The sequence below is a fragment of the Cibotium barometz genome, chromosome 7, assembly GCF_041138505.1.
Source record: "Cibotium barometz isolate CiBa-2024 chromosome 7, ASM4113850v1, whole genome shotgun sequence".
NCBI classification, from domain to species: Eukaryota; Viridiplantae; Streptophyta; class Polypodiopsida; order Cyatheales; family Cibotiaceae; genus Cibotium; species Cibotium barometz.
In genome coordinates this window covers 62,673,815-62,728,487 of record NC_141052.1, presented here as the reverse complement: position 1 = coordinate 62,728,487, position 54,673 = coordinate 62,673,815, and the positions used below count along the sequence as shown (strand labels likewise).

At 41.7% G+C, this 54,673-nt stretch overlaps 1 protein-coding gene across 3 annotated transcripts; it reads right to left on the bottom strand.

Annotated features, from left to right (window-relative positions):
- Nucleotides 1-25,178: 25,178 nt before the first annotated feature.
- Nucleotides 25,179-50,406, bottom strand: LOC147637297 (uncharacterized). Of its 3 annotated transcripts, XM_086800938.1 has the most exons (4): nt 50,189-50,406; nt 49,423-50,046; nt 49,260-49,335; nt 25,179-25,856 (listed from the first exon to the last, which is right to left on the bottom strand). In XM_086800938.1, the coding sequence occupies exons 2-4, from the start codon at nt 49,826-49,828 to the stop codon at nt 25,472-25,474; spliced, it is 867 nt and encodes a 288-aa protein (XP_086657064.1). In that variant the 5' UTR covers nt 49,829-50,046; nt 50,189-50,406; the 3' UTR covers nt 25,179-25,471. The 3 variants fall into 3 exon arrangements, with proteins under 3 accessions (XP_086657064.1, XP_086657062.1, XP_086657061.1); XM_086800936.1 differs by having other exon boundaries at nt 49,260-50,049; nt 50,189-50,403; XM_086800935.1 differs by having other exon boundaries at nt 49,260-50,046; nt 50,189-50,403.
- Nucleotides 50,407-54,673: the final 4,267 nt, after the last annotated feature.

Sequence of the window (54,673 nt, the reverse complement as noted above, 5' to 3'; positions counted from 1 at the left end):
CTAAACTCTTGCAAAAATTTTCCACAAACCCTTACCCTCACAACTAGCCTTCAAGATGTCTGAAGCTTCAGACTCCTCCCTGTAGGTGCTCCACCATACGTCCTTGAGGTGAAAGAGACCTACCAGTGGATGCTTTGAGGAATACATGAAGCACCCCACCCAGCTCTCCTTGGCTCGTGTGCACCAGGGCCAGCAGGTCAATTGGGCTGACTACCTCTTCTTGGAGCTCTATGGAGTTTGCTCCAACCCCATGGCGGTCGCAACATTACTTACTAGGGTTCTTTATTACACGGTGGGATGGGATGACCTGCCCCGAGACATCCAATTGAGTAGACCCAATGCCACAGTTGCTTCTTTATACCCTCCATCCACCTCTTCCATTTCCCCACCAGCCAAGAGGCCGCCCCACCATGAACCCACACACCTACAAAACATGCACAGCCACCCCCAAGCCCTAGGCCCACACAGGAAGAGATTGCTATCGCTCTGCAGCTGTAGAAGCCATCAACAAGAAGGCCGCAAAAGAGGAAGAGGATTGCCAGAGGAAAGAATTCCTTCATAGAAGTCTATATGAGACCCCACCCCCTGACAGATTCATAGAAGTCATAAATGAGTTAATGTCAAAAGACATTACTAATCATAGGTCATATGTAATCTCTTAAGTTTATAAAGAGGGTCTCTAAACTAAATAGGACTTAAGGTTTGTACAACCTTTCAATGAAAGTGTTGTAATCATGCACTTATGTTAGTGGAGTTCCATGTGAACTCAGATGTTCACAAAGAGAACATGATAAAATTTCTAACACATCTTCTAGTGTCTCTATTTCAAAGTAGGCCAAACGAAATAAACTTGTACATGTCTTTATTCCAAGAAATGGATAAAATCTATGGCATAAATTTCATTGAAGATTGTATAAATACCTTCAAAAGATATTTATGGCAAGTGTCCCTCAAACTTAAGGAAGGCAACCTTTTGGTCATATTTCCCCAATTATCATACAAGTTTAAAAAGAAGTATCTAATAAGTTTTTCTCGTAATGTCTCATGATGAAACATTTTGCTAATGTTTCCACCATCTCTTGATTTTAGAAGGTCACAGCTCATGCTTTCGTAAAGGAAATAAAGGTGTATGTAGACATAAGCTATTTAACACCCTCGCATAAAAGATTATACTTAAGGTTTTGGTACTTAAGGTTTTGGGCCACTTAAAGTTTTTTTTATCCACAAGAAGCTTTAAATTCGAGCAAGACTAAAAACTTTTAGGGCGGTTTAAATAACAAAGCTTTTAAATTTTATTACTCTAGAAGCTAGGTTTAATAGCTTGGGATAGTTATACTAGTAGCTGTAACCTTAGCTAATTTGGCTATCCCAAGTCTTCCTCTCTTTTTTTTTACACGTAGCTTTAAAAATATATATATATAAAAGCTGAAATACCAAAAAAGAAAAGTTTTAATATAAATTTTTGTTACAAAAGCTCAAAGCTTTTCATTTAAAAAAATCTTCTTGCTACCAATCACTTAACGAATAGCAGAAAAGGAGAAAAGGCGTCGGGCAGTTTGCACAAGGATCAGCCCCAATTGTTGTAGAGTTTTTTAAACAAAAGCTTTAAGTAAAGCTTAATATTCTAAAGCTTTTAAATAAAGCTTTCTCCACAATCCAAACAAAACACCATGCTTTTTGTAAAGTTTTTCTGTTTTCTCTCTTTAAAACTCCGAAAATGAAAGGTTTTTTTGAACTTTTAACTAAAGCTTCATAACAAAGCTTATAAAAACTTTTTCACGCCTAAATAAGCACAGTAATTTTATGCTCACCTTGTCAATTTAACTTCAATTCTATGGTTTAGTCTTTGTTGTATATGTGAGTTTTGCTCTCCCCCCCCCAAAGAAGTGTCGGCATCCTCCCACTTCTTGGGTATTTATGTCTTTATTCATAAAAATAGCCCACGTGCCAAAAATAGTTGCATGCTTATGCATGGGCTTGCCCTTTACAAAAATAGAAGTTTCTTTTATCAAACGCTTAGATAAATTCTTCCTATCTAAACCACTAAAGGAAAAATACATAAAGAACCCCAAGGGCTAATTCACGTGCAACAAAATTAATAGGTCCATACCCAAGTATAATAAACACACTAATAATACACACTATCTCGTAGTAAATACTATGGCCAGAATGCTGAAAATGAGGACCTTTCCACTAATTGCTCGTGATGAATCGCTCATGCCAAATCACCGCCATCATGTCCTAGCCATACCGGCTTACAAGCACAAGGCTCGTCAATCTCACCAACCTACAAGTTGTCCATTCAAACACATTACATATTAGCAACACCTAATAAAATTACACAGTAGCACATAAGCATTAAATCCAAAACTTAGTTCCAACCGTCCCTAAATTCATATGTCCTACACATGGAATATTCGAAATCACCTAAGTGCCATGCTATGAACATAGTGGTAATTAGGCATCCCCAATTAACCACAGAGGGATGGAAGGACAATCCGTATAATAACAAGCCTGCCATGATCATATCTTCCTCATCACATTACCTAGGCTTACTAGTAATTGGGAGCCCATCATCTTTAAGGTCCATCACAAGTGAAGGGTTGGCCATGATCATACCACTCTCTTACCTATGGTTGGATTCACTTGCCTAGCACAATGCCATGGGCAAGATAGATTCCCTGTGACACTCCTTGCCTTTTTTTAAAGATTGCTTATGCCCCGTCCCTCCCCTAGATATATCAGAAGCTCACCCATGCTCAAATTTGAGGGGTAAAGGTCACAGTCATCACAAATGTGCCACCTCCTGGATGATCCAGCTCACATGGGATAATAGCTCATGCGGTACCTCTATAGGTGTTCACCAATGTGGGGCTCACCTATATCACTGATCAATTCAAATAATACAATCATTTTAAAAAATAAGGAATACATAATTGAATAATAATGCATCGTACAACATTCCCAGTATGGTTTTCCCTTCTAGCTTTGTGACTTCAATTGAACTCCATTTCATGAAACCCATCCATGGTTTGGCTTCTACCCTGGCCTAGGTTAGGAGGAACTCCTAACCTAGGCCAGGGAAATGAAGGAGGAACTCCTTCATTTCATGAAACCCATACATGGGTTTGGCTTCTACCCTGGCCTAGGTTAGGAGAACAAGTCCACATTTATAATGACTAAATTTATTTACCCAATTATGGGAATCTATATTGGTATAAAATAGACTCAATCAAGTGATTTGTTTGACTATCTTATCACTTCAAACGTCTATTGTGTACTTCACAACCCCAGTTGACCTTTATAAAATTATGTCCATCTCTTAGGACAACCAATTTGGGTTTATAGGGTTGAATACAAAAATTCACTATCCTACTATTATCTCTCTAGATTTTACACAAATGTCTTTAAATTCTTCTTTTCTTCTAGCTCTTAACTCTCAACACTAGGCCTTTACTTCACAACCCCAATTAACCTTTATAAAATTATGTACATCTCTTAGGATATAACCAACTTGGGTTTATAGGGTTGAAGAAGAATATTCACTATCCTACTATTCTCTCTCTATATTTTTACACAAATGTCTTTAAGTTCTTTGATACTTCTAGCTCATAACTCTCAACACTAGGCCTTTACCCATATTTCTTTCACTTTTTATCACTTTTTATGTAAGGCATAAATACAACTTTATATTTCAATAGATATGAGCTTTCTTTCTCTAGAATCTAGACTTCTCTCTCTAGAAATTAATTCCACTTGGGTAGTCTTGCTTTCCTTCATAACATCACTTACCTACTCTACATATGTTTAGATTCTATTATTCACATGTTCTCTCTCTAAAAATACACTATTATATGAGTCTCTCTAAAAATATACTATTTTATGAGTCTCTCTAAAAATATGCATAATCACTACCCTATAATCCAAACAGGTTTAGGGCCTTGACAACTATACTTAATAATGTTCAAGACTCTAATTATTATTTATGCATGCAACTAAGCAATTAATTGTATTCTCTCTCTCTCTCTCTCTCTCTCTCTCTCTCTCTCTCTCTAGAATCTAGGTAGAACCTCTATCTTCTCTCTCTATTGTTTTCTAGAACTTAGTTACATTGTTAATGGCCATAATTCTAGGTCCCTAGATTGTTCTATGATCAATTTGTGCTATATCTAGTCTATTTTCATGCATAAATATATTTTCTTTCTCTAAAAATGTAATTAGTAATATTGTAATTTATTATTAAATAATTATAGAGGGTTTTCCTAATTCAAGAATTAGTTCTTTTTCATAAGGGAAAATCAATTCTACACTCATTTGCATGATAAAAATCAAATTGGAATGGTAGGCTAAGGTTTATGCATGTAAAAATTAGCTATGGGTGAACTAAGGTCTAAGGTCAATGTATGTTCTTAAAAATTGTGTAGAGGCATAAATTTAAATAATAATAGAAAAGGTTTGAAAGAACACAATAAATTCAAATTATAAACAAATAGATTGAAGTAAATGCCAAATATTGAATGTAGACATCAAGTACCTTTGATAAATTGACTTGGGAGATATGTAGGAGGTCAAAAAGACTTACAAGTTCTGTCTATTCCCGTGAGGTGCAAAAAAGTGTAAGTCCAAAGCCAAAGAATGGGACCAAGGACCCTTACACTAGGTACGGCACTGAAATTTATGCAACTTTAACTTCTCTCTCCCTCTCTTGAAGGAGGCGTGGCAAATTAGCTATCCCCCTCCTCTATTTATGCTTGAAAAATGACAATTTGGGAGTCTATAATAGCCTTTGGTCGTATTAATCTACTTCCACCCCTTTCTCCTTTCTCTATATGTATACACAAATCACTCCTTTGACCATGCTTTTAGCCTTTTCTCATATAAATAGCTAGGATGTGCATGACACCGTATATCTTTATTTATTTTCATATAAACCACTCCTTTTTTATTTAAAGACCATATTTAAGCTTCTAACCCTTAGTCCAAATCTATTAAACCATTGAACCTTACAAATTTAAATGTGTAATCTTTACATGTTAGGTTTCACAATTTAATTGAGTTGCGCACTCACACACGTCCTATTATTTTGCACATAGTCCCCCACTACAGTGTATAGGTCTTTTTGAATGGTACCAAAATGGGTTACCTTAGTTAACTTATTCATAACTACTAGGATAGAATCATACCTTGCATTAACTATGAAGAAGGTAATCCTGTAATATAATCTATACTAATGTATTCCCATTTCATCCAGGGGATATCTAACGGATGTAACTTACTAGGCATCTTAACCCTCTCAGCTTTAATCTTTTGATAAAATAGGCATCTTGACCCTCTTAGCTTTACTCTAAGTCTAATAATAAACTAGGCATTGGTGATATGTTGCAACACACTAAGTCCTGGCTTTTAAAAAAGCTTTTTTTTATAGATAAATAAGTTTTTACAGAACCTCATGTTCTATAATAGGGCTATCGTGAGAGTCCCTCACAATTTTCCTTTCCAACTCCCCATCTTTAGGTATACATAAGAGACTATTGAAGTACAAATTCCCATTCTCAATTTTGTACCTTTCGACCTTCTTTATTTCATGGGTAGTCTTACTCTCCTTTGTAGTAAGCAAAGCAACAATGGGCATTAAAAATATGTCTTATCTGATCTTTGCGTTAATCTCCTCTAATAAGGGGTTAGAAACCATTGCGACTACAAGTAATGAAGACTTTCTATTAAGCCCACTTGTTGCTAGAGAATCTTTGCCTGACCTATATTTTATCTCAAAATACTTTATACGGTTAAACCAAATGGCATTACTATATACGCAAATGTTCCCCATTCTATACCAAATGCAGTCTTGTGTTATTCCTTTGGGTCAATGGATACTTGGCTGTACCTGAAAAATCCATCTAAGAAGCTGTAGGCTTTTTTTCTTGCGACTCTTTCAAGTACATGTTCAGTGTATGGTAGTGGGTAATGATCTCTTAACATGGCTGCATTTATGGGCACAATCACGATTGGTGACACCCAATCTGTGTACTTAATCTCATCCCACATTGATAATTCTGTCAACTTCATCTTTGATTACCTTGCCCATAGGCCTCATTGTATGTTACAACTGTTGTTTGACCAACCATCCCCCCACTAAAGGAATTATGTGCTAGAAAACCTCTAGAGAAACTCCTTTCAAATCAACATAGCTCCAAGTGAACACATTTCTATATTCCTTGAGAATTGCTACAAGTTATGTCTCCTCTTCTTGCGTTAAGTCAGTGGATATCCAAACTAATTTGGGTACCCCCCCATGTAGTAATCCTAAATCCACTTGTTTTGCATATTCTATTCTATTATAGGACACTTCAGGTTCCTCGGGTTTTTCCCTTTTTGGTGGTGGGATACATACCTTCATGTTTTCCACTGTAGTTTTTCACTAGGCTTGAAGGCTCGAACTCCTTCGTAAATCACCCTTTCTTTATGGTCTTGTTTAGAGTCCTCTTTCTGATTATTGGTGGTTGGGCTTAAAGACTCGGACTCCTTCTTGACTCACCCTTCCTTTATGGTCTTGTTTAGAGTCCTCTTCCTATGATTGTTGGTGGTTGGGCTTGAAGTTTCAGACTCCTTGATTCTTCCTTCCTTCTTGACTCTCACCTTATGTTTTCCTCTCTTTCCAGACTTGGAAGTCTTTTTGGAATCCATTATCATAGGAGTAGTCATGGGCTAGCACTTTAGCTATCTTAGGATCTACCTTCATGATGTTTGCACTAGATCTTTTCATTAGATCCTTTCAGCTAGTGCAGATTTCCTCAGTTGTTGCCTTCAAGGCTTCCACATATTGCAAGTTTTGTTCTTCCCCCTTGATGATGGCTCTAATTCTTGCTAGTTTATTAGCTATTTTGAGCAGAGCTTCTCTCTTTTCTCTGAGAAGGGCCTGCTAGCAACACTTGTCCTTCTTCATCTTTGCCCTCTTCGCTCTATCAGAGAAGCTACTTGGTGCAATAATTGCACTAAAGCTTGGTAGAATTTTTGGTTTGTTTGAAGACTTTTTCCCTATATTTGGTTCCTCCTTCCTTGGTGGAACAAATGTCTCTCTTCTTGAAAGCACTGGGATTACAGCCTTTACCAGAATTATGTCCTTACCTTTCTCATCACAAAATTGTGTTCCCATGGGTGTAGGACATACATCGCATCTAGTTTTCCTCCTTTTCAAGGTCTGGTAATGAAGTTATGGAAGTTTCATATGAAGTCGTGCATATGTATTAAGTTTGAGCATGTTTTCATATCTGATGAGTGTTCTAGTGACTTCTTTATACTTATGGGCCTTCAGGTTCACCTTAATGGTATTTCCCTCTTGATGGAGGTAAATGACATCATAACCCTAATCGTGAATCATTGTTGATAATTGGCACATGAATGGCCTTCTAAGAATCACATTGTAATTTGTGGGCCTTCAAAATGTATGCTCGTAGGAGGTTAGGCCACATAATGTTATCTCTACATCCTTCACGATTTCCACAAGGGTTCCTATATTTCCATCGACCAGCTTGCGAACTATTTTGGCTCTTCTAAGGGGCTTTTCCCCCATATTTTCCACATGTCTCGGGTCACTATGCTCACTCCTACTTCCTCGTCAAGGATCGCAGTTGTCGTTACTTCTCCTAATTTGATTGGAATGGTGGCATTCATATCATCTCCTTCATTATAATTTCTGGCCACACTAATGTACATCCTTAAATGCCTGTCTCACCGGTTAAGTATTCGGCCATGGTTATTAGTGACAGTGGCTGAGAGGATTTCTCTTAAGGCTCCCGTTTCTCTTTTAGTGAAGGCCTTAGAGATGGCACGTTTGCAACTGTTCACATCGACTCTTTATCATCCATACCCATGTAGAACAATGCAGTCGGTAATGAGCTAGGCCTAGATTTGTGTGGCACCACCCATATGCCCATTCTAAAGGGATTCTCTCGGTGTATTCTCCCATTAGGGATTCTCCGAGGGAATATTGCCTCTCTTAATCAAGCCTTTCTTTTATGATGTGCTCATGGTGAAAGCTCATACTTTTGTTCCTTTTTTGAGATTTTTGTGAGGCTCTGGCATTCTGCAGGAAATTTTGTTTCCTTACTCGAGGCACTCCCCTCATATGATTCCTCTCTAACAAGCTCTACGGTGTTGTAATAGGGGTTTTCTTTAGAACATGGAAATCGGTCCTGTTCTCGCTAGCCCTTCTATATCTAGCTAGGTTCATTACACCAACTTTTAAGTGTCGTTTAACCTTGAGATTTCCTTTCTTAGGTTAGGGTAAGCTTGTAACTTCTTGGGAAGGGGTTCTTCTGGTTCTCTGAATTTGTACTTCCCTTCCATGGCTTTCTTGGGCCATTTCAAGAAGCTCATCATTTCAGTCCATTATAATTGATCCAACTTCACTTTCCTTGCCTTGTTCTTCATTGAGAGTGATTTGAACTAGCAATCTAGGAATAATTTCTATTTCTACATAGCTTGGATCATCAATTCGATTTACCCCTCAAGTTATTCATCCATCTCTATGAGCTTGTGTGGAGGCTCTTCCAACTTTCTCCCGAAGTTCTGCGATTCTCTATAGGACCGATCCATCGGGATTGTTCAATCCCTTATCTTTATCCAAGGTTATTTGCATTACTGAATTGGAACATCCTCGATCTCAACATAACTTGGATGGTATTTTGGTTCCCTTTCCCTTTTGTCTCATTTACCACGAGGACTTTTTGAGGCTCCTGATTGATTTGGTACTTTCGTTGGCTTTTAGGTTTCTTTTTTCTAATGCTCTTTGAATTTTGTAGTGCTTGGGTCATAGACTAAGGGCTAACCTGAACCTTCTTTTGTTGGACCTGCACCCTAGTCACAATCCTCTGCTGGTACTTCATGTTCTTCTTTTGAAGAAGACTTGCATATGACACTGACTATCCCAAAACTTGTTGGAGATGGCTACGATGTGATGGGGTAGATGGATTTGGAGTGGTCGTCTTGTGCGAGCAATCTCACTGATCAAGTGATCTATGTCACACTTGATACATTATCTATCCAAAGGTGGTGGATTTGTTGTTACTACTTTTGGATTTGCCTTCGTGGAGCATTTAGCCAATATGTGGGTGATTTAACATAAAAAATAAGCAAAAGGGGCTCTCCTCAGACCATTAATGCCCCATGGTCTGTATGCTATTTGTATTAAAGTAGTCAATTGTTACGTATCCCACATCTTTGGTCCCGGTTGTCCCGAATGGTATTCACTTCTGGGTGGGCTCCCAAGGATAACATCCAGATAATCAATGTAGATGTAGAATTCCGACATGCTAGGGGGCTCATGTGGAATGTATTCCATATCTACTAGCCTGGCGATGTTGTGGTGGTGACACCAAAGGAGGTACATCCGATGTTCTATATGGGTTTCTTGCCAATGTAGGGTTCATTGCACTACATGAGTAACATTTGGTCCAAGCTGCCCCGATAATGTAGACACTCGAGTCATTATTTCCATTCGTTGTGCATGGTAGCAGTTAGATGATTCATGATTTCCATACCTCCTGCAATACCCACACCACTAATTCTCCCTCGCTCTGAAGACTTAACACTCATGCACTATGTGGTTGCTTCTACAAACTGCACACTAAGTCATTTCTCATCCTTGAGCTAAATGCAGATGGCATGTCTCGCTACTAGGAGAGGCTTTCTACACTTCTTCTAGCCATTTAATCACTACCTTAGCAATGTCTTCTATGCTCTTGGGCTCTTTCATTGTCCTAGATTTTGACATTGGGTTTCGTTTACCAATAGAGTCAAGTCTTGTACTTTTTGTAGAAGGATGCTTGTAAAATTACTTAAAGTTATCATCAAAATCTATCACATCTAGGGCAACACTCCACTAATGTCTCCCCCTGTGTCTTTTGGCATACAATACCCTCTAAGAACAATGAGATTAGCATGGTTTGGTTTGGTTTTTCCTCAACAAGGTATCTACTATTTAGGTTCTCAAGGTGGTTGATACAATATCTCATCGACTCATGTTCAAGCTGCTTGAATTTATACACCTATATAACGGATCTGTGCTTAACTCGATGGTCCCTTTTATGAGTCTTCTAGCATTTGAAACCACACCAGAGAATTACCTTCTAAAACCAATCCATTGTTCCTAGTTTTGGCATCGCTCAGCCATGTAGATTTGTCTAAATGTAGCTAGATGGTTGTAGGGTCCCCCAATCCATCAAACTTTGAAACTAGCTTGGATATTATGAGGCTCTAATCCTAGGATAGCCATGCTAATATTTGTCTCTTGTTCCTCTATGGCGGTCTGACCACCATAGGAATGACATCTAGACCTCTTCAAGTTTCATCAAGAACACAATGAGCTCATACTCGAGGTTTTCTAGACTCAACTGTTGGGTCTACAGACATTAGGGCTATGTATTTGGGTTCAACTCTGGGAGGTACTTTTGCGTAGGATAGTCTCGTGTCCCATAGGTTAGTACTCCAACGGATGTTTCTGGTAATGGTTCTAGAAGTAAGTTTGCTATATGTATCATTGGGTATCCCACTACCCTGTTGGTTGGCTTGTAGCATTCCGTCCGTGACTATATTGTCTTTTAATTTCCCATGATCCTTGAGCTATTACTCTAGGTGCTCTTTCAAGAGGTACTGCCTCTCTTCAGATGGTATTGTTTTCCCTCAATCCAAAAGTTGGCATCGTGTCTGCAGTTATAGAATGTGAATTCTTACTCCTTTACTAGACTGCCTCTTCTTGAAGTGATTTCCTCCTCAGAGGTTCTTCCTCCTGTTGAGCTAAGGGAAGTGTGACTCCGCCCTTCCTAGACCACTCTGTATTCCTTGCCTCCTCGGCAAGTCTTGGGGTATAGGTGTTACCTTCTTCATTGACATATGTTGTTTGATCCATGGCTGGCTAGTAACACTAAGGGTGCTTCAGGGAATCGAAAAGATCCCTCCAAGTCCCTAGGAATATCTGTGATTATTTAGAGGTTGCATGAGGCATCCTCATATAGCATCATTCTTTCATTGTTGACTCTAAGAAGAATTTGTTAGTTACATTAGGGAGCTGAGTCCTTACTAGCTCTATTTAAACTCTAGTAGAGCTTCTTGCAATCTTCTAGCCCTTTCTATCCCAACGGCCATGCCAATACGTCTAACCTTCTCAATGTCCCTTGTTGGGATATACATCGTTTTGTTGGGGTCCAAATAGAATTCTAGGTTCTGACAATACCACTCGCGAGTTGTCCAAGAGGTCAGGCTCAATTCCGGGCAAGCTCTATGTCAAGCGTTTCCTGCCAACCCTAGGCAACCACTGGCCTTCTAGCACTTGCACTCCACAACGCACCTTAACATGGCCAAGAAGTGGCTCATAGAGGAATCCTCAGGGTGCCTGAAATTCCCTTACCACCTCTAGTTCTTCCACCTTAGCCCTCACTGCCAAGAGTTGCACTAGTTCGTCAACTAACCCTGATAGAAATCTTTGAAGATGGGAATGAGGAGGAAATTTTAGAAGTCCCTATCTATGAAACCCAAGAGCCTACAAGCCCACCCTCACAAACCTTCAGTCATTACACTATGGAGGGAGATCAAATGTACCCCGTGTACTTAGCAGCCCCAACAGTGTGGGCCAAAGACATGAATTGGATGACAAAGAGACCACCCATACAGTGCTATGATCGTGTGGGACCTCACTGAGTGGTTGATTGTCCTAAGAGGAAGGGAATGGCAAGTACCTTTGTAGGTGCTTCTGCCTTGATCCCATTGTGTGTATGGTGTGGTATTGATCACATGTATAAGGATTGTCCGCTAAGACTAGGAATAACGGGAAAGGCTCACGATGGTAATCCTAGCAGCACCAACCTTAACCTGCAAAGTGTTAGAGATGGTTTCATCCAAGCAGTCCCTCTCAATGGTGTGACAAGACTGCAAAACTGGCAGAGGCATCAACTTCACAAAACCAGGGCCAAGCAAGATCCCCTGAACAAGCACGAGTGACCAGGCGCTCAAGAAAGAAAGCCACAAAGATCAACACAAAGATCAACAAGGGTGAAAGTCGGGTGGTTATCAAAAGCGGTTCAGAAGATGGCACTACAACTCACACATAGAATTCTTCATCTCAAGAGGAAGATTTGCTACGCGCTATCGCCTGAGCCAGGAAACCATGTATCCCATTTGTGTCAATAAAGAATAGGACTGACTTAGTTATATGGAAGTCGTAGCAATGTAAAATGTATGCTTCACTCTCCCCTGTGTTCGCTCATGGCCCTTCTCTCGCACCCAGTGGTCTTTCGACTTGGGACTCCTCTCCCAATGACTCTTATAAATGCTCCATGGCCTCATTCTATGTTTGGATACTGAATTACACTAATTTTCCCACAATCTTGATCTGGTATCCTCCATTGTGAAGGATTCCTAGTCTACATCCAAACTGAAATCTGGAGCTACTAGGGTGGTTAGACCGACTCTTGGTCATGTTCCACTCCCTAGTAGTGGCATGCATGATAACCTTTTTATGATTTTCTAAGTTTTTTGGTGTTTTGGGTTTTCAGAAGGCTTTATATTTTTTATGGAATTTTTTTTTAAAGGTTTAGCAAGTCAAAGTCAAGGTTATAGTCAAAATCTCTTGCACTAGCTATTTTTCTGATTTTAATGCCTTTAGAATTTCATCTCAGTAGTTCAACAAGATTAGATCTTGTCGATCGAGCTATTGGACTAGTCGAGGATCAGGCGGTGGGACTAGTCAATGATCAAACTCTCCAGCGATCGAACTCACCGATCGACGCGATTGGACTCTTGGTGGCAATTACATGATTTCTTGTACTGGTCTCTACCCATGACTGTAGGATTAGCAACGATGATCAAACTTGTCAGTAATCACTCATACACCCGATCAGACTTCTCAGTAGTTGCTCGTACAGCCGATCAGCCAAATGACAAAATCAAACTATCCACACGATCGAAGTGTTGGAAATTGCACTTCTTGCATGTCCATTCCTACGTTGACTATCCATTTGATAGATTTCTTGGATTTTTGTGTATTCAATGCGCATGACCCCATTCTTTCTATTATGCACTGGCTATCAAATTCAATCAATACCTGACATAACTTCCTATTTAGTTAACTATGTCATCATTTATGGCTTTGCAAACCAGAAACTGTTAGTGGTTAGACTTTTTAATCCACAATTGGATTGAATCTGGACGATTGGACCCATTAGTATATGCTCAATGCCCGCCTTTCAGCATGTATCTCACATTGATGTATGGTGCATATTTTTACGGCCTCCATTATGAGGAGAAGCCATTGGTGCACATATCTTTAGTGGAAACCCCAGCACAGATGCTGGAAGCAATCGTAGTTGTGACCGTTGACATGGTAAGCTGGGGGTCTGATAATATTCCCTCGCATACTAATTTCATCATTAGTGGGCAGGGTCGATTGAGCCGTGTCAATGTAGCGTAGCCACCCACATCTTGGACACGTCCACTACACTACTTGCAGCACTATAAATGAACATAGTTGGCACAAGGTAAGGTATCCAATGCTTGTGAGCATATATTCCCTATACTCTCAGTACACCTTCCATCTAAGCTCTACAATAGAGCGCACAGGTGGACAACACCATACAACACCATCATATTGTACATATCTCCTGTTTGGTATAATCAGAATTGTAAAATTCTCTCCATTCTCTCTTGCATTGTCTAGTGTACTTTCTCTTATTGTATCTTTTTCTATTGTGCCATATGCAGGGCCAACTATCGGACTTCCTAGGCCAATGAGAGAGTAGTTTCTACATGTTTTTTCTGCACATTATCTCTTCCTTTTAGACCTCATTTACCTCCTAGATCTTTTATTAAATAGTTTGAATCTTTACTTGATGGCACAATGCCATCAATCAAGCATCAAATACCCAAGAATTCAGAATTTTTACAAGAATAATTTTTAAGTTAGCCTAATTAAGAAAAAATTGGATAAAATTGACGTAATTAATGATGAAATTAATACTTAGGGAGGTCGTGGGACTTCAATTTAAGCACTTGCCGGATTGCCCTTCCTTCTTCCATCACCCATTAATCAAAAAACAAGAAAACGAAAAAAAAGAAGATGGTTAAAGTTGGCAAAAACCACATACTCTAATCACACTTCCACCACACTAACCGCTCCAATTCAACACTCAATCAATCTACCACAAGTTTTGTAACTCATGGGCAAACTAAAGAAAACAATGGATCAACAAAATACTCCAATTTCACTCTAGTACTAGTTCTACTCAATCATCAGCATGGATGCCTCTTGTCTAGGGAGGTTGTAGCTTCACAACAAGCATGTAACACTAAGAAGTACAATCCCTCGAGTGTGCAAAAGCACAAGGATCATGAGAATAGAAACCTTAAGGCTGGTGAAAACCTTAAGCTCTACCAATCCAATTTTTCGGACTCTTTGCGAGAGGGAAGCTAGAAAGATTTCTCTCTACCTACGCTATCTCTCTCTCTTAATCTCTCACTCTCCACAACTAGTTAATCACAAGTCAAGAGTCATGCAAGCATCAAGCTCTCAACATGCACGCACACACACACTCACACAAGCATGCAAGAAAGCTAACAACAAGACTCATAGCCATATACATACAAGATATAGAAGCATGAAAAGACAAGAAATCACAAGACAATGCAAGTAGAGAAGCTCTCCCAACTAGAGCTCAATGTTGATTGTATTACTAAGTCACATTCTCATAAGTCAATTATATATAATCGGCCGACCGCCCACACTTATGGGGTGCCCATATTTAGTTCTCATCTATTTACAAGCCTTATGTGGCCAGCTTCCATTACAAAGTGGGCCCTTGGCCATATGTAATGTGCGTTTCCCTATAAGCTGGGGTGGGGTTTACATCATAAATACAAAAAAAGGTAACTCCCTCTTTCTCTCTCTATATATCCAGCATGCATCCATCAAGCAAGCAGCATACAAGCAAGAAAGAAGAGGAAAGAAAGAGATCTCACAAGTAAACTATTGTAAGGGAATGCTTGTGTGTTGCTTATTGTCAAAAATGACTCATTCATAAGTGGCTAGTTTTCACACTACACACGAAAAACTTAAAAATGATCCGACCTCTATTACTAATCTTAAGCAACTATGTACACCAAGTCCGTAGACTTTCCCTATTTGATAGTAAGCACATGGTAAGACTGCTTTATATGTTCCAACACCATCTTACAAAAGTTAAGTGACCATTCACGCACTTAAGATAGCAAAGCGCCTTACGGTAGTAGGCAGGTCGGGTGGGTGAAACCATGTTAACCAACAAAGAGGTTATCAAAATTGAATTGCTTTGGCTTCAAAGTTTTTATCATACCATGGATCTCTTATGGTGTAAGGGTTTCAACCATTTTGTGGATATGCTCTTATGTTAGGATTTCTAATTCTTCTTCCATAGTGTTGAGGTTCATGTCACATGGAATTTCAACCATCCCTTGCATATTTTTAATATTATCAAGTATGTTTACTATACACTAAACTATGTTGCACGAATGGAGAGAATGATTACAAACGTGAGAATTTTAGCGTTCATACTTCATAAGCCTTTTTGCACTAGGCCACCCATGAACATCAGACGAATTAGAAAGCTTGTATATAGAAAAGAAAAGCTCTCTTTGCATAGAAGATCAAGCTCACCACAAAAGGGGGGGGGGAGGGAGGGGAGATTTCTTCAAATGTATTATATTAAAGCAATCCAAAAAGTCTATTTATAAGGTGGCAAAAAGAACTCACTACAAAATAATAAAAAGGAAGTAAGGTTCCTTTGAGTAGCATGGAAGATGGCTTGAGAAGACTCAATTCATGAAGTAATCAAGCCCGAAATTTTGAAGTCTTGCCGAAAGAGACCGTAAAAATTCCTAATATTTACCGCCCTAAGTTGATAAATATGGACATACATGTCAACTTAGCAAGGTCTTCAATCTTCATATGAAGAGCTTTAAGTGATAGCCATTAATGGCTCGCATCATGAAGAGTACCATCCAAATCCTTGAGTTAATTAGAACAATTCTTGAAGCGCTTATAGACACGAAACAAATCTTTCCAATTATAAGAAGCTTCTTATCTTTACAATTATCCAACCGGCTATCATAGAACCAAAGTGCCTTCTCTGTAATCTCTAGCATCTTATGTTGACCATCAACCCATTGCAAGTGCTCCACAAAATACCATTGGCCTTCTCCACCAAACCGTTTACACTGAGGACAATATGGAGATGAGTTCCTATGCTTTTGATTATTTCACGAGGTTCATCTTTGACAAGCTTAGCAAGTGTTCCAGATAAAAAACCATTGGTCTTCCTTCTACCACAACATTACATTTAAGGATAATATGAAGATGAGTTCCTATGCTTGATGGAGAGATTCCTCATCAACTTCTTAAGAATACAACCATAGAAACATGGCCCATTGTTTATTTCAATCTCTAGAGGAGTGCCAATACAAGAACAAATTTACTCAAGCAAGAAATTAACCACCATCTTGGATTTTGCATTGCAAGCCCATCGAGTCATGCAATCAAAAGCAACCACCCCCTACTTCTCAACAAATGGTGAATAAACCACAATAGGATGAAGAGGCCAACTTGACAATTGTCAACGACCAAAGATTTTGGCACCTCACATGAACGACACCATGCTCGTACATCCTTGTGCATAGCAATTCACCCCCTACTTCTCAACAAATGGTGAATAAACTACAAAAAGATGAAGAGGCCAACTTACCAATTGTCAACGACCAAAAATTTGGCACCTCACATGAACAACACCAAGCTTGTGCATCCTTGTGCATAGTAGTCCAATAATATCCGACGGTGAGGATCTTTTGAATAGTACATCATGAGCAAAATGACCTCCACATACTCCATCATGGCAATCATGTAGAACCCGATTAGAACCCGCTTGAATATCAAGAACCTTCCTACGAATGCAATCTCTTCCAAGAGGATAAAGTAAGGTAAACCTTGAGGCCTTGTTGATGATTTGCCTCTTAATTTTGGAGGAAACTCTTCATAAGCAAATACTCATACACATCTTCGAGATTTTCAAGACCTCTACCCAAAACGATAACCAACACATCCACATAAAAGAAGACTTTGGCAAGGTCATCCGCCTTTTGTTGTGAGCACCAACAATATGGTTAATACGGTATGCCTTAATCCTTTGAAGAATAACCTCATCAAGGTACCACTTAATGTGCGTACCTTCTTCAAATAGCCTTAAAGTTGCCGGGTAATCAATAAAGAATCACCTTTGATGCTCATGCATTGAACATCAAAGCAAATATCAAAACCCCATATATTCCATTTGATTATTAGTATGCACATGCTCTTGACAAGTGGAAAGAGAGACCACCTCCTCTCCTTATGGCTTATTTGGAATCCTTAGGAGATAACCCTTAGGAGATGTAGCAAACCCTCTTACTCCTTGCCAGCCAAGATATGTCCCTGCAAGAGTAGCTCGAGTTGTACTAACCAAACCAAGCCTCTCCACTTCAGTGTACCACTTCTTTGTTGAAAGCATGACAGAAACAATGTAATAGACCCGCTACATAAACCCTTCCTCATAAGGATGGCACTCAAAGTATTGGTTCCTACACGGAATGACACAAAATTCCGCTCCCCAATGCAATCTGTGCATCGTCGTGGTTTCGATACCACATCTACTGCACTTGGTTGTCATGTGCATCAGCAATGCCATGGGCCTTCTCAGGGCTAGATCCAGAAGAGGCAAACAGATAAAGATTATGAACCAGTAGAACCAGAAAGTAGGAGCTTCAGGTGACTCATCTGAGGTGGACTTGGAGCAGAGCATGGATTTATTGGATCAGAAGGCTGTCGGCTGCATGGAGGCTGACATCAGCATGACCAAAGGGCTGTCGACTGCAGGCCAGAGGGTGCTGGCAGCAGGCGCATCCAAGAGAACCAGTCGGCTGTATTTTTATTGAATTTATGAATTAGTAACTGGCCGACCAGCAGTCGGCCAGTTTCCCACATGCTCCAAAGGCCTATATAAAGGCACCTTAGCTCTTTGTTTTAGTCATTCCACCCACTAGGGGTGAGAGTCATTAGGATCCTAGTCCAGGGCAAGGTTTTGGTGTGTTATCACCTTTTCAAGAAGGCAGCCAAGGGCTGCAAAGACATGTACCCTTTTTGTACAATAGATATACTGAAATTCCAGCACTTCTCACTCTCTCTCTCTCTCTCTCTCTCTGTCTCTCTCTCTCTCTCTCTACCTGCGTTTTTGCATCAGATGGTGCGTTTTTGCATCAGAAGGTTTTCAAGAGTGTTTAGGGCTGAAAGAAGACTGGCATCCGTTCATCCCAATGCTCATAGACATGTATATTCTCATTAGCAAATATATGGGTAGATTTAGGGGCAGATTTAGAGCAGATTTTGCAGCCCTACAAGCTCCCGGAAGTGCCCTAAACATAGCCCAATGGTTGGGACACCTTTTGAGCATAGTTTGGACACAAAATCTGAGTGTTTGGACAATGTTTTGTGGGAAAAATAGGCAAAACCGACTTGATTACGAATTCATTCCTTTTTCCTATAAATAGGATCATTAGGCATTCATTAGAATCATCATTCAAAGATCAAGAGGATCCATTTGTCAGAGTCTGCAAGGCAGCAAGGACACAGTGGTGGATCAACAGGAGCTTCTCTTGTTCGATTACAAGTAGAGGGTTACAAGGATCTTTGGTATGCATCATGAAGCTGTGAATCAGCAAGATCATTGTATATATAGCATGTTTTGGCAATATACAGTAGATTAGGTCTCTCTCTCCCTCTCTTTTGTGTCTTTGCTAAACATAGGATTAGCGTTATCTTCTTTGCTTAGCGTTAATCATGAACACGCTTCCGCAACGCATGTTACATTGGTATCAGAGCTTAGGTCATCCTAGGACAGTTCTTAGCTTATATTTGGTGCATGCTGAATTAGGGTTTTTGAAATTAGGGTTTGCATTTTAGGGTTTACGAGCAAGATTAGGGTTTGCGTTTTTGCGTTAAATCTGCATTTTTGCATCAACTTTTTGCTCATTTTCAGCATAGTATAGTGCTAGAAAGTCTAGTTTTCAGCCTAGCATGATCCTAGGGAGTTTAGAAAGCATGTAGAACTCTAGAGTTAGGGTTTTTGGGCTGATTACAACAGGAAAAACAGCAAAATAATATCATGAGTTCAGAGACAATGGACGATGACTTTCTCACGACTTTGCAGAGACGTCGGAGACAGGAAGATGAACGATACAAAAGGGAACAAGAACACTATGCTCAGTATGAACAAATCATCGTTGGGGCCAGGTTTAGGCAACAACTCATAGAAGAGCTTCAAGAAGAGATGCGTCAAGACCCACTTCTATACGAGCAAAGATGGACACAACTCAAGGAGACATGGGCACAATTCATGGCAGCATCAACAAAGGCCAAGAAGGAATCACCTAGGGTTGTAAAGCAGCCCATGACCGAGAGCGTTTACCCAACGAAAAGAGAGCTTCTACGACAAGAGTTCTCGGGAGACGTGATCACAGAAAGAGGTGTTTCCGAGGAGGTGCCATTACCCGGGATGCACATGCCAGAACCAGAACCAAAGCCAAAGCTAGAGCCAGAAGCCAAACCAAAACCAGAACCAGAGCTCGCGCAAGTGGATCTTTCCAAATCCTATTTGGAGGAGGATGAGGTCAACCCAATAGTTCCCAAGGAGGTGGATCTCTCCAAATCCTATTTGGAGAAGGATCAGGTCATCTCGACAATTTCAGAGGAGTTTTCAGAAGATCTAAAGACCAAGCCAGAGAACTTGAAGACCAAGTTAGAGAACTTGGGGATTGAGCCGATGGATATGAAGTGCAATCTTCAATTGGACCAGAAGGAAAACGGAGCAAAGGTGTATGGATTACCCCAGTGCTCCAAGCTTAGCAAAAGGGGATGTCATGTGCATCCGTTCATCCCAATGCTCATAGACATGTATATTCTCATTAGCAAATATATGGGTAGATTTAGGGGCAGATTTAGAGCAGATTTTGCAGCCCTACAAGCTCCCGGAAGTGCCCTAAACATAGCCCAATGGTTGGGACACCTTTTGAGCATAGTTTGGACACAAAATCTGAGTGTTTGGACAATGTTTTGTGGGAAAAATAGGCAAAACCGACTTGATTACGAATTCATTCCTTTTTCCTATAAATAGGATCATTACGCATTCATTAGAATCATCATTCAAAGATCAAGAGGATCCATTTGTCAGAGTCTGCAAGGCAGCAAGGACACAGTGGTGGATCAACAGGAGCTTCTCTTGTTCGATTACAAGTAGAGGGTTACAAGGATCTTTGGTATGCATCATGAAGCTGTGATTCGGCAAGATCATTGTATATATAGCATGTTTTGGCAATATACAGTAGATTAGGTCTCTCTCTCCCTCTCTTTTGTGTCTTTGCTAAACATAGGATTAGCGTTATCTTCTTTGCTTAGCGTTAATCATGAACACGCTTCCGCAACGCATGTTACATTGGTATCAGAGCTTAGGTCATCCTAGGACAGTTCTTAGCTTATATTTGGTGCATGCTGAATTAGGGTTTTTGAAATTAGGGTTTGCATTTTAGGGTTTACGAGCAAGATTAGGGTTTGCGTTTTTGCGTTAAATCTGCATTTTTGCACAACTTTTTGCTCATTTTCAGCATAGTATAGTGCTAGAAAATCTAGTTTTCAGCCTAGCATGATCCTAGGGAGTTTAGAAAGCATGTAGAACTCTAGAGTTAGGGTTTTTGGGCTGATTACAACAAGAAAAACAGCAAAATAATATCATGAGTTCAGAGACAATGGACGATGACTTTCTCACGACTTTGCAGAGACGTCGGAGACAGGAAGATGAACGATACAAAAGGGAACAAGAACGCTATGCTCAGTATGAACAAATCATCGTTGGGGCCAGGTTTAGGCAACAACTCATAGAAGAGCTTCAAGAAGAGATGCATCAAGACCCACTTCTATACGAGCAAAGATGGTCACAACTCAAGGAGACATGGGCACAATTCATGGCAGCATCAACAAAGGCCAAGAAGGAATCACCTAGGGTTGTAAAGCAGCCCATGACCGAGAGCGTTTACCCAACGAAAAGAGAGCTTCTACGACAAGAGTTCTCGGGAGACGTGATCACAGAAAGAGGTGTTTCCGAGGAGGTGCCATTACCCGGGATGCACATGCCAGAACCAGAACCAAAGCCGAAGCTAGAGCCAGAAGCCAAACCAAAACCAGAACCAGAGCTCGCGCAAGTGGATCTTTCCAAATCCTATTTGGAGGAGGATGAGGTCAACCCAATAGTTCCCAAGGAGGTGGATCTCTCCAAATCCTATTTGGAGAAGGATGAGATCATCTCGACAATTTCAGAGGAGTTTTCAGAAGATCTAAAGACCAAGCCAAAGAACTTGAAGACCAAGTTAGAGAACTTGGGGATTGAGCCGATGGATATGAAGTGCAATCTTCAATTGGACCAGAAGGAAAACGGAGCAAAGGTGTATGGATTACCCCAGTGCTCCAAGCTTAGCAAAAGGGGATGTCATGTGCATCCGTTCATCCCAATGCTCATAGACATGTATATTCTCATTAGCAAATATATGGGTAGATTTAGGGGCAGATTTAGAGCAGATTTTGCAGCCCTACAAGCTCCCGGAAGTGCCCTAAACATAGCCCAATGGTTGGGACACCTTTTGAGCATAGTTTGGACACAAAATCTGAGTGTTTGGACAATGTTTTGTGGGAAAATAGGCAAAACTGACTTGATTACGAATTCATTCCTTTTTCCTATAAATAGGATCATTAGGCATTCATTAGAATCATCATTCAAAGATCAAGAGGATCCATTTGTCAGAGTCTGCAAGGCAGCAAGGACACAGTGGTGGATCAACAGGAGCTTCTCTTGTTCGATTACAAGTAGAGGGTTACAAGGATCTTTGGCATGCATCATGAAGCTGTGATTCAGCAAGATCATTGTATATATAGCATGTTTTGGCAATATACAGTAGATTAGGTCTCTCTCTCCCTCTCTTTTGTGTCTTTGCTAAACATAGGATTAGCGTTATCTTCTTTGCTTAGCGTTAATCATGAACACGCTTCCGCAACGCATGTTACATTGGTATCAGAGCTTAGGTCATCCTAGGACAGTTCTTAGCTTATATTTGGTGCATGCTGAATTAGGGTTTTTGAAATTAGGGTTTGCATTTTAGGGTTTACGAGCAAGATTAGGGTTTGCGTTTTTGCGTTAAATCTGCATTTTTGCATCAACTTTTTGCTCATTTTCAGCATAGTATAGTGCTAGAAAGTCTAGTTTTCAGCCTAGCATGATCCTAGGGAGTTTAGAAAGCATGTAGAACTCTAGAGTTAGGGTTTTCGGGCTGATTACAACAGGAAAAACAGCAAAATAATATCATGAGTTCAGAGACAATGGACGATGACTTTCTCACGACTTTGCAGAGACGTCGGAGACAGGAAGATGAACGATACAAAAGGGAACAAGAACGCTATGCTCAGTATGAACAAATCATCGTTGGGGCCAGGTTTAGGCAACAACTCATAGAAGAGCTTCAAGAAGAGATGCGTCAAGACCCACTTCTATACGAGCAAAGATGGACACAACTCAAGGAGACATGGGCACAATTCATGGCAGCATCAACAAAGGCCAAGAAGGAATCACCTAGGGTTGTAAAGCAGCCCATGACCGAGAGCGTTTACCCAACGAAAAGAGAGCTTCTACGACAAGAGTTCTCGGGAGACGTGATCACAGAAAGAGGTGTTTCCGAGGAGGTGCCATTACCCGGGATGCACATGCCAGAACCAGAACCAAAGCCAAAGCTAGAGCCAGAAGCCAAACCAAAACCAGAACCAGAGCTCGCGCAAGTGGATCTTTCCAAATCCTATTTGGAGGAGGATGAGGTCAACCCAATAGTTCCCAAGGAGGTGGATCTCTCCAAATCCTATTTGGAGAAGGATCAGGTCATCTCGACAATTTCAGAGGAGTTTTCAGAAGATCTAAAGACCAAGCCAGAGAACTTGAAGACCAAGTTAGAGAACTTGGGGATTGAGCCGATGGATATGAAGTGCAATCTTCAATTGGACCAGAAGGAAAACGGAGCAAAGGTGTATGGATTACCCCAGTGCTCCAAGCTTAGCAAAAGGGGATGTCATGTGCATCCGTTCATCCCAATGCTCATAGACATGTATATTCTCATTAGCAAATATATGGGTAGATTTAGGGGCAGATTTAGAGCAGATTTTGCAGCCCTACAAGCTCCCGGAAGTGCCCTAAACATAGCCCAATGGTTGGGACACCTTTTGAGCATAGTTTGGACACAAAATCTGAGTGTTTGGACAAAGTTTTGTGGGAAAAATAGGCAAAACCGACTTGATTACGAATTCATTCCTTTTTCCTATAAATAGGAACATTAGGCATTCATTAGAATCATCATTCAAAGATCAAGAGGATCCATTTGTCAGAGTCTGCAAGGCAGCAAGGACACAGTGGTGGATCAACAGGAGCTTCTCTTGTTCGATTACAAGTAGAGGGTTACAAGGATCTTTGGTATGCATCATGAAGCTGTGAATCAGCAAGATCATTGTATATATAGCATGTTTTGGCAATATACAGTAGATTAGGTCTCTCTCTCCCTCTCTTTTGTGCATAGGATTAGCGTTATCTTCTTTGCTTAGCGTTAATCATGAACACGCTTCCGCAACGCATGTTACATTGGTCTTCTGGACACATTGTGTGACACACTTGATTGGTCTACTAGGCACGGCACTCGCTTAAGTTTAAGTGGGTGGTTCTCTTCTTGTCCACGATTCTATGCCCGCTATGTGTGATTTGCTATGGCCGCACCAAGAGGAGGCATCTACACAGTCATTTGGCTTCTGGTTTTTAGCTAAATCATTATATTTGTTTTTAAAATCAAAAACCCAACGGAAACTATCGAGTTCCAAGAAGCAAGGATGACACCTTTGTAAGGGATTTTTTTTCCAAGGACATAGAGCATCTCTCTGGCATACTGGCTGAAGCACAAATCTCATCTCTTAAATTTCCTCATCTTCTTTGACTACATGAAAAAATTTAGCACCTTCTCTTATGAAAGCCTAAAGCTCTGATACCAATGTAACATGCATTTGCTTGCGGAAACGTTTTAATGACAAGATATTGATGCTTAATACTTAATGAACACTGATTTGGACTGCCCCTTCTGACGTGTCTTTGCTAATCCTAAAGCCACTCTTGCTGCCCTGTACCTGGCTGCCCTAGATAAGTTGCATTTTGTCATAGGTTGTCTATGGATGTATGTTAATGCTTGATGCTGAAACTGGATGCCTTCTGGCAGCCTTGCTCATGTGCGTTTTCCTCCCCAGGCTGCCCCTTGGTTCAAATTAGAGCTCTTTCTTGATGGATTGAGGTAGAGAACTTGCTCAAGAGCTCTTGGATATGGCAGTAAGATGCTCCAAGACACTCCAAAACAGCCATATAAATAGGAGTCTTTGGTGGGCTAGAGTTGGCTGGGAATGGCACACTTTCCAAAATCCCATTCCCTATTTAGATGGGCACCCACTTTTGGCCCCCTGCCCACAATCCCCTTTTTCGTCCAGGCGTCCATGGAATATCCACAATACCATGGCCCCAAAAGTGACCATTGTTAGTTAACATAGGACAATGTCGCTTTCTCACATGGCTCTACACATTTGCCAGAGACTTGGACAAGGACTTCACGTGACTTGGCCTTCACTGACACACCGGCGGACGATGGGTCTAATAAGTGTCTACAACCATTACTTCTTGCAAAGAGGATTACATAGACTTGAAGGACAAAACCCTACTAATCTAAATGGCACCATGTGCCTCTCCCTTGAACTAGAGCTCACAACATTTTTTTAATTGTACATTATTATTTTATTGTAATGAGATTATCTAAATGGGGAAAAGAGCGCACCTTTTGTATTTGCCTACGTGAGGTGACTCTCGAAGTAAAATTAAGATCCCCCACTCTTCCTCTCAGGGGCCCCTTTAAAAAACCACCTTGATCTGATCTAGCCAAAAGAGGTAGGCACGAAGACCCTTTTAAGTTTTAACAATGTGTACCTAATCTTATCAGCAAGAACACCCCAGTCAGCTTAATTCTAATTTGAGCCTTTGATACTACATTGTATCCCAAAAGAACAAATTGATGTCAAGGTGACATCTAATCAACAACCGTCCTTAAAGCAGTCTTAATTTTTGCGACTTCAGCACACCTGACACACTCCTAATTCATCACTAAATGTTGGAAGCCTACCAAGCCAGACATTTAGAGCGTTTACATGGAGTTCATTGCTGTATACAAGACCCCTAACAAACAATGTACAGTGAACCTTTTCTGTTGCAATCCTTCTAACAAGCATTTAATGGAAACTCCTAAAAACAGCCAATGTTTACCGATGAGAATAATGGTTTCCAGCCCCTTGTAGATCAGAAAGGGAATACGATCTCGAGGGAGCTGAATTGCTTTGCCACCTCGAAGCTCCGAAAGGGCTATCTTGCTCCTCAGCCGCACGTGCACCCTCTTGAGCACTCAGAGCCACAGCCAAAGCTACTGTAAAATTGCTGCTATTAGGAAGAGCTTTCTTAGATATCCCAGAAACGGCATTTCGAACTGGATGAAAACGTGATCTATTGGCATTGCCAATGCAAGCTGAAAAGAACTTCCTCTTTTTCGCATATGGGTTCTCAGGTTTGGAAAGATCTTTGACAGACGCAATATCTGCCAAGCAGCTAAAGGACCGAGACTTGCCAGAAAAAAACCCAGATAAACCTTTCCTGCACAGAGAACAGAGACAAAAACCAAATGACAGGCTAGAATTATCCTGCAAGTTTTGTTATAGGCGTAATCTTAAGAAAGCATGTACATGCATACCTTTTGAGTACGATTCAAGAAACAGCTGTAGACACACATTTAGTAAAATGTTATTGAATTACTTAGAAACTGATGTGCAACCAACAAAGAGCTGCGAACTGCAAGATCCATTATGAACTTGCTTGTGTATTCCAAGCTCACTCCATCATACTGTCAGCAACCTGGTACTCTTCATCAACCTCCAAGAACATGGGTAACGCATTCATAACCACGCAATTGCCAAGCAAGGACCCGGGACTTGATGACACATAGGAAAATTGTGCCCAAAAGAGCCAAGTATGGACATCAGATCAGGAGCAAGGAGAGGGGCCTGTCTGTAATCTGGGGTAGGAACAGACTCGGCCTCAACATCAACTCTGCCATTCCTCCAGAGGGGCTAACCCGAACCCCCAGCCCTATTCCCCCGCAGTGGCTGGGAGTGTTCACCACGCATGATATTCTCCTGGCAGTTCATGGCACGGATGAGAGCCCGCCTTGTTCAACTTTTCGATTGGACCTCATGGCACATTAGTGAGAGCAGAGCCCCCTTGGAGGACTTCAGGGGATGCACGTTGCAGAGGGTGAGGGTGATCAGATTCCATGCACATGAGTGGCACATTTACCCACCACCGGCCAAGGTGGCCACAGAGAGACTCTGGTGTTTATGGATTTGGGAAAGCCGGCCCATCCGCGCCTCCAATGGGACCCGGGGGAGTGGACTTGGTATGATGCTGCAGACACAGAGGAGACTCCGGGTACCCCATCTTTTGCATACATTGCATGGCTTGGCCGTAGGATCGAAATGCCCGACGTCGAAGTCACTCCCGTAGCAACAGGACACTAGCAATCCCAAGGCCTCTTACCGCGCACGCGCTCAGATTTTTGGAAGAGGCTATAGGACAGTTTTCGACCATGGAAGATAACTCTTTTTGTGGCTCCTGGCACATAGGAGTTCGGCGGTAGGGGCGTGGTTGGCCATTGGAGGTAGATCGGTAGCATGTCCTTCTGAAGTTGATGATTCCACATTACGGTTTTGAGGAGCATTGGGTCGTTTAGGGCATTCAAACCATCTATGGTTGTCATTACAAATTGTGCACAATCCTGTCTTTTTCTCTTCACGAGAAGATGAAGCTATTGCAAGATGAGGAGTGTGAGATTAGTCACGTCCAAAGTCCTGTCCATGACCAGATGCACGTGGTTGAAGGAGCTGCTGACGCTGAGAAGGATTAAAAGATGACCCCTCCTATCGGCAAGGTTGTTGCGAATGTTGCCAAGGGGAGTTGGGTTGGAATTGAAAGTTCTCTGATGAGGATTGTTGACAACCTTCACGAGCCATACGTGAACCATTGCCATAACAACCTTAAGAGCCCGATATTTGAGAATTCGGATTCAGATCCTGAATATGCTCGGCATAATGAATGGCTGTAGCAAGGTCGACAAGGTTGTATTTTTGCACATCGTGGGGTTTAAACCTTCAATGAAGACATGAAGCTCATCCGCTCAAGACAAAGAATCGATCTCCAATATCAGATTAGTGAAATGTGAGATACAAGAAGCCAAAGAACCAGTTTGGTCCAAGTGGCGTAAACGAGTTCGGGCTTGAAAATCTGCATTGGCAGGATGAATTGCTCACAAATGACCAGCTCAAATTTTACCTACGTTGTAACCGTTTTTCCAACATGCTATCTCCATTGCCACCAAAGTAAGGCAATATCCTTAAGTAAGGATGTGAAAAATGTAATCTTCTTGGCATCGGTAAAGACACTCGAGTCAAAATACAAGCGAAGTTTGTAAAGTCATTGTTCAAGTGAACACTTATTGTGTTGTCCTCCATAGGACTCAGGGGGTTTAACTTCCAATTTCTTTGTTTTACTAGCTTGCAAAAAATGATAGTCTTAAGATCGTCACCTTCCACCTCAAGGGGAATGTTATCTTCATTGTCTGGTACTCATGTTGTAATGTCGATTGCTAGTACAAAACTGGTGTGAGAATGGCAATCCGTATGCAACTGTTGGATCTGAGAAGCTAATTGTGACCATGGACTCTTTAAGTTTTTGTTGGAACTGTTGCTGCATCTTGCATCTGATGCAAAGCCTGTTGCCAATCTGTTGGACCTGGATTGCCAGGCTGGTGGGTTTCGTCCTAGTAGGCTTAGATAAAGACTTTGCAAGTTGAGGTTGTGGGGGTTGTGGTTGTGGGGGTTGTGGGTGCTAATGCCTTTGGGCCTTAGTGAGAACCACCAGCAAGTAGGGGAAGCATATACATTATGTGAATTGGAGAAGGTAGGTCACAAGCTAACGAGGCTACTATAGGCTACTATAGACCATCCTGTATAAGAAGGAAGTTCAACTAGAACTCAAAGCACTGGGACTAGTTGTTGCTGATGAAGGGAGCAGAGGGGGCTTTTATTCTTTTTAAAACCATTGATCCAGATTTGCACATGTGAAGACTGAGATGTGTGAGTTTGAAGAAGCTCGGCTCAATGCATGTATTGCAAGTCGGGCACTAAGCAAAAGTTGCAAATAATGAAGACTTGGGGAAACTTGTGTTGTGTATATGTGACAAGCCATGGGCACATGTTTTTTTTGTTTTAAAGTTCGTGTAGAAGCGTAGGCTGGTCGTCTACATGCAAGGTCCCAAAACGCCTTGCAGGTGGGTTTTTTTCTCTCTGGGTTGGCTGCATTGCAAGTCTAGGTGACGGTTGATCAAGGGGCTGGCCGATTCACCACTCTTCTCTTTCTTTTGTTATTCGTTGTTCTGTTATTTTATATAGGCTGACCGACATTTTTTTTTTTGAAGAGACGCTCACAATCGGGCGTCCGTTTTTTTTTTGGTATTTTTTTTTGTTGTTTATGTTGTGCGTGCACAGGCCGAGGAGGGGGGGGGGGGGGGGGGGGGGGTAGGCTGGCCACGTGGCTTTGATTAAGGCCTGTGTAAGGTGTATAAGATATAATAACTCAATGTTTTTTTTAAGAAAAAAAATCAATAAAGGTGTCGTGGCTTTTCGAAAGGACTCTAGAAGGTGTCGATTCATCCTAGGAGAGCCTCAACATGTGGAGAGGGTGTCATGAAGGGTTCTGGCGAGGCCACAATGCCATGAGTAACAATCTAGCATTCCATCATCCTTTTTTTTTGTAGAAGAGGCTTACTGCATAGTTGGGGGAAATCATAAATAGGTAAAATTGGGCAAAGGGACCAAAATTGGCTGGAACATTCTCTCTTGCTCTTCCATACAACCCTTGCTAAGTCTGATTTTAGGGTCACGCTTGGCTAATTTTTAGGGTTAGGGTTTGGTTGTGGACATCCTACAGGTTGGAGTTTGTTTGCTCTAAGCCTATATTATTAAATAAGGCCCACCAAAAGAGACTTGTAGTCTTGAGATCCCACAATGGACTTTGGCATTCCATGATGCTTGAACACTTGTGCAAGATATATTTTAACCATATGCTCAGCTTTGATGATCTTTTTGACCGACAAGAAGTGAGCTTGCTGTCCAAAATTGTCCAAATAGCATCACTACCCTTTTGGGTCCGTGGCAAGTCCATAATGAAATCCGTTGTAATACTTTTCCATGGCTGCGTGAGATTAGGTAATGGCTAAAACAAACCTCGTACCTTTTGCCTATCAAATTTCACCTTTTGACAGGGAATACATGCACATACATGTGCCTCTTTTGTCCTTCCGCTTACCTGGCAAAAGAAATACCGCTCAATCATGTGCGTAGTAGGCCTTATGCCTCTATGACCAGCACATGGAGAAGCATGGCACTCATCCAAAACCTTTTGCCTCATGTCAGACACTACACATAGGCAAATATCTTTCATGAGATAACCCTCTTTGATCACATATGAGACATGTGCATGACCAGCCATTAAATCAACCCAAATACTGGTAAGGCTTTCGTGACAATGCATCTGCCACTACATTCTTCTTTCCTAGGGTGTGCAAGATCTCAAACTCTAGTGATCTGTCTTTGCAATGAATTCAGCCCCAAGCTATGAGTTGTGCCACATATGCTATGAGTAGTGCCACATGTGAACATGGGCTAACCAAGGGCACTTTTTCCCCTTTGGGTTTTTTCCCTTGGATATTAGGTGTGAGGACACCACATTTATTGTATTTTAATATTGTGGAGTCAACCCCCAAGCTCCACAAATTCTATGTTATCACCTTTGTGTGAGCATCAATCACCATCTCTCTTGAGTGTTCTTGGTGCTATTCATTTTCTCTGTGTCCCTATCTGTGTGCAGCCCTAACCCTAACGGTGGTATCAGAGCTCGATTCACCTACTTGGATTTGTACGTCTGCCGCCGGATCTGCGTCCGTCCGTCCGTCCGCGGTTCTGTTGCCCGCCACTCTGGCTGTCGCCAATCCTGCTCTGTCGATTCGTTGTCCGACTCCAATTGCCCGCTTCAGTCGCCCACAAAATTCTGTCACCGGCTGTTGCCCGGTCACGGCCACTTGTGCGCCTCCCTCTCGCCGCCTCCTCGATGGGCGGCGCTAGTGCCGAGGGCTCCACCACCGCCTGGCCCACCAACGACGGTCACATCATAGTGGGTAGCAACACCTGACTCTCTGAAAATTCAGGGTTCCAACCACATTGGTAATCGATTTTTACTTCAGTTCATGGGGCTTTTGGGAATTTATTACTTCATCGCAAAAATCAAGTGTAGGCAGCAGTGCAAGGCAGCATTTGGATGCATGACTCAGAGAAAATTTGGGGATTTCTCAGAATTTGTGCTTAATTGCACAATTGCAGTTATACAGGACACACATAAATTTGGGGCTTTCTTAAAATCAGTGCTTGATTGCACAAATAAAGCTCATTGGTACACATATTTTTGGGGCTTTTGTGAATTATGTGTGATTGACACATAAATCAACCCATTGGTGCTCAAAAATTTAGGGATTTTCAGCACTACAATTCGGGGCAAAACATTTGCACATGACTTTGTGGTTGCCTAGCATTGCACTCCGGTGTGTTTGGGATTTTGTTTGCAGGTGTTTTTTACGACATATCTCTTGGTAAAGAGATTTCAACAAATGGTTGGAAATACGACCAATATATTCGAGGTTTTGTCCCAAGAGGAATTGGATGGCAGTAAATACTCCCTCTGGAGTTCCATGGTCCGAAATCTTCTTGTGGCCAAAGGATTATGGGGTTATGTGTCAGGTGAAGATGTACGCCTTGTTGACATAGCACCTAACACGCCTGGCCGTGGTGCTCAACAAGCTGCAGTACCCACTCCTCTCTCATAGAAGCAGAAGAGATGAGATACTCGCGATGCCCAAGCAATGGCTTTGATTGCTTTGTCAGTAAAGCAATCAATCATACCGCATATTCGGTCTTGCAGGACCTCACGACGAGCTTGGGATGTACTTGAAACCATGTATCAAGCAAAGAAAAGGCCAAGGTTGCATTTCTCAAGAAAGAGGTTCAGAACTTGGACATGAATGATGGTGATAGTATTGCTGATTATCTTACGAAGATCCAAGATCTCCGAAAGCAGCTGTTCAATATTGATGAGGTCATTTCTCAAGAGAAGCTAGTTTCTAGGACACTATCATCTCTACCAGAAACCTACTTGAACTTCCACACATCGCTCACTCTATCTATGCGGGGAAACCCGGAACCAAGACACTATCATCTCTGCCAGAAACCTACTTGAACTTACACACATCGCTCACTCTATTGATGCAGGGAAACTCGGAACCAATCTTGTTTGAAGAGTTGGTTGGCTTGTTACTACAGGAGGAGCAAAATCGAAAGAACAAATCTTCCAACATGTGTGGCAGTGATGGGACTTTTATTGCCCAAGACAAGGGCAAGGAAAAAGCCCGACAATTTTCAGTCAAAGGCTGAATCAGGACAACCTTCACAAAAGGCTAAAAATGATGCAAGTAAGCCCAAGAAAAAGGGCAAATGTCACAACTGCAAGAATCCAGGTCATTACTTGAATGAGTGCAGAAAAAGGCTTGCAAAGGATAAGAAAAAGGAAAGCGGCATGGCCGTAGATTCTTCTTCATTACCTGTAGGGAAAGATGATGCATCAGTAAATCTTGTGCACAATGAGTGGACTTTCCTTACATGCAATTATGATGCATCATTGGAGCATATGTCTCTCAGTGTCAATAAAAGACATGACACATGGTACTTTGACAGTGGTGCTTCTAAACACATTACCTCACCGGGGAATTTGTTTAAGAAGCTTATGGCTGCCCCTAAAGGCAAGCAAGTAATATGTGCAAACAATTCTTCTTATCCAATTGAGGGTGTTGGTGAGGTGATCCTCACAACAGTAGATGGTGCAAACTTATGTCTTCCAAATGTATTGTATGTGCCAGGGATTAAGAAGAACTTGATGTCCGTCTCCTCTTTTGCTAAAAGAGGATATGCAGTGAACTTTGAGGACGACAAATGCACAGTGAAAGACCATGAAGGTAGCTATGCATTGGTCACTTCCGACACATTGTACCATGGGTTATGTCAACTTGATAGGTTTGACACGAGAGAGCATGATGCTCATGTGGTTACCACTCTTACACCTGCCATGCACGAGGCAGAATTGTGGCATGCCAAGTTTGGGCATGTGAATTATGGCAGTTTGATGCTATTGCAAAGGTATAAAATGGTACAAGATATGCCTCATGTAGAACTGCCACCAAAACATGTATGTGAAGGATGCATATTGGGTAAGATGCACAAAAATGCATTCCCAAAAGATGGATCAACAAGGGCTGTCCGGAAATTACAACTTGTGCACAATGATGTGTATGGTCCTATGCAGACACCATCTATTGGTAAGCATCTATACTTTGTAACCTTTATCGATGACTACTCCAAATTTGCTTGGGTGTATCCCTTGAAGGTAAAATCTCATGTTTTCAGCATTTTGTGGCACAAGCTGAAAATCAAAGAGGTTGCAAAGTGCAGACCCTCTGTACAGATCGAGGGGGAGAATACATGTCCATTGCTTTCAAAGCTTTTATGGCAAAAAAAGGCATAAAGCATGAATGCACGATGCCATATTCTCATCAGTAAAATGGTGTTTCTGAGAGAAAGAATAGGTCTTTGATGGAAATGGCTAGATGCATGGTTAAAGGCAAAGGCTTGCCTCACAAATTCTGGATGGAGGCAATAATGTGTACTACACGTGTTGAATAGATGCCCTACCAAAGCATTGAATACCATAACGCCGTATGATCCATGGCTCGAAAGGAAACCTAAAAGTGATCACTTTAGAGTTTTTGAATGTATAGCTTATGCACATGAACCTCACTTCTCGAATGGCCACAGTTATGTGTTGTTGCATTGGCTGCCCATCATGGATGGAAAGCTTAGTCACATGAAAACACGTTTCTAGAGTGAGAAACCCCGAAACGCATGAAACGTTTCAGAAACTCCTAATTTTTTTGGTTTCTCAAAAAAAAAATATTTCTCAAAATATTAAAAGTTCCTATTGTTTAGAACTTTAGCAATGCAAAATTATATAGAAAAAAAACCGAAACCTTGGCGTTCTTAGTCGAAGGCCGAAACATTTTGCCCCGAAACCCCCAAAACCCCGAAACGTTTCTGGTGACTATGATGGAAAGTGCATCATTTGGACATAACATCAGCTTTTCTCAATGAGGATTTGCAAGAAGAAGTGTATGTAAATCAACCCATTGGTTTTGTGATGCATGGTCATAAAAACAAAGTATGCAAGCTTCAAAAAGCACTTTATGGTCTCAAACAAGCTCCCCGAGCTTGGTATGAGAAGATACATACTTATTTGACCACGCATGGATTTCGCAATAGTCCAACGGAGAGTACCCTCTATGTGAAAGAGGATCATAGCACTTTGATTATGCTCATTCTTTATGTGGATGACATGTTGCTAACTGGGAATGATATGGATAAAATTTCAGCATTCAAAGCTGAATTGCAAACGTCATTTGAGATGACAAATTTGGGATTGTTGCATTATTATTTGGGCATACAATTTCTGGAGACAGATCTTAGGATATATGTACACCAATCAAAGTACATTCAAAAGCTATTGCACAAATTTGGGTTTCAAGATTGTAAGCCCACCTCTACTCCAATGGAGCCAAGGCTGAAATTAAGCATATATGATGTTGGAGAGCCTTTTGATATGAGTGTTTACAACCAAGCAGTGGGCTACCTCATATACTTAGGCACCACGCGCCCGGATATTCAGTTTGGGATTTCCCAGAGTAACAAATTTATGCACAGTCCAAGTACAAAGCATTGGCAAGCAGTGAAGCAGATCTTCCGCTATCTTCAAGGCTCCCCGGATCTTGCATTGTTATATCCCAGAAGGGATAGCTTGGAGTACATGCTTATAGTGATTCCGACTACACGGCAATCCACCAGTAGGAATTGTTTCTTTTTGAAGCATTCATGCATATCATAGTTGAGCAAAAAGCAGTCCACTGTTGCCACATCTACTTGTGAGGCTAAGTACAGGTCAGCCTTTACAGCCACAGTAGATTGTATATGGCTGAGGAGACTGATGAGACTGATCTTCATGCGTGTCAGCAGACACCCACCACCATACTCACTGACAATCAGAGTGCTATAGCCGTGGCACAAAACCCAATGTTTCATGCGCGTACTAAGCACATAGAGATTCATTATTATTATGTCAAGGAGAGGATTTATGCAAGAGAGATCTCATTATCTTACTTCTCTACATAGAACAATGTCGCAGCTCTGTTCACGAAGGCGTTGCCTCAAGAAAAGTTTGAAGCTATCCGCAAAGCTTTAGGCTTACTCTCCTGCAAAGAGTGATCTCCTGCAGACCTTGTACATGTTCACATTGCCACACTACAAGGGGAATTTATTGGCATACATACTATGAGTTGTGCCACATATGCTATGGGTAGTGCCACATGTGAACATGGACTAACCAAGGATACTTTTCTCCCTTTGGGTTTTTCCCCTTGGATATAAGGTGTGAAAGGACACCACATTTATTGTATTTTGATATCAATCCCCAAGCTCCACACATTCTATGCTATCGTCTTTGTGTGAGCATCAATCACCATCTCTCTTCAGTGTTTGTGCTGATGTTCATTCTTTAAGTGTCTCTGTCTGTGTGTGACCCTAACCCTAACAGAAGCAATCCATGCAAAGTGCCGAATGAACCTGCGGCAGTAAGAGCATAATCCAAGAAAATTACGGATCTCATGCAGCGATCTCAATTCGGGCCAATTCCGAATTGCATCAATCTTTGCAAGATCCATCCACACTCCATCTTTGGACACAATATGCCGAAGATAATGCATCTCTGACAAGAAGAACTCACTATTCTTTGCATTTATTAAGAGTTTATGCTTACGGAGTTCTTGAAAAAACAATAGCCAAATGAGCTCTATGCTCTTCTTCGGTCTTCGAGAAGACTAGGATGTCATCAAAGAAGACACTTGTAAGTTTCTTGTACCCACGGAATATGCGATCCATCATTCTATTGAATGTACCACACGCACTTGATGATACCCACTCTTGAGATCAATTTGGCTAAAGCATGCCGATCCATCCAACTTATCAAGGATGTCGTCTATGCGTGGAATCGAGAACGAATTCTTGATGGTAAGCTGATTCAAAGCTCTATAATCCACACACATACAGAAAGATCCATCCTTCTTTTAAACCAAGAGGACGGGTGAACAATATGGGAAAAAGCTTGGCTGAACCAAACCCTTCTTCTCAAGAAGCTCATTTACCTGCTTCATGATCTCCTCTTTTTGGCATGCACTTGCACGATAGGCTAGCCTAGTAGGTGGTGAGCTACCCGGCACAAGATCAATGCGATGATCTTCTCGTCGTACAAGTGGCAACTCATTTGGTAACTCATCAACAAAACAATCATTATACTCTTGCAGAATTTCAGCCTATCATTACTAAGAGTGTTTACATGCACATTATTTTCTTCAACATCATCCCGTACAAAATCAAGTACGCAAAAATACTCTTTTTCATTACTTTCTTAATTTGTACATGAGATACATGGGGACGGTATCACCCTCTTACCAACATCAATCACATGCTCTCGGCCTTTATTCATGAAGGTGATCTTGTTGGTCTTGTAAGCTTTGCACGGATCAATGCGTGTGTGCCAAGGCTTTCCAAGCAATACATCACAACCATTCAAAGGCACTACAAGAAAGTCCTCATGATCCACATAGCCTTGAATGTGTATGCGCAACTTGCCAGGCAGTCCCTGCTTCAATTTGAGAACCGATGTCCTCCACTTCAATACCCAAAGCAGCTACCATCTATGTAGATATGAAGTTCTCAATTGCACAATCATCAAATATGAACAAAGCGGGCTGATCCTTAAGCTGTCCCTAAGCTTTACATACCACCTTGTCTTTGCTATCATGTGAAGAGTTGCCTTGCACATCCAGAACCATATGCATATTGGGCTTTGATGCATTCGCATTATCACGCTTCTTCTTGTTTGGGCATGCACCCGCAATATGTTCAGTGCTACCACAAGTAAAGTATTTCTCCTCGCTCATATATTACTTTTTCATTTTCAACCTTTGGACCATTTTTATCTTGAATTTGGTCCTTTTTAGATGGCTGTACATTATTTTTACAAGTTTTGGACAACCCTCTCTTTGCCTTGAAATGAGGGTTTAGCCTTATTGGATCGACTCAACTTGAGTTCCAATTGATCGGTGGTAGTGGCGGCTGCAATTAGTTGGTGTAAGATGTGACAAGGATATATTTGTAGTTCCGCTTTGTACACGGATTGCAATCCCGATTGAAACCTTCTCTTCCTTTCCGCCTCGGTGACATGCATGAATGGAGACACCTCCAAAAGCACATTCCAAAACTTTTGTACATATGCATTCACCATTTCCCCCTCATTCTGCTTCACCCAATCCCACTTCATTGTTATCTCATTCAATGCATTGGGAGGCAAGAATTGGGCATAGAACCTCTCCTTGAACTCTTCCCATGATCTAATAGGATTCAGTAAGAGCTTCACTATGAGCCACCAATGGGCAGTAGTGTCTTTCATGAACATGCTTACATGGATTTCTAGTGAAATCCTCATCACTAAAAGCAATATCAAACTGGACAATAAAAGCAAGTGTCTTTGACACATCATATTCCCCATGATATGCGTCAAACTTCATAGATTTGTGTTGGGGGTAAAGCTCTTGCTGAGCCCCTTGTCACATATGTAAAGTGTGTACATATAAACACACACACACACACACACACACACACATACACATTATTTTACATGGCCAAATTGGCCCGTGTCCGGCCGGGGACACCCGGACACATGTGTACCCTAAGTTTTAATAAAACTAAAGTAGGGAGTAAGTGAGAAACACACTCACGTTGAAATCTACAAGGAGTCGACTTCTTCTTCTCTTCTCTGTGTGGTGCTCAAACCTGCTCGAACCCTCACACATTCTCACCGACACTCTTCTCTACACCCTCTGGCCTCTACAAACTGGTATCAAAGCTATCTCCGCTCGTCGCTCGCGAGCTCCAGGAACAGGAACAGAGAAATTCGTTTTTGCTGTTTTTTCACTATAATTTTGCAAATTTTTTCCTGAATCGACATTGGAGCTTACGATAAGTGTAAGCAACTTTTCCGCTGCTGTGTAAGAAATTTCGGTGAGATTTTTCGAGAAATTTTTCCCTGGCGAGAAATTTCAGTTTTGGGCATTCTTCTTGTAGCCCATTGCTGACCTCTGGGGAAGCATTCTAGACGCTATTTCAAGTGTTTTTCAAGCTGAAAACAGGAAATTTCAGCAAACATTTGAAAGGGTTTTATAGGGAAAAGTAGGTGACAGGTAACAGGTGTTATAAGCTGAAAAACAGTAAATTTCAACTACATGGCTTCATCATCTGAGCTCAAGAATCTCTTTGAGATTCGAAAATTTGATGGGCAGGGCTTTGACTTGTGGAAGGAGTGCATTTTAGGCGTACTCTTTCTGAAAGAGTGTGATACGCCAGTTGAGGGTACAAAACCGGACACAATGTCAGATGCAGATTGGAATAGGCTAAATAAGAAAGCTGTTACGTATATAAAGATGGCTGTGTCAGATGATATTCTGACAGAACTCAAGGGTCTTGATAAAGCTTCTGACATTTGGAAGAAGCTCAAGGCTACTTATGAGAATGCCACGCCAGTTAATCAGGTTCACCTGATGAGAAAGCTGTTGAATATGCAGCTGGATGAATCTAAGTCAGCATCCGAGTATCTAAGTGTGTTTACAGGTATCCTGAGCCAGCTTCAGGACACAGGTCTTCCTCCATTTGATGATAAGCTGAAAGCTATCTTCTTGTTGATGACACTACCCGACTCGTGGGAGACACTAGTTGTCTCATTAAGTAACTCCTCTTCGTTGAGCTATGATGGAGTCAGGGGCTCTATTCTCAATGAAGTAATAAGGAGGAAAACAAGTGGTGAGTCAGGTGGTGCCTACCAAGTTAGAGGTAGAAGCAAGAACGCTGAAGGTTCCTCTAACAGGGCAAGGAGTAAGAGCAAGGGGAAGGAAAAGAAAGACTTTGAGGTTACTTGTTATCAATGTGGCAGAAAAGGGCATAAAAAGCCCGACCGCAGGTTCTTTAAGAAGGAGCAAGAGAGGAAACAGGAGTGGCAGGGCAAGAACAAGAAAGATGCGAAGAAGGATGCGAAAGAAAAACCATCCTCTAAGGCTGAAAAAGCCAATGTTGCCTCTAGTGTCGTTACCACTAAGTTGTCAGACACAGAGGACATACTTGTTGCATCAAATTCTGTTGAGTCATGTGCTAGTGATGTCAAATGTGACTTGCACATTGACAGAAAGGATGTCATAGATGCTTTGCTGACCACCCATGATGAGATGCCTCAATCATGGATTGTTGATTCTGGGGCTTCGTTCCATGTAACTCCAAATGTGGATGCGTTTGCCTCGTATACTCCAGGCCCATGCGGTAAAGTGTTCCTTGGGGACAATCATGCATGCAATATAGAGGGCAAAGGGACTATACAGTTGGTCCTTGAGAATGGGCAGGAGCTGCAGCTCCATGATGTCAGATATGTTCCTGGAATCAAAAAGAGTTTGCTATCAGTGGGTCAGCTGGATGCATGTGGTTTCTCTACCACATTTGGCAGTGGCATGTGGAAGATGCACAAGGGTGTTATGCTTGTAGCCAAAGGCAGCAAAAGAGGCACACTGTACTACTTGCATTCAAAGGTTATCTCTGGAAAGTGTCTTGCTGTTGCGGATGTGAAGTCTCACATGGAGCTTTGGCACAAGAGGCTTGGTCATATGAGCCACAAGGGCTTACAGGTACTCTCTTCTCTTAAGAGAGTTGATGTAAAGAAATCTCATCTTGATTTTTGTCCTGACTGTATTTTTGGAAAGCAAGTAAAACGTTTTTACTACTCTGGTGTGCGAAGAAAGTCTCAAACACTTGATTTGGTTCATTCTGATGTGTGTTCTATGCCTGTGAAAACATATGGTGGTATGAAATATTTTATCACTTTTGTTGATGATGCATCTCGAAAGTTGTGGGCATATCCCTTGAAACATAAGGATGAGGCCTTAGATGCATTTAAAAGGTACTATGCCTATGTGAGTACTCAAACAGGTAAGAAACTAAAGTGCTTGAGAACTGACAATGGGACAAAGTATGTATCTAAAGCGTTTAACGAGTTTTGTGAGACGCAGGGAATTAAGAGGGAGCTCACACCTCCTTATAATCCCTCTTCGAATGGGGTGGCCGAGAGGGTAAATCGTACGTTATGTGAGCGAGTCCGTTGCATGCTGTCCACTGCTAATCTCCCTCAGCTGGGGAGAAGCATTGAAAACCGCGGTTCATATATGCAACAAGTCTCCTAATCGTGCGTTAGAGAATGGCATCCCTGAGGAGGTTTGGTCTGGCAAACCGGCCTCATATGACCATTTGAAAGTTTTTGGCTGTGAAGCATATGTGCTTATTCCAGTAGAGAAGAGGTCCAAGTTTGACAAGAAGTCCATCAAGGGCATCTTCATGGGTTATGGAGATGAAGGAGAAATGGGCTATAGAGTGTGGGATCCTCTATCTCGAAAGATTATTCGCAGCCGAGATGTAATATTCAATGAGACCAAACTGTTAAATAACTCTGTTTCATGCAATGAGGACAAGAAAAGAGTTAAGTTTGAGTCCATTTTGCCACCAGTAGTGACTGAAAATCAGCAAATGGCTGATGAAGAGCCTGTTGTCTTTGAGCCAGAAGATAATGGACAGCCAATAGACATGTATGGCAACAGGCAGGGGGCTGAAATCCACCTGCAAATGATAGACAGCCGGCTGAAAATGGGGAAAAGCAGCCCCAAGATGCTTTGGAAAACATTCCACCTGATGTGGATCCTATGCCTGTCAATGTAGATCATTGGGTGAGGCGGTCCACACGTGTTACAAGGGCTCCTCAAAGGTTTACGCCTTCTCTTGATTACATTATGCTGTCAGATGAGGGTGAGCCTTTTTCGTATAAGGAAGCCCAATCATGTGATAAACAGAAACAGTGGGAGCTTGCCATGCAAGAGGAAATGAAGTCATTGTTACAAAATGACACTTGGGATTTGGTTTGCTTGCCTAAGGGTAAGAAGGCAATTCCAAACAAATGGGTTTATAAAGTCAAGTGTGTTGATGGAAAACCCAAGTACAAGGCAAGACTTGTAGCAAAAGGGTACAAGCAAGAAGAGGGCATTGACTTCCAGGAAGTGTTCTCTCCTGTTGTGAAAATGACTACTATAAGAGTCTTACTTGCCTTGGTGGCTTCATTGGATCTTGAGCTAGATCAAATGGACGTCAAAACTGCTTCCTTGCATGGTGATATAGAGGAAGAGCTGTATATGAAACAGCCAGAAGGCTTTGTACAGTCTGGGAAAGAACATCTTGTATGCAAACTTCAAAGGAGTCTCTATGGCTTGAAACAAGCACCCAGACAATGGTACAGAAAATTTGATGCCTTTATGCTCTCACAAGGTTTTCAACGAAGTGATAGTGATCACTGCTTGTATACCAAGAGGGCTGATGATGACAGTCTCATTATCTTGGTACTTTATGTGGATGATATGTTACTTGCTGCAAAGAGCATTGAAGCTCTGAAACAACTAAAGACACAGCTGAATTCAGTCTTTTCTATGAAAGACTTAGGCAATGCTGAGCACATCTTGGGCATGCGTATCAAAAGGGATAGAAAGAGAAAGCTTCTCTTCTTGTCTCAAGAGAAGTACATTAAAAAGGTACTTGACAGGTTCAATATGTCTAATGCTAAGCCATATGGAGTGCCATTGCCTCCTCATGTTAAGCTTAGCAAGAGAGACAGTCCAAAAGATGATGCAAGCATTAATGCTATGCGGGATGTACCGTATGCTTCAGCTTGTGGTTCATTGATGTATGCTATGATCACGACTCGTATGGACATTACTTATGCAGTGGGAGTTGTAAGCAGATACATGGCAAATCCAGGCAAGTCACATTGGGAAGCAGTGAAATACATCTTACGCTACTTGAAGGGTACACTGGATAAATGCTTATGCTTTGGTGAAGGGTCCATGCATCTGGAGGGGTATTGTGATGCAGACATGGCAGGTGATATTAATACTTGCAAGTCCACTAGCGGGTATGTGTTTACATTGGCTGGTGGTGCAATTTCATGGTGTTCCAGGCTACAAAGGATAGTTGCACTATCCACTACTGAGGCTGAATATATTTCAGCCACAGAGGCCTCGAAAGAGGCCATTTGGCTTGGCAGACTAGTCACTGAGTTGGGATTGCAGCAGCACATGCCAGTCATCTATTGTGATAGCCAGAGTGCCATTCATCTGGCTAAGAATGCCATGTTCCATGCGCGTACAAAGCACATTGATGTGCGCTATCACTTTATCAGACAAGTGATAGACGATGGTCTAGTCACATTGACTAAGATCAAAACGCAAGAAAATCCCTCAGATGTATTGACAAAGAGCCTCGCCAAGTCATCGCATGAGCATTGCCTTGATTTGGTGGGAGTCAGATGATTCACACACACACACTTCTACAAGATCGCTCAACAAGATCTTTAAGTGGGAGGTTGTTGGGGGTAAGCTCTTGCTGAGCCCCTTGTCACATATGTAAAGTGTGTACATATAAACACACACACACACACACACACACATTATTTTACATGGCCAAATTGGCCCGTGTCCGGCCGGGGACGCCCGGACACATGTGTACCCTAAGTTTTAATAAAACTAAAGTAGTGAGTAAGTGAGAAACACTCACGTTGAAATCTGCAGGGAGTCGACTTCTTCTTCTCTTCTCTGTGTGGTGCTCAAACCTGCTCGAACCCTCACACATTCTCACCGACACACTCTTCTCTACACCCTCTGGCCTCTACAATTTGTCACCGTCTTTGAAGTCACAAGAATTTGATGCATTAGCCTACCTCTGAACATGTTTTCCTGCGTGTTTGTCCATTGGGATAGCCCATGTGACTGGCATCATTTTAGAAACAAAAGGTAATGCATTAGGCATAGATACATGTTCCCTATAAGCATGAGGCATGGATGGCCCCTCGACATACATTGGTGCATTTTCACCCATAGCTTCTCCCTCACGAGCACACTCGAGGGCATGAGTGGCATGAGAGATACGCGGAATACCTACACCAACAGAAAATTGCAACCCATGTCTTAAAGAGGATCAATCCTCATGCTATTAGAGAGAAAGCATCGGCGACTTCACGCCATTCCGGTGTATCTTATGCAGCCCGTGATTGAAGGATGCAATCTTTATGGGGCAGTGGTCAAAATGTATGTCAAAAGTCATTGCCAACTGAAAATGTATGTCAAAGTCATTGCCAACTGAAAATGTGCATGCACAACACATGCAACATATGTTCTTGTTCAAGCATCTGTGGGGATACCAAGACATGTAGGATGGTTGCCTTTTCTGCAAACGCATCCTCGGTACGAGCCAAGTATGCACGTGTTGCATCCCTCGGTTGCATGTGCAACTCTTGAGCAATCATTGCCATTGCATGATCCATAAAAGATTCAACTTTCTTGGCCTTCAAATGATCATGTACCAATGGATCCTCGCAGTGGTAAAGCTTCAATTCTTTTTGTTGTGCATAAAGAAGAGCTTGCATACAAGTAAGTTCAGCCCTTAAGACTATCGACTCTTTTTCCTGCATTGGCTATCCCACGTGTTCTTGTTCCCTAGTGTGCACCACATGAGTTTGTTCTTCCTGTAAAGCATTGGAAGCATGCGTTTCATTGTCCCCGTCTCTTGTGTTAGCACAAGGTGGAAAGGTACGTAAGGTATGGTATGAATTAGGTATGCATTTAGATACAGGTTGAGATTTTGAGGTATGTTAAATACGTAAGGTGCCTAAAAACATAAAAAATATACTATATAGTGTATATACATACATAAAAATGAATGAAAAACTGCAAACTTTAAATTTGAAAAACAATTCATTTGTAAACAACAACACAATTACCAAAATGAGAGCTATCAGTAAACAAATGCATAAATAGGTTTCATGAAATGGATCACTCAAACGTTCAGTACCCATGACTCAAATGCCACTGGTTACATACTATAAGCAATCAATCAAAATTCAAAAGTTAAGAGACAATTTACTATCTACAGAAGCCAAAAAATAATAGTTCTAGTCACTAGTGTCACTATCACTGCACATTGCAAAGCGCTCAATGATCAATAAACTTCATCACCATCAAATGATGAAGAAGATGAAGATTCAAGATGGAGAGAAGATGAAGATTCAAGATCTCCATCTGTCAACATGTTTCCTTCACTATCATACTCTCATCTCTCACTCTGCAATAGCAATGACCGCAATGGCTGGCACCGCATCATCATCATCTCTCACTACAATGTATGTATCAATCAAAGAAATGGCTACGTTCGCACTTTGCATAAGTCAGCTAAAATCTGCAATGACGACCAACCTAGGGTTTTTTTTGACCCCAAAATGTTTTTAAAAACTACCACGTACTTACCAATGAGATGATAGCTCAAGTGGTGAAGGTGTTTGCCTAGGACCAAGAGGTATTGGGTACAAAATCTCCCTTGGTGCTTCCTCGACTGCATCGCCTATACGGGTGGATAAATAAGGGACTACAGGCGGGCGTCTACGAGCAATGAAAAATTGGTAACTACGGGAGGATCTTGGGCTAAAGACTAGGAGAGGGGAGAGTCTACCACGTACGGATCAGTACCGTACCATACACTAAAACGTATCTTATCATACGGTACGTGCGTACGGATGCAACCTTATGTTAGCATCTCGACATTCATTGTATGGCTGTCCATAGTATTCTAAGTGTAGAGATAGCTAGTATTCGCGGGTGATCGTCTTTCACGATAGAAGTGAAAGAGAACCGTATGCCCGAATACCAATGTAACTTGGTAATACACTTAAATACACCAAGATTTAATGGACAACATGCTCAATACAAGAAGTAATTTGCTGAATTGACAAAAGACGCACAATGAGCCGAAACAGCTGGCCCCTCCCGCAAATAAAGTATATTGATCTTGGGAGAATCAAGTACATAGTGTCATAGGCATTTCTAACCAGATTTCCATACCGATGTATATGAATGTGGTTGTCGGTGTAGACTTGCAACTCACACTACGTGACTACCCTCTCCGATGTTCATATTCCCTACCATCTGCTCTCTATTGTTCCACCAACACATGGTAGCAACAATCTGCAAGAGAGCTCTATTGTTCCACCAACACATGGTAGCAACAATCTGCAAGAGAGCACGTAAGACAAGAGAACACTACACAAGGTATGTGAACATGGAGTCCTGCTCCTCCCTCCTACTACTTTCTTCCATATTTAAGCATCAAAGCTTACCAATTGCAAGTAGAGTCGATAACAACGGACGTCTTCGCGATGGAAGCGTTTAGACTTTAGAGTGTTGAAATATTCAATCGGTCACAATCCTTCTCGACAGAAGTCTTCAAGAGGATGAAGGGAACCCTGGGAAAGCTTCCCCTATGGTTCAACTTGAAAAAGGAAGGGTGAAATTAGCATTTTCAACAAAAAGACCAAAAATTACAGCAAATATAAGAGCTGTTTTGTTGAATTTCAGTCATTGGGAGTGTATGGGAGAGTGAACACCCCCTCGAAACACTCTTGGAAGCTTCGAAAATACACTCGCAAGCTTGGATATGGAGTCGGGAAGGAGAAAGTGCAGAAAATACAGCCAAGAGGCCTTATGAAGGAGGGCGCCAAACTCTAGAGAGAAAGAGGGAAGAGAGAGATGATAAGATGTCCACCCTAGGTGTCGAGTAGAGAGGACAAGTGACTTATGATGCAAGCTGGGATGGACACATGGCTGGTTGCTCCCTTTGTACAAAGAAGATAAGGTTTGGGCAGTGGGCATTGAGTTTTGTCCACCTCAGGACATCACTATGTGCAAACACAGGGCTGGTCATAATTTATAAGTGAGTTTTGGTCGCCCAAAACTTAATGAAGTGTGTACACACTCAATTATAAATTAATGCTAATTCCTAAGGCTAGGTTCATGGCCAATACTTACTACCTGTCACATGCCACATAACCATGTCAGCATAGACAGTTTCACATGCACGGTTCATGGATGAGTGTCCCCTTACCCAAAACTACACATTGGTCAGGCAAGCATGAAAATAGCATGCACATTCAATTGCAAGCAAGCACATAAAGATGCTATGCAATGCAACATTGGTATGCAAAATCCCCGTTCATGAGACTATACCAAAATAGACGTGCTCCAAGTAAGTACACGAGGTACCAGACCCAATGGAACACCAATCCTCCAAGCATTTCCGGGCATGTACACACAAGTCCCAGTGGAAAGCCAAGTCCACAGTATCACATGAGTGGCATCAATCCCCGACATATGCAACTATCATGGACGCCAATCCAACGTACATACATAATGAGAAAGCACGGATGGACCAATTGGATGGCCAAATGGTGACACTCTTCGATCGTTTGCAATCCACAATCTCGTTCTTCGTTCCTCATTGTTTCTCAAATCAACCGCCACTTCCCCTCAGTCCACAAATCCACCAAATAGGAATATCTATGTATCCAAAAACCCTACGTGTCGCAGATCCTAGCATCCCATACCACCAAGATACACTCCATACAAGACCCCCTTTAGACATAAGATTAAGTCAAGAGTGATCAGTTCCTTCCCAATCCCGCCATGACACAACCAAACTCCCACCTGAAGAACACTGACTTTTAGGTTAGTCCACCACATCAATCTGCCCTATATGATATTCCCTAAAATTTCCTTCCATAATCTTGGGACTACCATAAGTATAGAACACTTGTCTATTGCAATCTTGCTCCAAATAAAGATCATGAGGAGCTGTCGTAAGTGTAGAACATTTATCCAAGACAATCTAATTATGCTACCACATGTAAACCCTATAAACCTGAGTGCAAAACTCGAGAGGATAGTGTCAAGAAATGCTACCTTTCCCCAAAATAGTATCATTTCTCGAAAGAAAGCATAAATCCCATATGAAGTTGCTGAACTCTCCCAAGAGACCAATCATAATATCCACTTCTAGATCTTTCAAGTCTCAATAGGTACGCTCCCACTCAAACCTTTCACAGAAGATCACCGTCGCTTAATGGTACATGTAGGCCATACCATCAATTATATCACACGTATGCACCTCATGTCTCCCTTGCAAGTTTGGGGTATGTGGATTTGATACTAGCCCGGTGAGAGGTCTTGTGGGCCATCTCCATGGTGCGCTCATCAGCAACAGGATCGCATGCCTCAACATCGACTACGACTTGGGTTTCTACATCGGCATATTTGTTTGCTTTTGTATTCATTGATATATTGATCTTGGCTTCCGAGCTCGTGGATTGTTCCTAAATAAATTCCCCACTCAGTACGTGTGTCCTGTGCAAAGTTCTTTGGAAGATTGCTCACGCCAATTTTGAATGGCTTCAATTTTTGCAAGATCCATCCTAACGCCATCCTTTGATACAATGTGCCCCAAATAGTGAATCTCAGAAAGGAAAAAATCACTTTTTTTGCATTGACGTAGAGCTTGTGGTTACAAAGCTCTTCAAAGACAATGGCCAAATGCTAGCGGTGTTCCTCCTCATTCTTGGAAAATATCAAAATATCATCGAAAAACACACCTATAAATTTCTGTACTCACAAAAAATGTGATCCATCATCTATTGAACATGGCCAAGACATTCGTGAGACCAAACGGCATAACCAAGAACTCATATAACCCAAATGGCGTCCTGAATGCCATTTTGTGTACCTATTTGGTGGGGAGCTACCTGGCACCAAATCAATGTGGTGATCCTTGGGAGTCGGGTCTCTCAGGAGAGAACTCTCCTGGCAATGCATCTGCACTTGCATTTTTTGCATAGTTCTTAATACAAGCAGTTCTTCCACAAGTCACAACTTAGTACTTATTGGACTGAGAGTTGTGGACTATTCAACTTAGTACTTGTTGGACTGAGAATTGTTGGTAGAGTCATGGAGTTTGTCTAGAGGAACTTACGTTTGCTAAGATGAAGAACAAGTACACACATGATAAGTAACATCGGCTACACAAATCAAAGTACAGACAGTCTCTATTGTTCCTCCCATTCTTGAGAAGCCAAATGGGAATGAAGAAAATGATCAGAAAGTGGCACAAAATGAGGACGAGCAAGATAAGGAGGTGGCATCGGAAGACCCAGATGACATCGCATTTCTTGCAAATTGAGAAATCTAGATTCCAAACTCTCATTTCATCATTCATGACTGAATTTGATTTTCAGTTTTTGAGTATGCTTGTGTGATTTGTTTTGTGATGCATTTGGTACACAATTACCAGCATCATAGCTTTATGCATGTAATACAATGGCTTTTTGTGCGTAATTAGCCAGCCTCTCTTTTCTTCAATCATATAGTGCCCAACTTAGAGACAGGCCCACCAAGCTTTAGTAGGGGCATCTAGCACAACATCAATCCAAGACATCAGCACCCTTCCTCTAGGTAGACAGACACAAACGGGCGTTATGCCTCAGACCTACCAAAACAAGGTATTCCAGATCCCTGCTCAATAGGCAGTTGTTCCGACAAGGAGCTTACGTTCAGCTCAACACTCAGGAAGTTATCTTCAGGTCACACTGGGCCCTGGGGACCCATAGCTCTATCTAGTGTACTCTCTTTTTCCTCTCTTCTCTTCAACTATCGCACCAGAGAACAGAGAACGCACAATACAATTATGTATGTACAAGGCTTACACTGTCAAATAGCAACCGCCCCATACAAAAAAACAAAGAAAATGTACACTGCTTCTCTTTTTACACACACACCATCGCTAGCTAGTGTCTGGGGCACTCTCTTTCCCCTCTTCTCTTCAGTTAACACACCAGGGCATGCCCAATCAAGTACAAGGCTTCTTCCTATGACATTATCGAATAGCAACCTGCCAAAGACAAAAAAACAAAGAAAATGTGCATTGCTTCTCCTTTTGCACACGCGCCGCCCCTACCAAGTGCTAGCAAGTGATGTCCTAGCGAAAACCCACGAAAAGTTTGGACTCTAGAATATGTTTGTAAATCTATCTGAATCTTCAATGAGAATCAGTTTGTAAATCTATTGAATCTTCAAATTTGAAAACCTGTTTGAATCTTCAATGAGAACCAAAAATCAGAACAGAAAGTGTTTCATTTTTACATTAAAAAATGGCAAACATACATACGTCAACGTTTTTAAAACATTTCTAAAATAATTTCATGAAGCACCTTGCAACTATGGTCTAATCTCAAGCCATCAACTATGATGACTCAAACAGGGCACCCACACAAAGACATAAGCTACATGCAAAAATCAAAGTGTAAGTCTCTCTTACCATAAGAGGTAAGAACTTGACAACCCGAAACCTTTCCACACTTCAAAATGGAGCTTGATTCTCATTCGGCTGAATATTAGATTAATCCCTCTCAAATCATTTGTAATGATAGAAAACTAATCAAGCACGACATGAGAAAAAACTCATTGCTGCGCGAAGAGAATGCTTATACACAATTTGCTCACACGTATATAAGTGCTTCTGAATGATGATCTCAAGGCCATAGTTGATGGATAATTTACACTTCTTAAGTAAAGGCCAAGCTAGGTGCTGACTGGCACTAGCTCTACAACTATGGCTGACATGCAAAACAAAACAAAGACTGATCCCAAATACTTCATAACAAAAACTGATACCAAATATTTCATAACACTTTGTAACACTCAAAAATGTATCATTGGCATATGATTTCATTACTTACTTGTGAGGAAGGGCCTCCTCAAGAGAGCACAAACTATCCAACGGTCCTTTATAGCGACTTTGTACTTCTGTGTCTCCTGAGACATCCTCTGACGTGCTAGGACTACTTACTCCACTACTACACAAGGACGAGAATGAGGAGTCGTCATCCTGCTCTGGAATACCTTTTATGGCTGAGAAATTGTCACATGGTTTGTCCTCCGAGACAACACTCAATGTAGAATTATGATAAGGACTCCAAAAGCTGCCAATTCTGCCATTGTCAACAGAAAGACTTCCAATGCCAGATGATCTCACAAGATTCGGACACGAACAGCCTTGGAGTACTTGTGTTGCTGCGGTATTCAAAAATGTGCTTTCTGTTTGGCGACAAGAAGACTCATGCTGAAACCGGGCATCTTCAAGGAAAGCATCTGCAGTATGGGACCGCAAACTGACGGGGAGAGTAGATAGGCCTGGATGTACCTTGTGATCAGATCCATCATGAATCCAATGGTTACCCTCGGCCTCAGCTTCGCAACCTGCAATAGGCCCCAAAGACACTTCACAGCTTTGATATGCAAAAGACATGTCCACTGGCAAGAGCACAGGAAGGTGCCACGCACAGCTTGGCCCTGATATCGATTCTCAGAGAAGCAGAAGATGTGAACATCCTCAAGACGGACTCTGCAAACTTGAACTGTACGACAATGTCATAAGGCCAAAGAAATATCATCTGAACAAACATGCCGTTCATCAAAGGGAACAGCCATGCCGTACATCTCTTGTTCAAACCTCCGTACACCTACCTGCTGTACAAAAAGATTCTTGTGGATGCGCAATCCTAAATGCATAAGGCATCGAAGAAGAGTGCAGATACCATGCCAAAACAACCAGCTCTTCAATGGAAAGAAACATGGAAAAACAACTAGAGAATAAGACTAAACCTACCTGTAGTCTCCGCGGTCACTGCAAACCCAAGGAAGAGATCAGGCACAAGGTGCAGCAGACAAGAATGGCCAAGACAAGCTAGCTGAGATTAATACAAGGGTACACCAGAATTAGGGTTCCGAGCAAGCACTGGGAGCTTGTACGAGCCCAAGGAAGCTTCCAAGATGAGAGAGTTCGTTTTTCAAAGGGCTCGACGATGATGAAGTAGCTAAGAACACAGTCCCATTTTTTTAATATTTCCCCACGGATTTAAATTTTAATCTTTTCTGGAACCGCCGCCAGCAGGCGGTTTGTATTTATCCACGTGGAGAGTCTCGGACCTCCCCTCAGTACTAAAGGGCACGGTGAAGTGACAAGGCCTTCACCATGGGATCTAGGGTGGGGGACAAGGGACACAAAAATCTAGGTGGTGTGGGTCGTAGGATCGCGCGGAATAAACTCGGGCAAATATAGTAAACTCGGGCATGGGCATGTGAACTTGCCTTGGTTTTAAAACCAAAAAAAGAGGTGTAGTACTAGAGCACCCAACCCGCAACCCGCACATGAGGAGGCAAGAACCTAACCATTACACCATTCATTCCACCGTGCAGAAGAGCTTCTCTTCTAAGTCAATTTTCGGCAATCTCAACCCCACAAACCCCACATCCTACCGCCCCCATAGCCTTGATCTACGAGAATCCTCCTACACCCTTGATAGTGAAGGGCTTGTCACTTCGTCGTGCCCGACCTCCCGATGGTCGTTGGATTGAATCTACCAATGACATTTCATTTCAGTACCTATTTCTCCCAACCAAAAAAATATTATATCTTCTTCTCTTCTTTCTTTTCTTCTTCTTCTATTCCTTATTTCCAAGGTACCATGTGGCAACACTCCAAGCTACCATGTGGCACGCCCATGCTCATATCACTCAACAACGAAGTGCACGCCTCCCAAGCCTGAAACTTGAAGGGTGCAGCAGTAGGCTTTAAAGCCATTTTACCTTTCAAGTGAAGGTTATCACTAAAAAGAAGCTTGTCTATTCCTTATTTCCAAGGTACCATGTGGCAACACCATGTGAAACACCCATGCTCATATCACGCTTCCTCAAGAATGAACTATATGCCTCCCAAGCCTGAAACTTGAAGGCTGTAGTAGTAAGCTTCAAAGCCATTTTAGTCTTTCGATGAAGGCTACCACACTGCTTGCAAATAAAAGCTATAAAAACAAATTTTTTTAAATAGTGGGCTTCAAATATGAAGGCCAAGATAGCACCTAGGCATAGGTGCTCGAATCAGCAGAGCAAGTAACACGCACTCTCTCCGTTGTCATAGGTGCTCGAATCAGCAGAGCAAGTAACTCGCTTTCTCTTGTATCAGGTCATTCTCTCTTTACCTTCGGTAGCCTAGAAAAGCACGCAAGTATACAAGGCCACGTGCCAAGTACAAAGAGCAAGCAAACAAAACCATTTTATTTAAATTTAAAAAAAAGCCGAAATTGGGAAGCACTTCCCGTGGCACTTAAAAAAAAAGCAAGCAAAGACATTTATCAAAACCTAATATCTTTGCACAAAAGCATGCAAGTATAGAAGGCCACGTGGCAAGTACAAAAAGTAAATAAACAAAACCACTTTATTAAAAAAAAGGCCGAAATTGGGAAGCAAAGAGATAGCCAGCACTTCACGTGACAGTTAAAAAAAGCAAGCAAAGACATTTATCAAAACCAAAAAAAAAACAAAAACTACGAAGCAAAGAGATGGCGAGCACTTCATGTGGCCATGGTGCTCATGGGCACGAGGCCAGTCATGGCGGCCTCCACTTTCACCCCCCTAAGCACTCAAGATGAAAAGCAACAAAATCAAGGCAAGAGTTTCTACTTCTTTCTACTGCATGTTTCAAACTTGGAGAAAGCAACGTGCACAAGGGGAGGAGCATGGATAGCTGGTTCATGAAACACTGGGGCTTAGATGAGTGATGTGGGTGCACTATGGGTTGAGAATGCAGGTAACAAGAAGATGTTATGGAGGAGGGCTAAATTGCAAGTGGGAGGTTATGGTAGCTTATAGGATATACCAGATTTGGCAGCGTATAGATTGTAACATGGACTAGCAGCTATGGTGGCGACATGAGAAAGAGGGATGTAGACTGTGGTTATTGTACTACAGGTAAGAGATATATTGTGAACCCAAATAAATGGTGACTACATTGTAGTACAATACCCACGGCCATCCCCTTCCACAGCCAAGCACCGCCGCCTATGGCTTTCACACCTTAAGGCCACCTTGCTCAAAAATCCCCACAATACCAGCCTCTCCTTATGGCTACTTACCAGCCAGCCTAGATGACATCCTCTCCCTCGAGGACTCTACACCAATAAGCAAGCCACAACTAGTGAGGACCCTTTATCGCCCTCCAGTTCTTGACGGCCACGTCACCTCCTCCCAGCTATCTTCGCGTCCTCTCTAACACACGCATCCCATTCGTGCTTTCGCACTTGGCCTTCCGTCCTAGCTCATCCAACGCCCCTCCACATCTCGCCTCTACTGTCCCTAGCCACCTCCTCCGGGCAGCCACCCCTTCGGGTCACTTCCTTGTGACCAGAAAGGAAAGCATAGGTAGTTGGCTAGCGTAGCTCAGCCAAGCAAGGAAAGAATAGGCCAAAGCATAGAGCTAGCTGTCGGCTCAGCAGCCTAGAGGCGCAGAGGACTGAGAGTGGAGAAGATGTGGCTCAGCGCAATAAAGCGGGAGGCAGCTCAAGCAGCGACTAATGTGGTGGAGCCCAACGAAGAGCATGGAGGAGGTAGCCCAGTCGTGAGGCGATAGAAGGAGGCGGTTTCAGAAAAAGTAGGCAGCTCTGCAGGAACACGTAGGTAGCCATCTTTTTGAACATAGCAGAGGGGAGGGTATCGTTAGCGGAGCTCAACCAAGAGCAAGTGGTGGTGGGTGTTGTGGAAAGCTACACGTGGTGATGCTCAAGTAGGCATGATCGAGCATCCTCTCGGCACTAAGATGTGCTTAGCGCCACCTATAATATTTGTTAATTAAATACACTATCAAATTGATTGACTCATTCATACACCACTAGTGTTGGACATAACATTCATCCACACTCAGCATAACATACCCATAGTGCCGGAGGTAATCAGTGTACTTCCAAGAGACAATATCCCGAGAAAGAAGCTCCTCCAGCATGCCCTCTTTAAGCTTAGCTACTTGATCAAGCTGCCTCGATAGCCACTTCTAGGAGAAGCTTTGCCTACATCTTAATTTTGTTCTTGATTTGGATGTTTTTTTATAGATTGTGGCTTTGGTTTCGAGATCAAAGATAATTTGTATGCACCGATAGCGGTTATAGGTCTACATAAATCAGTGAACGTGAAACAATATCACACGAGACTCGTCGCATCATCGACTTCAGTATCATAGACTCACAAAGGTATTCCTATTTTTTTCTCTTTTATACTCGAACAAACTAATAGCCACTTTCAACACTAAAGGTGTATCTTTGGTCCACTTTCGATATCGAGAATGTTATTTGGAAAACGGGGAAAGGACACGTTCCCTTATGTTTATAGAATTTTGGGGGGGGGGGACTGTGCCAACTCCCCACCATACTTTATGTATTAAATTTTTTTTTTCACTTGCACAAAATTCATATGACTTGAATGACGACGTGTAGCTCAGATTTAGATGTGCTAACCAATTTGTAACTATCCTTTTTGTGAGGTATTTCAAGATCTCCATCGATCATAAGCGTGCAACTCATCGATAGCAAACGTGCTTCTAACACCCTTTCCAAGTATGTTTCTGGATTCATGTTTGTCTGATCACTTCAAGCAAAACTACACGGTTGTATGGTTGTTAAGTTTAAACTTTGCCTTTGAGATATGTTAATAAGAATTGCCAAACATTTGCTATAGGCAATATGGCAAACCGAAACTTGTGAAAGACATGCCTAGGAAGAAGACGTGCTACAAAAATTATGACTTCGAGGAAAAGAAAACAGCTAACGCTCGTGCACTTGTATATGCGGATAAGGCTACCCAAGCATCCTAGTTTCCTCTTTATTCATTCAATAAATATGTATTTTGAATATGTATATTTTAAATATGGATAATTTATTACATTTTTATGTATATTTGAATGAAATGTTTATGTATATTTTGAATATGAATTATTTAAATACATTTTTATACATATGGTTGAATGGTAAGTCATTTTTATGTGTGTGTGTGATGTTTGGAGAGAGAGAGAGGGGGGTATATGAATGTTCAAACATTTTTTTAAATATCATTTTCTATTTTATTTTAAGATTTTACCATTGGTTGAATCCCTTTATGGTTAATGTCATTGATGAGGCCATTCAACTGTATGGGCTCGTTTCTCCTAAGGTTGAGTATGGTGTTTACTTTTTTAGAAAGGAGTTCATTTTTGGGACTGTTGGTGAGACCATGAGACTTGTGTCTCCTCTTTTGAGGGGTACTGAATTTCATATAGTTGGATCGACAT

Excerpts from the sequence above, each read along its gene's own strand:
- LOC147637297 (XM_086800936.1), bottom strand. The coding sequence starts at position 49,828 with ATGTCTTTTGCATATCAAAGCTGTGAAGTGTCTTTGGGGCCTATTGCA. Across the intron at positions 25,857-49,259 it reads GAGGAGGCCCTTCCTCACAA|GAAAGGTTTATCTGGGTTTT; the intron begins GTAAGTAATGAA and ends TTCTCTGTGCAG.